Genomic DNA, 72,089 nt, shown 5'->3' with positions numbered 1-72,089 from the left:
GTGGTCAAACTGTCAGCTGGGTTTGGGGTCTCATCTGAGACTTGGTCAGCCAGCGACAAGGGGGCAGAATCCACTATCAGTTACACTTACCTGGTCGTTGGCAGATTTTAGTCCTTCACTACATGAACCACTCCACAAGCTGTCTCATGATGTGGCAGCTGTTTTCCCCACTGTAAGTGGTCCAGGAGGGAGGGAGAAAACCCCAAATGGAAGACACAGTCTTTTTATAACCTAATATCCGGAGTGACAACCTTTCAGTTCCACCATATTCTACTCATTACAAGTGAGTCAAACAGTCCCGACCACACTCAAGGACAGGGTTGCATAATATCAGGAGGTGGGTATTATTTAAGGCTATTAAGAGGCTGCCAACCATGAGGTCCAAAGATTTCTTTTGCTTCCCACTCCTCCTTTCGCTTAAAATGGAATTTAGATTTAATTCACATATTTCCTGAAGTTAAACGCAGGAGCAGCCACTTGTTCCCATTTTAGTGCATTTGCAAATTTAGTGCCTTTCACAGAGGGATGACTTTTTCTTCCTAATCCCAACCCTGCTTCATCTCTTTTTATTAACATACTACCTATCATCAAGTTGACCCATCCAATGTATTTCTGTTATTTATTTGCCAGTGTATCCCTGGGGTCTAGCATAATGTCTTGTGCCCAACTGATACTCAATAGATACTTGCTAAATGAATGAACTATGCCAGCTCCTTCAAGAACCATTACCAATGACCTCTTTCGATCGTGATCTTTCCTTCCATCAATCTCCTTGTGTTTTGAGATGGAGTATGGTTAGATACACCATCCCTGGAGACAGAATTCCTACATTCGTATCCTAATTCTGTCCTTTTCTGTCCTAGGGGAAGCTACTGAACCTCTCTGTGCCTCAGTTTCTTCACCTGTCAATTGTAGTTGCTCTGAGAGTTAAACTGAGATAAAACATGTAAAACTTAGAGTACTTGTGCATAGCTGACACATTATTTCCTGTTGTATTTTTCATTACTTGATTATTTTCTTTATATTTCTCCTATGAAGTCTTGCGTTATTGTTGTTTACCAATGGATGAGGGATCCCATTGTGGTTGTTCTGAGTTATTTTTATCCCAGCAAGTAGACTATGTCAGAACAACCGCAATGGGATCCCTCATCCATCTCCTTCCCCTACGTTGTGATTTCCTTAAAACTGAGACCTTGTCTGATTTGTCTGAGGGCCCCCAGGGTAGGACTAACATACAGTTACTTTTTAACATGTATTTGTTGGACTTCAGACTAAGTAAGTATGAGCAGGAATGGTCACTTACCTTTTCTTCTTTTGTATTCTAGAGGTAACAGTGCCTTTTATAAAAATGCTCAAAAATTTTTTGAATTGATTTGAATTAAGCGGGTACATTGTCCATTTAATTCTGCCAGTTCATAGTGGTTTAACACAGTGAATCCAGACCTTCTGCCATATAATATTTTAAGCTGCCACGCACACTTTTTAGACCAAGGTAGGACATGCCTTGAAGTAAATAAATGAAACAGATTCATCATGTATATCTTTGGCTTTGATTCCTTATTTTCCTTGGGACATTACCCATTTCCCTGTAATCTCAGGGACACAGCATAATGATTCTTTTTAAAGCTTTTTTTATTAACCAAAAATACATAATTATAATTCTCTTTTAGGATAGATGATAGTGGTTGAATATTAGTGAGCAGGACAATAAACTATGAAAATGCTGCTCCAAACAGATACAAACAAGGGTGAGAATTAATGGTATATTAATATTTTCCATAACAGTTTTCTCTGAATCTTTTTTTTTTTTTCCATGCAAGAATTATGCCAAACCTACACTTTGTAGAATGAGAGACTTGAGGGGCTGGTACATGACGTTGAGCTTGATTATGCATATAATAAGATAAAGATTTTGGGAATTCAAAGATATAACCAGGAGAGAAGCAGCATCCAATTATTTACTTTCAGTGTTTTAAAATAAAAACAGAAAATGGCAGCTAAACAAAAACTAAGCTATTCATTTTATTATAAGTAAGTACACAAGCTAAAGAGCCTGGTTAGATGCTGCATTTAGAAATTGCGTAGAGGTTGAGTTCATTAAAATATTTCATCATTCGGTTAGTGTTGTTGGAGAAGGGAATTCAGTGAAAACTCAAACAAGAGCTGTGCCTAGGTGTTCAAGAAAGTATGGGATCAAAGTTTCACAAGAGCTGTGCCTATAGGTGTTCAAGAAAACATGGGATCAAAGTTTAACAAGAGCTGTGCCTATAGGTGTTCAAGAAAACATGGGATCAAAGTTTAATAAGAGCTGTGCCTATAGGTGTTCAAGAAAACATGGGATCAAAGTTTAATAAGAGCTGTGCCTAGGTGTTCGAGAAAACAAGGGATCAAAGTTTAAAATAACTCAGTTAACTAAAATGTAAAGTATAAATTCCCCATTTGGAGTCGGTTTCTACCAGCTGTCTTTTAAGTATTTACAATTATAGCACCAAGAAAGCTAAAAATGAATAAAGTAGCATGATTCACTTTCTATAAGTTATTTCAAAGATTATAGACTTTCATTTGAGGTTTGTGTTAGGAACTCATTTTACTTTTTACCATTGTGAACATGTTCAGACTTACAATTAAAATTTTGAAAAATGTTGGTGACATGTGAAAATAGAAAATGGTACAACGCTGCCTATTTTTTAGCAATAGGAAAATCACATCATTAACGATTCTCATTTATACAAAAAGCACTCTAAAGTTCTACCATCAGAGTCATTCCAAGACTATTTCAGGTGAGTACACTTGGCATCATTCAAGAGTGTTCAGATAGCCTTGAATCTATTGATGACTTGGAAATCTAAAGAAGCTGAAGAAAGAAGAATGCTTAAAGCATTACAAAGAAATATGGGTGTAGGAGATTGATGCTAAATAAAACAACAAAGTAATTACCAATATAGAAAGTTAAGAGAAAGAAAAAGAAAAATATTTAAATGAAGCACCTGCAGTCTGGTCTTAAGCTATAATATCAAATGAGGAACGTGTGTTTACAGTCTCTTACTCATCAATTAAAAAAAAGGCTGCTTGGGCTTCCCTGGTGGCGCAGTGGTTGAGAGTCCGCCTGCCAATGCAGGGGACACGGGTTCGTGCCCCGGTCCGGGAAGATCCCACATGCCGCGGAGCGGCTGGGCCCGTGAGCCATGGCCGCTGAGCCTGCGCGTCCGGAGCCTGTGCTCTGCAATGGGAAAAAAAAAAAAAAAAAAAGGCTGCTCCTTCTCATGTTTCACTGTGGTACCACAATGTGCTTTTCCTATCGGAATGTACTCACCTTGTGTCCTGTTCCCTCAGGAACCATTGCAGTGTTAGGTGGGACATTGTGGACATCGATCAATTTATTCCACTATATTAGCATTTCAGAGAAATTAAAATATTTTTCCTTTAAAGAGATGTTTTAGAAAGGATGTTTATGCTGGAAGCTTCTAACCCTGTGACATTCAGCATTGAGGAAGACTTTCTTCACCTTTCTCTGACAATTGAGCCTGAGCTACCGAAGACTTCTTTGTCCCATAGCACTACTGGGAGACAGTAAAGTATTGGGTTTTAGAAAAATGAAATTTGAATCCTTAAAAGAGAATCCTAAGGGGAGTTCTATTGTTTTAGGAAAGTAAACTGTTAGACACATGGGTAAAACACTGATTCATTTTATCGGTAGTCATTGACTCTATATAATTTAGTAGAATCAGTATTAGATACTCCAGTGTTTTTTATTGGACTATTCTAAGTGGAATAATACCATTAAATACAATCAAAATTGTGTTTAAAAATAGAATATGGACTCGTTGCACTTTGTATTGTTTTTAGCTGCATTTAATTTTTGAGCACAATAAACATTTGGAGTGTGCTAAGTGTGTGCAGTCAGAAATAATCATATTTTTGGAGAGGCTGTTTTCATCTAAATTTCCAGGCCTATATCAGAAATGTTAAGAAACATAAAAGATGTCATGAGCTGCAAATGGAGACTAATTAAAATGGTCTTTCCTGCCAGCTGATGTTAAATTCTAAGCACTGGTATTTTTCTTTGCTTATATTTTTGGCTTTAGGTTAAAATCTGGAACCAAGACGGTGTAGAAACATCAGCCTTGTTTCAGTTAACGTTGTAGAAACAGCAAGTTTTCCTTTAATGTCCCTTGGGTTTGTAAATTTTCATGTATTAGATATCTTAAGTATCAGATATAGATCAAATGATTTGAGAAGGAATGATTTGCACTCATCTAAGACTTTGCCCCCATGAGCCCAGAGGGTTTGATGACATGCTCCTTTCCTTACACTTGGAGGCTGGTAAGGTGAGCACTTGCAGCTGCTCTGATGGAAGCTTTTGGCTGCACACAGCTGTTCCTTTTAATCTTTACTGGCTCCCAGGTGCCACTGCAAAATGATGACGTTTTGATCCAAATCTCGATTTGGCCTCCAAAATATAAAAAATTTCTAGTTATTCGTTGATGTTAGGCATCAAAGGGTCTTCTACTGCTGCAGGGAGGATAGAGAGATATTGGGAATGAGCGCAGATTTTGGAGTCATAGGTTTGGATCACTAGCTGTAAAGTGATTAACTGCTCTGAGCCTCAGTGTTTTCATCTGTAAAATGGAAATTTGGGATAATAATATGTACCTCATAGGGTTGCAGAAAGGAGTAAAGTAGGTGATGGATGAAAAATGTCGAGTCCACAACTTAGTTTATTGTAGGCACTCAATAGTCCTTTTTCTCTACCGGGGTCTGAGAGCCTGGTTAACTCACTGTGAGCCCTTGGTTGGGTATCCTGTTCTCATGAGTCTTTAGGCCTTTGTCTCCAGGGAGCAATATCGGTAACATTCTAAATGCTGAGTAAATTGTGATAAACTAACATTAATCCCAAGACAAAATCTGGGAGATATACATATATATGTGTGTGTGTATCATATATCTATATGGTATACATATATATAAAGAGATTTATTATAAAGTATTGGCTCATGGAGTTATGGAGGCTGAGAAGTCTCGTGATCTGCCATCTGCAACTGAAGACCCAGAGAAGCTGGTGGTGTAGTTCTAGGGTTGGAAAGTCCAATCGGTCTGAAGGCCTGTGAACCAGGATCTCCAAGGCAGGAAAAGATAAATGTTGCAGCTCTGGGAGAGAGAAAGAAAAATAGGGAATGAAAGAGAGAGAGAAAGAGAGAGAGAGAGAGAATTCAACCTCCCTCTGCCTTTTTGTTCTATTCAGACCCTCAGTGGATTGATGATACCCACCCACATTGGGGAGAATCATCTGCTTTACTCAGTTTGCCAATTCAAATGCTATTCTCTTCTGGAAATACTCTCACAAACATACCCAGAATTAATGTTTAACCAGCTCTCTGAATGTCCCACGGCCCAGTCAAGTTAACACATAAAAGTAAGCATCACAGCCTCCAAGGGGCAAATGTTGTATCAATTTACATTATCATCAGCAGAGTATGAGAATGCCAAGTTTCCTAAAATGTTCACTGACACAGGATATTTTAAATAATTTTAAAAAATATGTATGATCGTGACGGTGGAGAGAAGTGCAATTTTTTTAGGCAAAAAATTGTATCTTGTTATTATGGCTAATATATATGAAAGATTTTGGTTTCCATCCATTTTTTGAATTCACTATTAGTTTGGAAAAGATGTTTAATATCATTATTATAGTAAAATATTTTAAATTATATTCCTAGATTTCTAGGAGAAAATAGATATTGAGTTTCACTAAATATTTGTTTATCCTCTATGTAGATGTTTTCTCTCCCTTGATTTTACTTTTTAAAAACACCTATAAATATTTTCTTGTGATTAGTTTGTGTCTGTTCAAACTGGAGTGCAGTAGCCGTAGTCTAGTTCCTCAGGGGTCTTGTACAGTTGGGTTTTATGAAATGAAGTTTTCACTTATAAAATTTCAGCTTCATTCTCTGAATATTCAAATACATTTGTCAACTGCTTTTAGAGAAGAGACTGTGAAAGGATGATGATAAATCTGGAAATATAATTCTGATCTTTTGAAACATAAAATTGTGATACAAAGAGCAGGGGGTCCAGTGGTTCTAACTTTAAACCATACCAGAAACACCAAAGGGATGTGACAAAATACCCAAGACTTGGGCTCACCCCAGATCAACTAAGAATGTAGAGACGGGCTAAAATGTTAGTTTTTCAAACCTTTGCAGGTGATCTCACGGGCAACCGGGATTGAAAAGCAGTTAAGTGGGTGCACATTCAAATCCAAACTCTGCCCCTACCCAGCTGTGGCATCTCTGTCAAATTACCTAAAATGCTTGGGCCTTAGAGAGGTAAGATGAGGGTAAATAGCTATTGAAATCTAAGCTCTCTACCTGTTCTACAAGAAACCAGTGCTTCCGCAGTGCACGACTGTCCACGGTCCGATGGCATCAGGAAGAAATGTTAACATCGCAGGTACACGTCTGTGTATTTGATGGAGCATATCTGTGTGGTTTATATACAGAGTATATCATTTGAAATTAAAATAGAGGAAGTTTTAAGTGATTTCACTTCAGGGTCCCTGCGAAAGGCCGGGTAACGCTGCCAGTTCTTCTGTGAGAATTACAGATTAGCAAAGTGAGAATTGTAGCAGTTTGGCTGTAAAGATATTAAAAAGTCTAGTAAGTTTAAGTTATTTTCACTCCAGGAAAACTATAATCATTTGAAAGATCGAAGAACAAGAGTGAAATTTAAAATAGTATTACATGCTCACAATCACTGTGTTGCTGGTAAAGACGTTGATGATTGTTTACCTGCTTTTCATTACACTAATGGGCTAATATTTTCATACTAAAAACAACCTGCAGTAGCTGCCTTTAAACCTATGAGATTTAAAAACTTTGCTTGACAGACTTTTTTGGTGGCAGTGGTGGTTTTCTAAGGAAGTCGTCTCATTTTACACCAAGAATAACTTTTCTTTTATTGAAATGTTAATGTATTACTGGACATAAATGTTAAAATGTCACTGAGTACCTTCTCTGTCTAGTTCTTCAGATCTGAGCAGATACAATAGTCTTGAGTAGTCCTTTGCATAGATATTCCAGAACTGAGGGTTCGCTGAACAAATGACTCTAAACAAAACACATTATAACATAACATTTCAAAGTGGAGCTTAAAAAAAAGCCTAGCAGTTAAAAAGTGTCCATATGTCTGAATTAATGTGTTGATGTGAGTTGATATGTTTCCATGGCCTTATTATTTAATCTTTGTAGATGTGGATCATTATTAACTTTTTATGCAACAACTGTTCCTGTATTGAGTCAACCAGTACGAGAGGCGGAGTTACCATAAGTGACAGGCACAGATTTCTTGATCCAACTCTTAAAACGATGCTTGTGAGGGAAGTAGCATGAAAGATGGAAGAACCCAGGTTTCTCATGAAATTTAAATTGTATAAATTCATATACTAAAATGACTGCTTTTAGCTCCCCTGTTTTACCGGTATATTTTCTAAACTAGGGCAAGTAAGCTAAAATTCATAATTTATAAACAATCTGTGGAAAAATTAGTGAATTATTTACAACACTTTTGAAAAATGTGTTTGTATCTTATACAAAAATTAGCTAGTCAGTTAATCATCACGGTGCCACAAATATGCTGGAAATTAGGGCTTGAAAAAGTGAGTTTGAGAAAAAAAAAAAAAGAGTCCTGTAACTCAATCTGAGATTGGAAAACCGAACTGATCCTGAATGGTCTATTTAAACAAGTGCCAATTATTGAATAATTCTCTGACCTAAACAGAAAGTTAGTGTATATGGAAAGATTTTTTTTTTTCTCTCTTGGAGTGCTTTATTCCAGATGCCCTCTCAAATTGTTTTTAATTCTCTGTGGGCAGTAGATAACTAAACCTACAGAATGTAGTAATGGCAAGGAGGAAGCAATCACGTTGGCCACTTCTAGTTAAGAGTCATGGAAAAGGCATCTGTTATATATGAATTGCAGACTTATAAGGACTTTGACAGTTCATAGACCAGACCTAATTTATTAAACTAAGTTTCTAATATAAACAGTAATTTGTTTCAGGCACTGACACTGCAGGTCTGGATTATGTGAACCAAATATAAAGAACTGTATTTCCCTTTTGGAAAGTGTGTGCCTTTCGAGCGCTGAAAGAAAATAATCTAATATGTCATAATAGTAAACATGATGAACATGGCCCGTCTTCCTGAGCATGAGCTGATTCACACTCTCTCCTTTTTAAATTTTCCAGAAGTTATTTTAAAAGTACTGAGGCACGGTTTATAAACTTCAAAGCACACCTGTGCATTATATTCCAAATGGATGAGAAAATGGTGAGCCTGCTTAGAGAGGTTCAAACTTTCCTGCATTTTAAATCTGAGATGTAGTTCAGTTTAAATTGCCAAAAACATTCTCACTACAAAATCAACTGTTTGATCAGAAAAATATGAAGGTTCCTGTTAACCCTGTTGTGTTATTTTGCAGACTGTGTTTGAGGGAATGGGGATCCTGAAATTTACATATAAAAATAGCCTGGTCTTTTGAAAAAGACTATGGACTAAATATAGCTTTATTTCAAGACTTTTGAAGGTATGTTTCAAATAAGTCAACATGTGGCTAGATTTTTAAGTGGCTGTATTCTTTGTTTGTGAAAGCAAACATATTCTCACATTCACCCAGTACCCCTTATTAAATTATTTATATGCTGCCAATTCCTGTGTAAGGCAAGAAATAATCTACAAATGCTTATTTTTTTCTTGTTCTAAAGGGTGGCATATTAGCTAGGATGATTTTGGCTGCAAGTAACAAACTCATCTTAAAATATGGCTAAAACATAAAGGGCATTTTATTATCTTATAAGAAGTAAATTGGATGGAACTTTCATGATTGGTTAATTCAGTGACTTTATTCTTGTATCTCACTCAACATTGCCTGAACACATGAGAGGGTGAGTTTCTGTTACATTTCCCTTTGTAGGGAAGAAGAAAACTTTTCCTGGAATCTTACATCGGACTCATTGGTCGGTGGCTGGGTCTGTAGACACGCCTATGTTGACCATAGCCAGGAGAATGGAGTTACCCTGGTGGGCTTAAACTAATCACTGTTCCGCTCCCAACCATGAAGGATAAGGTTATTTGATACCTAAACAAAATCGAGGTACATTTAACAAGGAAGAAGAGGGAAACTGCCATTAGGTAGCCAAGGAGCAGTGTCTGCCAAAGGTAGGAATAAGAAATGAAATTAATTTAGTTGTAACGTCTGAACAATAGGTGGTACTCATAAAAGGAAAGTCTATACAATATTATTTTATTAGTCACAAGCATCTGGGAAGAGCTGCTTTTGTATTTTTCCATGACACGTTCTATACAATGTAAATAGGACACTTTGTAGCATAGTACATTTATAATAAAGTAAAATTCCAGGAGAGGCAGTGTGATATAATTAGACTGAAATATTTAGAGCATTTTGGTTGAACTGACTATGCAGTTAATCTCTGATAAGATTAGTTTTCTCAAGCCATTTTGGTTTATGCAACCCTGAATTGACAAATTATTGACTGAATACAACCAGTCAATTGTTTGTTTTCATATTGCAGAGAAGCTGTCTGAATTTTTCCCTTACCTAATCACTTGCTTGTCAGGAGTAACATTAGCTTTGTGTGGGGATAATGAGAGAAAGATGGGAGAGGGAGGAGGGGGAGGGAAGAGACAGTGCAAACATACAGGGGGATCCAATTGTTGGTCACAGTGAGTCACTCAGGGTTCCTTTATTTTACTATATTGGGTGGTAGATATTTTTGTTCTTGCTTGTAACAAATTGATTTAAATAACTTTCCTTTTTTAAAGTTAGATTCTTTAAGATACAACTTGAACTCAATATAATACATCTGATGTCCTTTAAAAATGTATTTTTTTTCTTAGTAAATGGCTCTCCTTATAGATAATGGCAGTGATCTATTGGAAGGGGTTATTTCCTGCCACACCTTAGGGTCTTGAAATAATAGCTTAACAAAATCATCACCTTCAGGCAGTAAATGTTGAAGACCTACTAGAACTACAAGAAACAGTACTAATACTAGGTGTTTCTGTCTATAGCATAGAAATTATGTGCCATTAATCTCTGGAAATATTTTCAATGGGTAGGAGAGATACAGATAGAAAAAAGAAAACACTGCTCTAATCAGAAACACACTAATTTAGGGAATAACTTTAAACAGAGAGATGATATCCGGGGAATAGCTTCAACTGTTTTCCCCAGCTATACTCGAAATAGCACTTGGTCCCGCTGTTAGATTTAGAGCAGTGGCTTACCTGGCCGTTGATCTGATTCTGCCCACAGATATGCTATGTCCATGAGGTATGGCACACAAAGCAAGGAAACTGAAAAACATGTAAACAAACAACAAAAACAAACCCAGTCTTATTTTACAGCTGCACAGGTTTTTGGATTTAGATGTACACGTTTACATATGCAGGCAATTACTTGGGGAAGGCACATTAGTTATACATATGTTTGTAGTTCTTAAGACTATAATTTGCTTTGGTTGAGGTTATTACTGCTTTTTTTGTTTGTAAGAACTTGTTTGTTTCTTTAAAGTATAACTTTTTAATATTGTCTTTGGATTGAGAAACTTCGGCATAACAGCATCCATATAGAGAAAAGTTAATCTGGGATTTAAATCAGTCAGGAGCTCACATTAAAATAAGCTCGTGTAAAATGCCAATTTATTCAGATGCCTCTCTCTGTGTCTCCCACTCCACCCCAATATTCTTCTTCCCTTGAAATAGCATTATAAGAGAAATTTGTTTAGAGGAAAGCATTTTACTTGGAGTCAGGACACTTGAATTCTTGTTCTGCCAACTCCCTGATTTTTACTTCCTTTCATGCTTTAGTTGGGGTAATATAATTCATGTTTTTCTGACTGATTCACATTGATGCCATTTTGGACAAGACAGTGTGCTTCCGTTTCCTCATCTGTAGCAATAAAACTCTGCGATTATTAGAAGCTCAGATTCCCATTTATGGTCTGATGATCTTTGTTTTGCATGCTATGCCTAGAATCAGGAGAATTTTTAACATTTCGAAGGAAGGATTTCAATTATAGATTTGTTCTTGCTGCTAAGTAGCTACATGGCTGTTCAGTCCTTGGAATGAGGTGCACCTGTCCTGAGTGTGATTTTCTAATTAGAAGAACAGCTCATTTCACAAATACAGATTTTCTAAAACCAAGTAATTGCAGATGTAGAATCACACCTGCAAAATTCAAAAGTTGAAAATTTTCTGTGCATATATTTATTAGTGAATTTGGTTGAAAAGAAAGTAAATTGTATAAATTCATTATGGTTTTCTTATTAGAATACTTTTATTTGAGCTTCTGTTTGCTTCTGTGTTATTTCTGGTTTCAATGTAAAACTTTCAAAGGAATTTAAAAAGTTTGGTGTTTGCATTGCTTGTTTTCTTTGAGAGAGGCAAAAGCAAAATGAACAAATTTTTAGGGTTATAAAAATTGTATATTTTTTAAGTTAAATAAACCTTTAATGTACACACTTTTGAAGGTATCCCCTTAAGTTGGTATTTTTAAAAATTCCATTTGTTAATTTTAAGACATTATTATTTTAAAATAAGGGAATAAAAATAATATTGATATACATTTAAGCATATATGATTCCTTAATTTTTTCACTGAATCACATAAAATGAGTTATTATTATTACCCATTAGTTGCTGCTTGGAGCATGGAATCTAGTCAAACACAATGTGACTTTTTATTTGTGATTGTGTGTTAATTTTAATTGATTATCAGCTTTTTGATAGAGCATAGGAAACAGGTAGAAATGATAAAGCTGATTATTGGCCAATTATATTTGAAAGCTTTGGGGGTCAATCACATCAAAAAAGAAACTCAATCTACAAATTCTAAGCTATGCAATAAAGTATTATTCCAAGTAGTCTCTTGGAATAATATCCTCAATATTCCTCAATCCAGCATTGAGGAAATTAAATCTGAGGTATCAAATTTCTAAAATTTCCAATATTTGTCTTCAATAAAATCTCCCCTGATTTTTACTTTCGTTCATGCTTTAGGTGGGATAATTGGTGTGTTTCTGATTTATTCTCACAATAAACTGTATTTTTCCTTAAATCGATTGCCCATCTTCAAAAAATTACCTTAACAGCTATATATTTTCTTACCAATGATTATATTTTGTCAGTTAGAAAAGTAGCTATATATCAAAATGTGGAACTTGATGTAATACCCTAAGTGTGGCAGTGTTACTATTAGACTGATAGTCACCCCATAGTCTAAAGGAGCAGAAAATGGTATTATTTGTTCACCACTTATGGTTCTGCTTTTTAATCTTGGTGATGGAGTTTCAGGTGTGGATATCAGTACCTCAGTCTGTCTCTACCTCACATGATCTTTAGGACCAATAGCCAGAGACACTCAGTAGTTACTTTGGGTCCCAGGGAGAGGATCTGGCAAAAACAGGCCTTGTTTCTTAATGCCTTTCCCAACCAGCTCCTATACTACTGGTGCTTGCCCATCCTGTGCTCTTGGGTCACTGAGAGATTGTTTCTGACTCATTCTTACCAAGAATCTCTCCCTTACCCCATGCATTATACTTCCTGAACTCTGGGGATGCTACAGTGGGAGATGCACTAGGTAAATGATGGTTATGGGGATGAGAGTGGGGTAGGGAACTGGTGAGACTTACTTCTTTGCATAAGATCCAATTAGGAAGCTGATTATCTTTCTAATTTTTAACACTATTTCTAAGAGGTAGCTTATAAAATGACAGGTTTATGTATGTTATAGAGATCAGAATAGTAAAAATAAAGAAAATATGGTGCCACCGTCTGAATATTTCTGTGCCTTCAAGATCCATATGTTGAAGTCCTAACCACAAAGGTGATTGTATTAGGAGGTAAGGCCTTTGAGAGGTGATTAGATCATGAGGCCAGAGCCCTCATGATTGGGATTAGTGCCCATATAAAAGAAACCCCAGAAGAGCTAGCTTGCTCCTTCCATTATGTGAGGACACAGGTAAAAGGTGAGGTCCATGAACTGGGAAGTAGGCCCTCACCTGACATCTGCCTGCACCATGATCTTGAACTTCAAAGCTTCCAGAACTGTGAGAAATAAATGCTTGTTGTTTATAAGTCACCCAGTTTATGGTATTTTTGTTATAGCAGCTCAAATGGACTCAGACATATGGTAAACTATTTCGGCTCTAATTCTTTTTTTATGCATTTGTATTTTGCAAATGCTGCTGTCTTTGAAACCTTTGAGAACAACTTATGTGGAATTTATCTTCTGGAAGGAAGGGTAGAATAGGAATATGACCTTACAAAAGTAATGACAATAGCAAAATTACTTCCTGCTTGGAATGAGTGGTGGGCTTCTAGATGCCTGCTTTGATTGTTCCAAAGCAGGGAAGAGAGGCTTAACTTTTTCCACTGCATTACATATAGGAAAAAGGAGAGGGGTAGAAAATAACAGGGTTATAATATAATATGACATAGACTAATACCTACTTTTCAACAATGGATTTTCCTAGACCTCTGCCCAGAACACTGTAAACAGGGACACTCAGATTAATAGGGATGCAGTAGTCTCCACACACACCCCAGCATCCCTCATGCTCTCAGCCAGTACACCAGAATAGCTCGGGATTAGCAAACTTTAATGCACTCCTAGACCCAAGTAATTAATCTAAATGAGTCAGGTGTGTTGAGTGCAAGCTGTAGCCACATGGGGAACACAAGCCCTTTCTCAGTTGGGTCCTGGTGACAGCTTTTTTTGCCAAGTGGGAATGCAGTTTTCGAGAGAAACCACAAGTTTGGATTTCATGGAAAATATGGACTTTCAATGCAAAATCTAACAATTTTTAAGTGTTGGCAACTGAGTACAGATTAGAAAAAAGAAGAAAAAGAAAAGAACCCACCTACCGGTCAGATCGGAGCAAAGAGTTTGATAGTTCAGATGCAGTTTGATAGTACCAGGCTGCAGAAAATGGTAACAATGATGGTCACAAATACTATCTTCCTGACAGGCCATTTGTGCCCTTGCCCGTAAGTGTAATCATAGATGTATTCACTAAAGCAACCTCTGTGTTTGGAAACGCATGTGGACGGTTTTTGTTAATGTCCATACAAGGGGAGAAGTTGACCAAATCTCTTTTAGATTTTTAATACACAGAGTTAGCAATACTAGCATTTTGGTATTCAAGTACATATTTTTTATGCATTGAAATACCAGCGTTTTGTTAGAATAATATTGTTTGGGCATTAAAAATCTGAAACTTGAATCATTCACATTTTAAGGCATACCCAGGATGAAATTTTTTAAATCAAATAAAGTTTAGAAAGTGTTTTTCTGTACTTGCATAGTCTTCCTAAGAAGGAAGAAATATGATAATTACCAAAACAAAAATTTCTTTTGCAACAAAAATGTATACAGTCATAGCTACTTCAAAGATTTATAAACTAGTAGAATATGTGACCATATTAAAATTATACAAATAACTCTGCATCAGAATCTCTATCTAATATGATAATAACTGATGACTATAAAGTTAAACTGGAAATGCTTTTTCTTGAAATTAAATTATATCTTGCTATTAATAAAATGTCTACAGTAGTAGTATAGGTATTTTAATATTAAATAATATAGTGATTTATGGTACTGCTATTTGCTCTATATACAACCAGTATATGTACTGACCAATTGTGGCTAATTTGAAAGAATGGATACATCGTGTACAAGTGAGGTTTAATAAGATAACAGTGGTAGTATGATTTTTTCCCTGTATTTTCCTACTAGTGATTATATATATGTTAAATATTATTCACTTCTTAAATGAGATCACATACTTTCACCTAAGTGACCTATTCTAGATAAATATTCTAGTTACCTTTCCTAAACCTTGCATGAAAATTTGCAATTTCTATTTCCCTAGGCAGACACATTTTTCCGTCATCTACTATCTGAATAATTGAAATACATCTAAAATGTATTTTTGTATGGATGTGATTTCAATATCCAGCAACCCATTTTCTTTTTGTAATTCACATAAAATCGTGTCATTTCTTTTGAAGATTTTACTAGGTATTTCAGGTTGTGAGAACAGTACATGATACCAAACAGTACTAATTTGCTTTGTGAAAATGAATTGTATATGATAAAATGTACTACCAAAAACATAGTAATTATTAGGGAGAGAATGCAGCTCTATTTGTGGGAAAAAAGTGGCTAAATCTTGGACCAGACAGTTTCCAGATTTTCTGACTGCCACTCAGGTGCTTAGCTGAGCTGCTCTGTACTTCAACCTTTGTTTTTAAACTACAGAGCTCACTCATGGCAACTTTTGACCAATTCCAGGGATGTGTGTTAGCACATGAAAGGGGATAGAATATTTGATATATTTGAATAGATTCTAGTGCTTATGAATAATACTCCATTCTACTTTCATAGAGGTTACTAAATTTTGTAATTTACTTTATATATCTGTAATATGTTATTTTGCTTAAAAACATTAACATTGTTTACAGCTGAAATAGAAAAACTAAGGTCAAAATAAACAGCTCTTGTTAAGCAGACTATATAAAGCAAATACCACCGTGATTTTTTTTTTTTAATGTGAAAATCTCAAAGGGTTTTCGCCAGATTTTCAGAGCAAAAAGTGATACTGAGCAAAAACTAGCAAACCACAAAAAATATAATCTAACAACGTATGAAAATGGCATTAAATTTAATAGAAGTGTTTCAATAGGGACTATCTAATAAATCAGGCTAAGCTCTCAAGTAGCATTAAATATTTTATATATGCAAATGAAACACATCTGAGGCTAATTTGACATCAACATCGCCAATAAGGAAACAGTCAACGGATATAATTATTTAACATTTGCAGTGATATCGCAGGAGTAAAATTTTTCTTCGTAGGTTTTATTAATTGCCTCCCTTGATCCATTTGCCTCAATGACATTAAAATAATTTCTCATTATTGGGCAGTAGGAAAATAGACCACCTATGCCTCACAGAGAGTTTATGCCTACTGGGAGTAAGTCCATTTTAGTGTTGATATACGTGAACATTGGGTATATATAAGAGATACTTAAATACTGCATATTGACGATAGTCTTCTGAGGGGAGAACTGGGCCCCTGCCTTATAAAAGGCAGATGTCAATGCTAGCTATTTTTACAGATAAATATAAAGATATTTTCATTTCCTCAAATGATTGTAAAATGTTCTATGTGCAAAGAGCCACTTTATGAATACAGAATTACCTAGATATGTGTGTCTAAACTATTGCTGAGCTGCTATGGGGGAAAAACATTCTGAGGTTTACAATTAAAATAAAACCTTTCTGACTCTGCCAAATGCTCAGTATGTGACCTTGGAAATGAAGAAAGGCCGTGAGGATTGCAAGAGAAACACCCAGAGCATTGCTGGTTAGGCTGATGCTGTGAAAGTTCACAGGTGGTATCTTCAGACAAGTCAGGACAAGAAGAGGCCACACATCCCATTTGTAGATGAGCATGGAGTTTAGGGAAAACAAAACTCCTCTTCTCTCTAGTTGGTGTGGAGGCCTCGCTTGGGGAGCACTGAACTGACATACAAAGCTTGGGCATTTGTTTTGTCATAGTTAAAACAGGGGCTTGAACTTGTAAATCTCTGAGGTCTCCTCCAGTTCTAAAACTTGATAAACACCTTTTCCATTAAATCAGACATCAGTCATTTCTTGGCATTGGGTCTTTCTATTGATTCCTGGAGAAAACACCAAACACCATTAGGAAACCTTTCTTTCTTGATCACTGGTGGAGAGGCACTGATTTCTCTTGGATGTCTGTTCTCATGGACACTTGGTGTATCTCTCTCTTCATTATTTTGTCTGTTAAATGCTCTCATCTCGTTTACTTAAATATGTTGTAAGTAGTTGATCCTTTGCACGTTTCTTCAAGGTTTGTCTGCTTATATGCCCAGGAGCAAATATTTCACTTACAATATATCTGCTTTAAATTATATTTGTAACAAGGTTAGAATATACACATTTAAAAAGTACAAATATAAAATGAATATTTCGATCGTGCAGAAGGGATGAAGGGCTGCATGAAAAGGTGTTAAATGAATTCGGGTATTTTAAAATTATTTATATGTTGTAGATGAGGTGGGATTTTATGAGACTGCAGAAGTGAAAAAGGTTGTATGTTCCTTTTCACTGAAAGAATACAACCTTTTAAAAATAATACTTTTAATGGAGATTAGAAGGTTCAGAGTTTAAGAGGATATGTGTAACTAGAATTAGGAACAATGCTGACAAACTTCCCAGCTATTCCATGAATAGAATCTTTTGAAATCATACATTCATTGAAGTCTATTCTGTGGGAAATAACATGCAGGGAACTAGGGTACAGATGATGGGGGGAGTGGAAGTTGGTAACAATGAGTAAGACACTGGCCCTGGCCCCAAGGAGCTTACAATTTAGCTGGATGTATGTAGAATGAGAAGAGTATATAAATAAAAGGGCTGAGAAGAGGAATGCTGCGCAGGGAGGGCTTGATCATTAAAAGAGCCAATTTTAAGGATCTCTTTTGGAACATGCATTTGACAGTTATTTGGGGATACTCTCTTCTGTTTTGCTTCATAACAATTTTATTTAGCAAATAAGATTTTAGTGGCCATTTTTAATATGCAGTATGATATGACATAACACCAAAAGAATGACTTTATAAATATGACTTTATAAATGGACTTTTGTGTAACTAGAAATTATTAATTATGTATATTTAAAGAATATACAAGTAGACATGCAGGAAATAAACTGCTTTTCATGAACTGTTCCTTTAATGATTATTTTCTTTTACAATAGAAACCTTACCAATGGGAAGTAGAATATTCTTAGATTGTTGATGACAAAGTATTAAAGAGATCATTTGAGAGTTTCCTCTTATGCATGTGGAATTTGCTGTCCTACAGGGCAGAGGGCTGCAGGGAAAAACTTGGATGTAGTGTTAGTAAGCATGGAATACTGAAGGGAACTAAACTAGGATTCAGAAACCCTGGGTTTTAGACCTACCTCTCCTATTTATTTGCCCTTCGTTCTTAACTTCTCTGAGTCTTGGCTTCTTCTTTGATAAAAATGGGATTATTACTACCCACTTTGCCTATGTCATCCCATTGTTATCAGGTTAAAATGAGATACAGTATGTGAAACTTCTCTGAAAGCTTGTGAATTACTACATAGATGCAAAGAACTATGATGAAGAAATAATAAATTTGTGCCAATTTTCCAGGCATCTTGCCTCTCCTTTTAGAAAGATAATATCTCTTTAATCTAAGAATTATCTTTTTAGAGTAGTAAACCAATATTTTTTTGAACCTGATAATCTCTGGTTTCTAGTTGTATTCCGCTGCTGTATACCAAGAGCTGGCCTGGCCAATTCAAGCATCAAGGTTATTATAAACCAGGTGTAGCTAGACCTAAAGATATGCCATGAGGAAGTCCCTACCATGTGGGAAGGGGAAAATTCCATCCCTTCCATCCTTAGAGGAATGTGGGAAGAACAAAGGAAGGTCAGGTAGGTTAAGAAAATCACATGATGAAGCCCTCATTATCCCTAATCTTGAATGAGGGCAGAGAGCTGAAGAACTGCTTAGAAAGACATGAGAAAATTGGAGAACACCAGAACTAATGGTTCAGTTTCCCAAGCATTCTTCTCAGTGCCACGTGCAATTTGGCTTTGACAAATAGAGTAGCTCTGGCAGAGGGAGGAGCCGGGATGAGAATGTTGAAGCTTCTCAACCTGTTCACGGTCTTTAGGGAATTGAAATGTAATTGTGTGGTACCCTAGTGAGGGTCGGACGGGGGCAGTAGTCAGGGGTCAGTAAGAGGCAATGGCACAGTCAGCAGTTAGTAGCAGTGGATGCCATCCTATGCTGAAAGGCCGAGAGGAACTGGTACATCACCAAGGATTCAGGGATGACTGGGGCTCCTACCTAGACCCAAGAGGGGAAGAAACACTGCAGGCTGAGAACACTGCACAGCATCTCTGGCCTTTCGTTGGCCATTGTCATGAGAATACATGACATCCTTGCTCATGATATGGGAGCAACAGAAGATAGAAGAGAAAATATAAATGTTTAACTATTCATCCAAAAATATCTTCTGAAGAAGGTAGTTGAAATTAGAAAAGCTGGAGATAAAATTAATGGGCAAGTTTTGTATTGTGTCCACCACCTCCTCATCCTACCTCCATCTAATAGGGTAGAGGCTTATGAGGAAGATAAATCTGTTACAGAAAAAAGAATTCTGCATAGTTTGAGAAAACGTGTTTCCCTTCTACATACATATTTGTTTCACTCATATACCGTTTCTCGAGGTTTTATCTTATCAGTTATTCCTTCTTTGTTTTTCCCACAGGTGTTCAGACTCTTTATTTTGTCATTCTTGGTTACTTAACTTTTTTTAAAGACAATTTTTCCGAAGAAGGTTTAGGTTTACAATAAAAATGAGAGGAAAGGACAGAGATTTCCCATATACCCACTGCTTCTATCCATGTATAGCTTCCCCCATTATTAACATCATTCACCACAATGGTACATTTTTTGATCAAGGATGATCCTGCATTGACACACTATAATCACCCATAGTTTATATCAGGTTCACTCTTGGTGTTTTACACTCTATAGATTTGGACCGTGTATAACGACACGTATCCATCCTCATAACATCATATAGGGTATTTTCACTGCCTTGAAAATCCTCTGTGCCTATTTACCCTTTCTCTTCCACCATGGCAACCACTGACCTTTTTATTGTCTCCATAGTTTTGCCTTTTCCAGAGTGTCACATAGTTGGAATCTTACAGTACAGGTATTACTTTTTAATGAATGCCAGTCTTTATTATGTGCTAGGTACCATTCTAAGTGCTTTACAAGTGGTAATTAATTTAATCTTCATAATAGTCCATTGAGTACTACTACAGTGCCCATTTTTCAGGTGAGAAAACTGAGGTACAGAGAAGTCAGTTTTTTTAAAAAAAACAGTAGTCGTGCCAGCATTCCAACTCAGAAAATCTGGTCTCAGAATGCAGTATGCCACATGGCCTTTCATTTGTCATGCCTACTCAACCTCTTTAAGTTTCTTAATCCCTTTACATTTAAAGCTCAAAGATAGATCAATATTAGTATTGGATAGTTTTGATTTGTACATACCCAAGAAATACCGAGTTCTTATGTGACCTCAAACTCACACCCCCTGTTTGGGGAGCACGCTCAAGTAATATATAATATTTGTCTCAAAAGGCCAGATGTTAGTTAGTAGTTGGTTGTCATAAAATTCACCTATTAAAAGCCACTTATTATGTTCTAATAAAAAAGGCACATAGAGTAAGTATGTGACTTTTAAGCAGCTGTAAGCTTTTATTTGGTGATTTTACCAAGGTTTTGTTTTGGTTTTCATTATTTACCTAGGAGCTCTCATGAGACACATGCAATACATTTTTTATGTTCCATAAAATTAACATGGAATGGCAACAGAAGGCTATTTCTTGGGAGAAGAAAACTTCCTCGTGAAGAAATATACCTGCTAAAATCACACATGTCGAAGAAAGTTTATACATTACCTTAGCACTGCGGCCATATATGCGTAAGAATCTAAAAGAATTTGTGAACATAATTATTGTTATCATGTGGTATGCAATATCATATCCAATTACAAAAAAGTTGAAAATGTTTTTAGGCAGTAAACTTGCAAACTGGGTGCCTGTCCACTTAGCCAGAGAAGAGCAATATTTTGCTTACAAATGTGAAAAATGGAGGGCTATTTTGATAGCCATACAAATTGTCTGTGTAGGGAGAAGTCTCACTCTGTAAGCCCAATATCTTTCTACTGAAGAGCTGTGGTTCATTGTTTTCTTGGTCAGGCTCTGTAGACGAATGAAGAGCACATCTCATATACCAGTGAGGTGGTCAAGTTTTGAAGAAGAAACATTTCTTTCTCTTCAAAGGTGACATCCTATGCAGAGCCTCTGTTGTAACAATACAGCCGTAAATAAGTGGTACAATATTTGAAATCACTTGTGGTCAAATTACATTTGGGTTTGTACTTTAAAGTCCGATAAAGATTAATACAATTGTATGGATATACAATGCTTATTATTAAACTTAAATAAGCAAAGGTAGATGGATATGAAACATGGTACTTATAATATTATGGTTAAACAGTAATTTCTTCTGTTTCACTTTTTTTTTTAAGCTTCTGTTAATTAGAAGGCATTACTTGGTTGCTAATCCCTGACAACAATAATTATCGCTTAGACTAACAGTAGGTGGATAAGCTTGAGAGCACAACCTTCCCCTTTAGTGTTCCCGAGTATCAAAATAAAGGTTAAGTAGTCATTTAACGAAGGTTAAATAATCCATGTTAAATGGATTTAAAGTGACAAATGTGGTATGATATTTAGTCTTTTACATGATTATAATAGAAAGACCCAGTGGTTCTAGTAAGATCAGGACTGTTGGTGGTTAAATACCTCATTTTTGCAAAAGAGAGACATTTCCTTACAAAGGAGTAACAGGCAGATTTTCCTGGGTTTAAACAAGTCTAAGACAGATGACAGAGTGGACAGAGATGCACTTCACTGAGACCAAGCACCATAGGAGGAGATAATTGCTGGACTTTACATCCCTTCTGACTGAGGCTACAACAGAGGCTCTATAAACTCATTAATGAAGTCACCGTGTCAGAATAACTGTGCTGCCTACCTCCCAGCAGGGCCTTCCAGACCCAGTGCTTGTCTGCACATCATTTGGAAGGATAAGCCGTTAAATGGAATCTGCTCTTTGAAACAAGTTCCTTTTTTCTCTTGGTTTCTAAAGCATTAAAATGTTACAATATTTGACTCAAATGAGAATTTAGTGTATGCTTTTCATACATAAGGTGGTGGGTAGGATCTACAGGGATTCTGACAAGGACACGACAGTGTCCTCGCCTTCAATATGCTTATGTCAGGAAGGAAAATAAGGTAAATCCTAACAGTAGGCACACCATTCATTCATTCATTCAATAGCTATTTCCTGAGCCCCAGGATATGCCTGTTAGCCTCTGGTGGCTGGGAATTCAGGGATTTAAAAAGACAAAGTCCTCTGGAGCTGATGCTTTGCGGAGGCTGTGAGCATGGACCTTGATAAAGACGACGGACTGGAATGAATCAAGGAGCAGAGAACTCGGAGCTGGCTGGGAGGAGCAGGACTGTTTAGAGAGTGGAGGATCATTTAAATTAAGCCAAGGGAATGAGAGACCACAGTGGTCAAAGTGATGGGGGAATAATGCGCAACAGCCCTAGAAAAATGGATTGGAACCATGCTGTTGAAGTATTTAATAGGCAGTGAACGGCCATGGAAGAATTTTGAGCAGAGTCACAACGTAAAAACACTTCAGGAAGGTTATTATGGCAATAGTTATTAACAAAATGGAAGTGAGGAAATCGAGGGCAGGATAAACGCATAAAGGATTATTGCAATATTGGAAATGAGTGGTCATCAGGCCTGACCTTGTGGAAGCAAAGTCAATAGAAATAAAGATAAAAAGCTAGAGTCTATGGGATGTTTTTGATGATCTGAAGCCTTGAAAATTCTTTGAATTAATGTTCGACGCCCGTATTATGGGTAGTATTATTGCCCATTGTATATTCAATGAATATTCTCAATTTCTTTCTAACCCATTTGGACTGTGTTTGCAGATATCTGTAGCATTTCCAACTCCTGCTGTTTATCTGGTTGATATCATAGGGTTCTCCGAATCAATCAATCATTCTTCTTTGCAGAGTTTGTGCTGCAGATTCGCTTTATGTTTTGGAAGAAGGTTATACACTAAGGTTTGCACTATTTAAAGACCTAATTAACCCTTATTATAAATTACTCACTATTTTCTACTTTTTTCCTATCTTTTTGAAATGGAAACTTGTGGCCTTCAGCTCATTCCTGTGGCATGAGGGAAAATAAGCAGCTCTTGTAAGTACATAGAGAAATATTCCTGTGGATGTGAGAGGTGAGGGAGGCCGGTGGGGTGGAGGAGTGGGAAGTGGGCATGAGATGGCCAGGCTGCCCAATGTTCTGGAGGCATCTCCCAGTTTCATAGAGGGACGGCACATGCAGGAACAGTCATCTGACTCTTGGAGAGGCAGTTCTTGCTTTTTTCTTTTTGTCTATTTTTCTGTCTCTTTCTGTGTCTGTCTTTCCATCTTGTTGTCTTTCTTTTGTTCTGATGTTCTTTCTTCCCTCCCTCCTTTCCTTCCCCCTCCCTCTTTCTTCCTTTTTTCCCTCTTGCTCCCTTCTTTCCTTCTTTAGTACACAACCAGAGTATAACCATCTTAGACGTGAAAATAATTGCTCTAGTCCAAATAGAGTACAGACAAGTTTAATGAAGTTCAGGTAGCAGCAGCAAAAGCAACTGTACTCACCGTGTATCTTTTGGTTTGCTTTTCTTAAGGGTACAGATTCATAGAGCTCTCTATTATGTGTTTCAACAGATAAACCATGAGCTGTTTTATTTACTCTCCTGATGGATCCCAAACATTTCTGGATTATGGACCCATTTCAGGAAAAATATTTAGAGCACTCAGTTTCTGAGCCCTCAATAAATGCATGTGTTTTTATTATATTATTATCATATTACTTTAAATATTAGTATGTTTTATATGTAATATAATAAATATAATAACATAAAAATAATAGTTAAATTTAAAATAAAAATAATGGTTAAGAAGAAATATATTCGTGTATCCTATGATAAGTGCATTACTTATCTTAGGTAATGTCTCAAAGCAAACTATACCCTGATAGGTTTATCATCAGCAATAGTGAATATAAATCCATATTTCAAGTAGTCTTTTTGAAGACTGCAAAAATTGACCCTACATCATCTCAGATGTTTTTCATCCTTGCTTTTACCCCAAAATATGGCTGGTGAGCTCAGCAGAGGGAGAAGAGAAATGCTGCCACTATCTTTCTCCAGTGGTTTGCTTCTGCTTACTTTGTGGTATCTCCTTTGGCCCATGGTTTCTTTGCAACAATCTTTTAAGCTGTTGTTTTTCTTGTGAAGCTTAGTTTAGGTAAAATTTGATAATAAAATCTGTAAATCCACTCTCTTGAGCCCACATGCACTGCCGTCCCCTGGATTATGGTGATGGCGAAACAAATGGGTTGGGTTTCTCTGTCATCCACTCTGGTTTTTCCTTCTGAATATTGTGAACACCATGGGGCGCACACCACCCACCGAGAGAGACCCAAAACAGGCGCTAGTATCAATCTAAATTTAAATATTAGTAAAGCTTTATTTCTTTCTCACTTTTATGTGAATAGTAAACATAAGTAAAAGTTCTGATAATAATGTTCCTGTGCCATGTGGTTTGTGTTGTTCATCTCCTGAGGTTTATGCATCTTCTCTTTGGAGGCTTCTGCCTGGAAAACCAGCAAAACCCTCTTCAACCCATCTTACTTACTTGCACGTAGTTCGGCGACATGCCGAACCAATAATTCATTGGTTCTAAATGTATTTTATACACTGATAGACATTCCCTAGATGACTTAGTCTTCCCAGGATTCAATTCCATTTTATAATATAATCAGATTATTTTTTCAAATTTAATTTAAAACACACACACACACACACACACACACACACACACACACACACACACACCCCTTTTCTATGGTGGTGTTGCAATCAGTAGTCTGCAATAGATAACATTCAACTTCTACTTCCCTGAAGCTGCCTTTTTGATGTTGATTGATTTCCTGAGTGTTTCTTTTCAGTATAAAGACCACCAATACATATTTTTAATATATTTTTTTAACCTAGGCAATGTTGATATGAGGTAGAATATTTTCATTTCTTTCCAAATGAAAGAATTTTCATTTCTATCTATAAAAATAAACTCAGTTTGGTAAAATATAGGGACCCTAGTAGCAGAGGCTCATAAAAACAAACAAATTAACCAGACAAATATGTACAATTATCTCTGATTCATCAATGTTTATGTAACATAAGTGGGTGTAATGGAAACATTTATAGATTCAGATTTCACGTGTTGTTCAGCTTTGTAATCAGAAGAGAGAAGAAAATGTGCAATGGAAATATCACATTGACCTAGATTTTCATAAGGACATGAACCTGGTCTCTAAATAAGTGTTCAGAAATTTAATTTCTGAGCTAGAGAAACTTTTATACAAATTCATATCCAGAGCAAAGGAGTTCATTGCTTGAACGTATTATCAAGGGTTTTTTAAAAAATCTTGAAACCTAAGTGAGTTGATGGATTGAACATTTAGTTCCTGGAAGATTCATTGTGACTTTTGGTGAAAAACAGTAACTTAAGTTTTAGATTTCTCTTCTTAACTCTCCATTACTTCCTGTGTAACTGAAAAAAATGATTTTATTCATCAGTGATTTATTGCCCCACTTTCAAGATAGTAACGATAATTATTCTCACAGTTACAAGAGAAAAAAATCCCATGTTCTCATACTTGACTATTGTTTTGATACTTAGGAGGAACATCTGTTTACATATAGGCAGCTGTCTTCAGAAAAAAAATAAATTGCAAAATGAGGTAACCCTTAATTTTATCAAGTTAATTCTGTTTCATACAGAATATAGACTTAAGATTTTTGAACAAAGAAAAATTTTATGTGAAACTCAGTAAACACAAATATATATCCTACATTCAGCATTTAACCAGTTTTAAAACAAGCTAGTTTCTAGACTAAAGTTTTTAGACTGAAGCATCGCTACATCTTGATTACGCTGCCCTAGTTCTAAAGGTATTTCGTACCACTTCCTCATCCGTTAGGCAAAGACTACTGAATGGTCCATTATAAAGAATGAACATTTTTAACAGCTTTTCCTTAAATTAACATGACAGGTACCACAGTGCAATGTTGTTAATCTTTTCCTAAAAGCTTAATGTTGCTATTTAGTTGTTTACTAATAAAGAAAACATTCCTTGTCATTTTAACTTAGACATAGATGGATGAATCTTCAGTGTCTTTGGAGATGGAGAGAAGATCTTACAGGACAAGTAATGATCATTTTCTTAAAAAAAAAAAAAAAAGCACACACACACATACATTGCCATGAATACTGTATCTGAAGAAGATGAAATTAGAAGAAATCATATACATGGAAACACTTTGTAAACTACAAAGTAGCGGTGTAAATGTTATTTTATTTGTCTGCCTGTCTGTCTTTACATTTATTTATTATTTGATCTTCTTGCTTCTTTGTTGCTGTCTTGAAGGTCAACCAGGATAACGTACTTCTTGGTAGTTTTGCAAGTTTTTGTTTAGCGTCTTTCTAATCACATTTCAGGCTCCTGTGTCCATTCCCTCTGGAGCTTTGTTTGTTTATTTAAAAGTCTCATACAGGCCTATCTTCAGTTTCCTGAGGATTTCTTTGATCTTAGTTAAAAAAATTTATTCTGGTTGGGACTGATAATTTGGTATTTCAGACTACTAGGAAATAAGATAATATGTACCTTTAGGCTAACAATTTTATTTTGTTTATTTCTGTATTCCCTCTAAGTGCTCTGTAGCAATAGATGCTGAACAAATACTAGTGAGTGAGGGAGTGAATGAAGTAAAGAAAGAATAGGCAATTTTGGAGGGTCGAATTATGAAATGTCACCAAATATCTAAACTTAGGTTTTCCTTTTGCAGTAGCACCCTGAGTTCTTCATAAAATTCTTCTTTTTACTATGGATAATGACAGGACTGAAAATACAATATCTTTATCATATCAGCCTAATTTTGTGTCCAGTTTTGCTTTGGGTTTAGTACTAGAGCTAATTTTTTTCCCACAAAAAACATATAAATTGGAAAGGCTAGTTAAAACAGGAAAACTTGTCCTGAAGACCATCCACAGTTTGGTTTCTCCTAAAGGAATTAATCTTTGAAACAGTCTTGCAGACTTAGTGTTGGATGATAAAGTTTTGGCCTGATCATTACATTATAAGCTGGTGCCTTCCCAAGTTATTAAATTTTTAGAATCATTTTCAAAATTGTGTTTATTGGGTTTCATAAAATGTTAATGCTGGTTATGAACTATTCAAAACCTCCAGGAATTTCAGCATTTCTCTGGTGTTCAAGAATCAAGAAGATTTAAAATACACATATTGAGCAGAATAAATAGTACACCAAATGAAATACTTTCATCACTTTGAGCTATGTTGTCATCTCTGTTAATAGTAATTTATTGACAGTCTTTTGGCAGGATTAGGTAATTGACAAAATTTGGCTACTAGAGCAATTTTTTTTGCAGAACTGAATAAACTAGTTTAAGAAAGAAAACTATTGATAATGCAGAATAGTTGGTCAAAGTTTATTGATAAGAAAGTCCCAACAATTAGAAACATATAAGAGGTCTTGATATATGTTTAAAAACATCATGCTTGGGCTTCCCTGGTGGAGCAGTGGTTGAGAGTCCGCCTGCCGATGCAGGGGACACGGGTTCGTGCCCCGGTCCGGGAAGATCCCACATGCCGCGGAGCGGCTGGGCCCGTGAGCCATGGCCACTGAGCCTGCGCGTCTGGAGCCTGTGCTCCGCAACGTGAGAGGTCACAACAGTGAGAGGCCCGCATACCGCAAAAAAAAAAAAAAAAAAAAAAAACCATCATGCTTTCAGCTACAACAAGCCTTGGTTGATCCAGGTCGGCTCCCAGGTATTAGATCTTGTCTCCCCCATCTCCTGACTCAGCAGCTCTGGAGATGGTGCAGGGCTGTGTCAAACGGTAAAGCTTCTTTTTAGGACCCCATAGAATTCATTCCCTGTGTCAGTGAAGTGGTTTTGCCCTCTCCTTTAGAAACATCTAGTTTGGTTTAAGTTTTTGAGGGATAGGGAGGATAGTTCGAAGGTAGGAGGGATGGGATGTCATGCTACAAAGATGCTGCAACGGGAAGAGAGAGGGCCAGAGTGGTAGGAAGAAACCAGGTTTAACATGATCTCTGGGGCCACTAGGAGTACCATTTAAGTCAAGGAACTCATTTTGAATCACCATAGGAAAGCATTTCAAGGAAGAGTTCTCAGAAACTTGACCCTCTTTCTCCTTTTCTGACTTCTGCTTATGGTACTGCCAGTCTCATTTTTACCAAGGCTAGAAACTTCACAGTTTTTCTGGTCCCTCACTTTCTACCTTATCAACATAGCCAAATATTTGACAAGATCTGAAGACTGAATATGATACAACCATTATTTCCTTTCCTTTATTTGGCCATCCCTCATCTAGTCTTTCCTTCCAGTGCTTCCCTATATTCCGAAAATCTAGCCAGACTCATCTCCTAAAGCACAAACCTCATGGATTTCCTTCCTTGATGACAGAATAAAGTGGTCCAAGTTATACCTAACCTGACATTCAAGGCCCTCCGTGATCACTTGATCAAAATCCTCATCTCAGTTATTTCCTTTTATTCATTCATGCCACTTTCAACCATGAAGTTGGAATGTTAACCGTTGTCCGAACAATCCCAAAACTCTCCACTTCATTTGGGGAATTTTTTTTCAGCCTTGCCGTTTGTTTGAAATACTATACACTCTTCAGGATCCATTTCAAATGTCTCCTCTTTCCTGGTGCTTATCTGACTCCTTTAGCTTAAATAACTGATCTTTCTCTCTCTTTTAAATGTCCATGATACAGTTTTAATGGCATTTATTAGATTCTAGGTTTTACTATCCAGTCATTTTTATCTACAATTTTTCTCAAACAGTAATGCTGTTTGATACATGTCAAATAAACAAATGAGTGATGTATCCATGAATATATTTCCTTGTGAGATCATTTCAGAGTGGTGGACAAAAAGGGGATTATTTTGTTTACATTTTTTTAATGTTCTAAGGCCATAGTAACATGGCCAGTTGAGAAAGGGACTTTAATAAATAGCATATAATGTCAGAAAAATCACCCCGGACAATTTAATGTCTCGCCTTGCTCATCTTACAATTTCAAAGGCCCTTCTTAGACTGATGGGCTGAAAAATATTTGTGATGATTTTCATCTTTATTTTATTACTGCTGACTTACTACATGTAAAGCATTGATCTTTCATTATATTGGTCTTAGTTTAGGTATTTTGGGTATTTTATTTCAAATTGTGTCCAAATGTTGTCCTTACTTGCCAGAATGGGCCATAAAGAATTTTGGGCTTTAATTGGTTATGAAAACTTTTATTCCTAAATACGATTTTAAGAGGTAGAGATGAGGAAATGGCATTTCAGGCTGACAGGACAGTTTGAGCAAAGATCAGACAAGGTAAAAAAATGTTAGGATCGTGTGGAAGTTCAAGTTGTGTTTGCTTGCTACAGAAAAAATGGCAACAATCTAGGGCATTGAGAATCTCACATTTAAAAGGTTAGACCTATAGATGCCTGACACCCTTGGAAGGTTTACAGCTGGGAAATGAATGAACAAAACCTCTATTTTCAGTTATATGCATGATGGGTGTGTGAAGGGTAGACAGGACATATGAAAAACTAGAAGTGAGAAAACAAAAGTCTCTTGTGATAGACTAGGTAATAGGCCCTAAATCGGATAATCAGGAGGGCTGGACTTTTGGAGTTGTAGCAGAGGAAGACTGATAGAGTGTTTCATCCTCAAAGTGTTGGCAAATCTTCCTGATGTTCCTGGCATGGGTGATAGGAAGGACAGGTCGTAGCGGATCTGGGAAACAACACTGGAGGATGGAGGGTGGCAAGCTATGAGTATGGGTACGGTTTCTGGCCCACTGAGTCTGAATTCAATTCAGATTATGGACATTGTTATGTAGAGAATCAAAAATTCAGATAGGAAATTCAAGAGATATGGGGCTATAAATTCAGATTTAAAAGTCATAGCATAGATCTGATTGTTGAAACCCAGGGAAAAGCTAAAAGCAGGCAGACAAAGGATTTATAGCAAGAGGAAAAGGATGGAACAAAAATCCTCCACAAACAGGTGAAGGAAGAAGGATGGAAGGAATAATGGAGACTGATAAGAAACAGAGTTCATGGAAAGGGCGGGCTTAACGGTTGCCTTTGCTAGGTGGGGCTAGGAGCCGGCTTGCAGGGAGAGTGGCAGTGGGTCAGGAGGAATTTATGCCCTGCTCTTGCTTATGAATGACTCACAATTAAGCATTCAACTTGTCTTCATGTATTTGAAAATTGTTAAATGTTCTCCTTCAGCTGTGCTGTTTCTTAGGCAAAAATGAGTCACTTTCCTTTCGTTTAACCTAATAAAGCATAATTTTGAAAACTTTTAACAGCTTTTTTTTAGGCTCTTTAAAGAATTGCCTCCAACTTTTCACACCCCCTTTCACATGTGATCCCATCGTACGTTAAAGGGAACCTGATTAGCTGAAGAAGATCATGAGGCCATTTTTCCTTGACCTGCCGCTAGTTACAAAATTCCAGTATGACGTTTACTTTACAAACTGTAGCATTGCTGGGCAAGTTCACTTTTGGTGTTCAACTAACTTTTGACCTTTGCTCACAGTATAATACCTACCACAGGTTCTCTTTGCAAGTGCATATCAAGCATGGAAAATTTTTTGCAATGAATCCTGGAAATGAGTTTAGTCTTAATAGCTTTTTTTTTTTTTTTTTTTTTTTTTGCGGTACGCGGCCTCTCACTGTTGTGGCCTCTCCCGTTGCGGAGCACAGGCTCCAGACGCGCAGGCTCAGCGGCCATGGCTCATGGGCCCAGCCGCTCCGCGTCACGTGGGATCCTCCCGGACCGGGGCACGAACCCGCGTCCCCTGCATCGGCAGGCAGACTCTCAACCACTGTGCCACCAGGGAAGCCCTTAATAGCTATTTTTAATGTGGCATGGTGTAACCTAAATGTGTACCTATAAAACCATCCAGTTTAGAGATGGATTAGTCATTGAACTGGTCAAGTTAGTAAAAACACAATTAAGGCTAACTTGGTTGCTTCTTCTTATTCATATGTGGGCCTATGATTGTAAAAGAAAAGGCCAAATAAGCTTGCATTCCAACTTTTTTTACTCAGCCATTTAGAATAGCTCATTTTTTCCTGGTGCGTGCCTGCGTGGTGTGTTTGTGTATGTTGCTATATATGCTCTTGGGTTTTAGAGCACTTTTTCTACATTCTCTCTTATTATTTTCACTCTATAGTCAGAATTATATTTACTTCTGCACATGGTTTCTTCCCTTCTTCATCATAAACTCCCTTAGAGGCTAGGTCAGCGTTTTGCTTTCTCTGTGGTCTCTATAGCACTCAGCCTCATGGTTTGTTTCAAGAACCTACTTAATAAGGAGTTGTTAAAAGAATTAATCCAATAACACCCTAACAGTGTTGAGTTGCTATCTCCGTTTTGTATGTCTGATTGACATTTGTTAGATCCTTGAGGCAAAGGATGCTTCTACGTTGTCTTTGTGATCTTTTCTCTTACATCTAATTATATTACCTTGCCCATGGTAGGTGCAATTATTCATAAAACAATGTGTGCCCATGGTAGGTGCAATTAATCATAAAACAATGTGTAACTGCTACATGTCAGACACTGTGCTAGGCATTGGGATGTACAAAATGAAAAGGTGGGATCACTCCTGGGTCAGTGCAAGGAGTGGGGCCCACACATTTTCCTGACTAGATGTTTGGATGTGAAGAAAGCTGAAGGTTTATGGGACATGCAGTTTAGGCATAGTTATAAAACATCAAGATGTGAGAGATCTTGAAAGCCAGCTTAACTATAGACCTAATCCTATTAAAAAAAAAAAACTTATGTTTTTCATTAATTTTCTTTAACATTGCATGTGTGTTAATTCCCATTATAATATCTTTGCATATAGAGACTGTAGTAGAGACTGGGATATGTGCTTACCCTAATGTCCATTCTTTCTTTGCTTCTTAGCAACGGACTTTTAGCTGGATACCTGGCCACCTGAAATTAAAGTGTCTATTTCCCATCTACCTGAATTTAAGTGTGTCCATGTGAGAAGGCTCTGACAAATAAGATATATAAGTGAAGGTAGTTTATGAGTTTCCTGGGCAGGCTGATTAAAGGAAACTGTCTCAGCTGAGAGGACCCAGTCTTTGGCCCTTTTGTCTTTCTTTTTTATTCTGGCTTATAACACTGATGTAATGGCTGGAGCTTCAGCAGCCATCTTGGACCATGAGGTACTTTTATACTATAATCCATATACTAGAATGATGGAGCAGAAGGATAGGAGATTGGGTCCCTGATGGAGCTGCCTTACCAGTCTTAGACTGCTAATCTCCAGACTTCCTTACATAAGAGAGAAAGTAACTTCTATTTGTATAAGCTTTAATTATTTTACAATTTTCTAAGTCTCACTAGTACAAAGCCAATTTAAAACATTTTGTATTAATCTCCTTTGGAACATAGAAAAATATTATAGACATAATAGATCCTCTTAAGTCATGTTTGATTTCTTGGCAGATAAAACTACCTGAGGGAGGGTGTTATCACCTTGAGATTTTTTGCTCTGGCTACAGAAAAAGGACTTAAAATACAATTTCTTAGTTCTTGATCTTAAGCAGTATCTTATGAGGGAGGGTTATGTATGCAGTAAAGAATGGACCTTAGTTTGACTTTTTTTCTGACAGTGTGACTACAGATAAGTCACATTCTCATCTGTGGAAAAGCGGTTGCATCTACTGCCTGGCTGGTTGCGAATATTAGATGATTAAATGAGGTAACATAAGAAATAACATAGTGTTCTTACTTCCCCCTTTCCTTTTTCTAAGAATAAGAACTTTGAAAATTATAGAATACGCCAGGTTGATTCAGATAATTAAAAGAGGCATTTTCCTTAAATGATATTGATACCTCTTTGGTACTAGTGTTGTACCTTTTGTCAAAAGGCAGATTTCTAAATCCTCAAATTATCTTACTTACCTTTTGCCAATATACAACCTTGCTTTCTATTTTGTACAATAGAAAAAGTTGGTTTTGAAAATTACGAATAAATAACTAAATATGCATTATAAATAGTTATTATGGCATATAGAAACTGATCATTTTTCTTTCGCATAAAATTCAGAATGATTCTATGTCAGCACTATAAGGTTCTTCCTAATGTACTGTCATTAATACTGATGACTAAGCCCTTTTCTTTTTTTTTAAAAAATTATTTATTTATTATTTATTTTTGGTTGCATTGGGTCTTTGTTGCTGTGCGTGGGCTTTCTCTAGTTGCAGCAAGCGGGGGCTACTCTTCATTACGGTGCACGGGCTTCTCATTGTGGTGGCTTCTCTTGTTGTGGAGCACGGGCTCTAGGCTTGCGGGCTTCAGTGGTTGTGGCTCACGGGCTCAGTAGTTGTGGCTCGCGGGCTTTAGAGCGCAGGCTCAGTAGTTGTGGTGCACCGGCTTAGTTGCTCTGCAGCATGTGGGATCTTCCCGGACCAGGGCTCGAACCCGTGTCCCCTGCATTGGCAGGTGGGTTTTTAACCACTGCGCCACGAGGGAAGCCTACTAAGCCCTTTTCTTAACTAGCTTCCTCATCTGATTCCATATGAAATTGTAAGTAGTATAGCTGTTTTAATGATATTAACCATTAAGTAATATAGATTATGTTCTTGTAAAATTTTAATTTTCATCTTACAGCAAACCCAATTTTACCATTCTAAATTAAACATAAACAATGTCTTATTAGATTTATTCCCGGAAGTGTTCAGAAGTACATTTTGCCTTATTATTTTAAATTCATATGGCTGTCAACATATAACAGGTGGCAATAGAGAAAACAGCTATCCTAAATTTATTATTTTCACCATATATTTAATATTTGGAAGTTAATTACTTTTTATATAAGGGGAAAAATAGAACAGTCTGGTACAGATTAGAAAAATAGAGGATGATATGAATAATTAACATGGGTTTCAGAAGAGATCTTCATTAATCATTAGCAACCGTTATAAATATTTTAGATTTTTATTAAAAATCTAATGCCAAACATTTTATAATTTGCATGTTGAGGAGTAAGAGTGCTTGGGAAATGTTTCATAAAATAAATTCAGAGTCAGCTGGAATTTCAGAACTGAACTTACCAACTCAAGTTTTGTTCACTTGATCAATAGCTGAATGTATCCTGTAAATAACTGTCACAAATCAGCATGAATATCGCTTCTGAAACCTTGGTTTGATTTTTATTCCAAATACGCTGTAAGCTTTGTGCAAAATATAGAATAATAATAGAGTACATGAGATTTTTTTCTTAAAGTTCTAAAAACTTTAAAATTATATAAATTTGGTTTATTTAAAGATTTCGTTATGAAACATTTTTGTTATAAGGTGATTATAAAGAAAGCCTTAAGAGGATCACTGTTGAAATAAAGTGAAATCCCAATATGGCTTGCCCACCTTTTCATGATTGCTGGCTTCTGTTTTCTCTCACTTCCATTCACACTGTATCAACCATCATCGTGAGTTGCGGTGCTTGCCCTGAGCAATTGTGCTTTCTCTTCCCTCTGCTTTGCAGATGCGTTCCCTCAGGCCAGAATTGTCTCTCTCTCATCTCCCACTCTGCCTGCCTTTGCCTGGTTTAAATCCCATTCACCTTCAGTGTCAGCAGAGAGGTTATTTCCTCTGCAAGACTTCCCTGAGCCCCAGCCTAGGCTAGGAGTCCTGCCTCTGTATTCTCAAAGTGCCCTGTGCTTCCCTACTGTCGCACCTCCCATGCCAATGCCATACTCTGCAACTGCCTCTCTAAATCCACTTCTGGACTGTAAGTCCCCGAGCAAGGACCCCACTACTCCATGGCCTTTGCTACCATGGTAAACCTGCATCTACCAGAATGCTGGCACATAGTAGGCAATCAATAAATATAATGAATGAATGAATGAAAAGGAAGAAAATGAGACATCCTCAGCTTCAATGTATATATGCATGTAAAATGCTAGCTCTGACCACATTTGTTCCCTGTTACTGAATTGGATTTCAGCATGGCCAATTTGATTATAACTACCTTTAAGAATATTGCTTGATTTATTTAGTCACAGTTTTTGTGCCGATTGTGAGGATGACTGTGATTATCAGAATGACATCCACATAACATTATGCTTGGGCTATTCCATTTAGATACATCAAAATCAATATGTATTAATAAAATATATAATTTATCAAGGTTGAGGGAAACACTAGTATTTATAAATATGAATTCAAATGCTTTTTAATGAGTGGCAGGACATTTTAAAGGAAAGATGTAAAAAGAAGAAGTTGGCAGCAGAATAATTTAAATAGAGTAAGAATTTAATTAATAAAACTTTATCTCGGCATTATCTCCATTTTGTGATATCATATTTATGGATGTTTAATTGCACTTTAACTTAAAATAAAGTTGGGGTAAATGCAGGAGACTAAACTTACCACAAAAAATTGCTAGTCTTTATTTTCAAGGTCTGCAGTGGCTTTTCTTTCCTTTCTATATTTATCCTTCAACAGTAATAATAAAATAAGTTGGAAGCGTTGAACCATGTCATCACTCCTCCATGGTCCCGTTTAAGCAACCCTGTCATCTGGGCTTGTGTCCGGCCCAGAAGCAGGCTGGACACATCTTCAGGCTGCCAGGCCACTAGGGGTGACAGACAAATCTAACATAAAATGTAGCTGGGAACCTACACACATCCTCAGAAACTCCTGTGTGTGTTAAACATTTGGAGACAAGTCTTCATCTCATTTTTTAAAAATTTTATTTCCCTCTCTCTTGGTGTTCCCTTCATCCAGCTCTGCACTTGTTCATTTTCTTTGCATTTCCTGTCACTCTCTCTGTTTCTATCCCCCCATCGTCTGCCTGATCCATACTGCACTATTGCTCCGTAGTGAATGATGTATCACTAATGCCTTAATGACAGAATGAACCACCTGCTGCCCATGGGCCGCAGACGTGACAATGCCCGCAACCACAGAATTTCAGAAGAGTATCAGAACAAGAAAATAAACCTATTCAAATGGATAAACAATCACATTGATTACTTCTTCACACTAGCTCGCACCCGTGTGCTTTGTTCTGAGAAACTACCCCTTGAGTCAAGAGAGCCTGGGGCAGAGCATGTGCTTCAGGTGATGGGTGGGGCCTCCATAGGGGCTGCTACCTGGAACATGGCTTTGGGACACGCATACCAGGCTTGTGAGATGGTACGAGTGAAGAATCAGAGCCCATGGACAGGAGAGGCATTGTGGCATTGCTTACACGTCCTTGAGCGGGGTAGGGCTGCTGTGAGAATAGTTTCCTGTAGCTCTGTCCTAGATCAGTAATTGGGAGGGAAAGCCACACAGTGTGTTTAGTTCTCCTTCTCTCTTGCTCAGATTTACCTGTCCCACCCCAAGTCAGGGCAGCTTCTTCTGCTCCAGTGCACCAGGAAATCTCAAGGGAATCTCTCAGTGATGCTGAGTATTTTGTCCCTGTCTGTGGCATAACAAATGTGCCAACCAATTGCCCTGCCCCGAATTCCTCACACCTGTGCTATTGGGTCTTATTTATCATTGCATGCTATGGTATGTTTTAGCTCTGTAGATTCTGACACCTTAGCTGAAAGCAGATGGTGGTGGATGGGGGAGAGACAAACAGAGGTGGGTGGGAGGGAGAAGAAGGAAAGGGGAAGGATGTGGAGAAGAGGAAAGAGGAGGAGAGAGAGAAAGAGGGAGAAGGAGAGCTGGATCTTAATGTCAGGGAAATAACGAAGAACACATTGTCTATTTCCTCATAAAAAAAAAAAACTAGGTATGTATAAGTATGTATATAATCCTCTTGAAAGCAATTCTTAAATTTTAACTCTTCATTTATCTCTCTGATGAAGAGATAGCATATAATTAGAGCAGACAGCTATAGAAAAAATAAATTCCTCAAAGAGGGCAGATAAAGTCAGAAAAACTAAAGTGGTACAAGTTTTGCTCATAAGCATTCCAGTCTCTATTTTGTCATTGAGTCTAACTCTAAACCTGATTGTAGTATTCTTTGCCAGGGAGAAACTACTTATTACCTTTGTTCAATATAAAAACTATTAGTTTGTTACTCAAAGAAATAATGTAATAGCTTCTCGAATGTAGTTGTCATTCTGTATAATGCTTTAACCTCTCTTTTTCCCCTTCCGTCCTTAAGGCTTTATCATAGACAGCTTCTCACTGTTGCTGTTGGATCCTTCTGCTTCCATGTTGGATCCTTCTTCTTCCCTCTGGCTGCTTGGGGATTGGAGATAAAGGTGACACAGGAAAGGGCTGCTCTGGCTGGGCCCATAAAATGCTAAAATTTGTTTTTAATTTTTCTGGTTGAGGTCTGAATATGGTTGGGAAATAAGATTGTGTGTGACAAATGAAATAGATATGTGTTCCCACTGAAAACTTCACCAGATGGGATGAGGTTGAAAACTTCTGAGGTCCTCTTCCTGCATCTCCATCACTAGCCCCAGGAAATGGAGCTGTTTTAGAGACACAGGCCATCCACTAGGACTTTTCCTTAGTGGACAGTTACTATGGTGCATTTAGTATAAAAGCATTACCAAGCCCATCTGTGACTATTATTGTGTGCTTACGAGAAACATGGCCACAAGCTGAAACTTCAGATGAACTCTGTACACTATAGCTAGGATTCTATTTTAGAAAAACTCTCTCAGACTGAGCTAAATAAATTAAAATGAAAAGACGGATATTTTGGATAATAAAATCTAGAGTAATACGTACCACACAATGGCATTCAATGATGCTACTCTTCAGTCCCATTATTCTGCCAGCGGCCAAAAGGAGCAACTGCTCTGGAAACTGACATATGACAAAGCATGCCCTAGAATTGCTCTTGGTTCTTGTTAAAGTAATAGAATCAAGAACATCTTCTCTAAAAGACTAAGAGAGATTTCACCATGCCTCACTTCCCTCCTGATCTCAGTCACTACTTTCCAGTCCCAACTTTATGCTGCTGTGTCCATTTTCCTCTCCGTAACTTCATCCACCCCCATCCCCCAAACTCTTCCAGTTTGTCTACTGAACATCCCTTTCTGTGTCCAGTGACTTCTCATATTCCTCAACCTTTACTCAGAACTCCATCTCGTGCCTTAACTGAAAACTGGATGTCCCACTTTCTCTGCAGCCCCTCTCAAGCATGTCCTTAGGTCACTAGGTGAAGTAGGTGACCTCCTCCCTCTTGGTAGCCTTTATTCACCTATAATTCACCTAACTCCTGCACAACCCATTGCTACTCTGAGCTTCATATACTGGTACTCTGCCACATTCCTACCATCTTCTCTCACAAATCTACCAACTTTCTTGACAGTTTCCTTTGTTTACTAAAGTTCTCTGTCATATTCTAACACTGACCATCTTGTTGGGCTACTTAAACATTCATGGGTGATTATAACAACTTCTTACTACTGTTCCTCACGGCTCCTTGGTAAAAGAAAGGTCAGTTCCTGTCCTCTCAGTATCTTGATAGTCTCATTTCCCATGACTTTTCCTCCTCAGCCATTGCTCCCATTGTTGTATCATGGATTTCATCATCAAATCTGCAGCACCTCCTAATTATAGGTTTTCAGCCTTTTATGTGAATCCCAATTCCTCTGCTTCTTATTTGCTTAGCTATTCCCTCTAGAGCAATTCTTTGTCCACTTCGAGAAGTCCAATGCATTACTCCTATCACTATAACTCTGTTTATCAGACCCACTTCTTGGGTCTTTTTTCATGGTACAGCATTTTGATCGCTCTCTTGACTTGCCCTCCACCTAAATTTACAGTAAATTTATAAATCTTCTTACATCTATATCTATTTTCTCTTCTTTTTCTCCATTAAAGTGGAGGAAATGTCCCTCTACCTAGCAAAGGTAAGTTTTTCCACTTGTCCTGTAGGACACGCCCCCTCTCACCTTTTCAAATACTTCCCTTCTTCAGTGATTCCCCTCTCTCTCTCCCACGTCAACGATTTCCCCTTTATAGTGAATCATTCCTACTAGTATTTAAACATGTTCTAGAATTTTCTGCCTGAAAGCCCCCCTACAATCCCACTAAACTGAACCAACAAGGTCTTACTTTGGTACTTACACTCCATGTAGTTACTACCTCATTTCTTGGATGTAATCTTCTCAGCTGTCTCCCTCCCCTTCTCCATTACTTTTTCAGTTGAATATGGCTTTTGCATTTACCACTCAATGGAAGACCAATCTTGACAAGGCCAACATTTGTGTTGGCAAATCCATCTAAAACCAGCTAATTTTCTATTTTCATTCCACTCAAATTTTTGGAAGCATTCAACAGAGTTGGGGGTTTTCTCCCTATAGAAACACTCACCTTTCTTAGTTTCACCGACACTACCATCTATGGGTCTTTCCCTTATTTCCCTGGTTCCTCCTTTTCAGTTTCCTCTGCCAACTGACTAGTAAATATTGGAGCTCCATTGGGTTTGCTATCCTCTTGGGAAGCTTATCCCTTTCATGACTTTAAATACCATCCATATGCCTACACCCCTTAAGTTTCCATCTCCAGCTTAGATTCTCAACTTCAGACTCACATCTTCCCCACATATACTTGGAGAATTCATAGACATATCAAACTGAACATACTCCAAATTTAACTCGTTATCTTAACCCAGTCACCCTCTCTCTAGCATGTCCATCCACCAGCTTTCCTCATTTGAGACCAGGGAACATGCTTGATTTTTGCTTTTCTTCACTTCTGCTTCTAAACCATCAGCAAGCCCTGTTGATTTTACTTTCAAACTACATTCTTTTATTAATTGAAGACACTTTATTTTGCATATCTAGCTTTGGAACCATGTAAATATTCTATATATTTGCTTACAAAAATTATAGCAAAATGAAAAAAGCAATTTCTAAATATTAAATGGAAAATAAAACAAAACCGTGCATAGTTGACCCTTGAACAATGTGGCGGTCAGGGTGCTGACCCTCATGCCCTTGAAAATCTGCATATAACTTTACAGTCAGCCCTTCCTAGTGAGATATAGTCTAAAGACAAAAAGAATGGCAAAGTGATATTAAATAAGAGTTATATTGTTAATAATAATATTTTGTACTTATATATAAATAATTATGTTAATGTCACTGGAAACCAATAATTTTATTATAGAACAAGATACAAATATTAAATCAAGGAGGTTAAGTGAAAGTCCTGTTATCCTTACATTTGAGTTGGAAGTAATTTAACTTGTGATTAACAAGTATTAACTTGTGATGTATTTTTTTCTGAGTGAAAAAAATATCAAACTACATTCTTGCATGTCCCTGCTTCTGTCTGTATCCCCACCACTACCTGGCTAGTCCAAACATGATAACCACTTACCTGAATACTTGCACAACAAGAGCAGCCAACTTTCCCTTCTGCTGCTTCTACTCCATTTGCATATAGCAGTCAGAGTGATCTTTTTAATATGTCAATCAGATGATGTGGCTTTACTGTTTACAACCCTTTAATATTTTCTTAATCCTGTGAAATAAAATCCAGCCTCCTTATGGCCAATAAGACCCTGCATGATCTGAATTCTACCTACATCCAGAGTTTCATCTCAGTTTGCTCTTTTCCTTGGTCACTATCCTTTACTGACTTTGACTTGATTTTTAAATTCCTTGAACACGCCAAACTCTTATTGCAGGGGCTCTGCCTATGCTATCCTTATACCAAAACTGCCTGACCTTTCCTGCTTTTTCACAACCGACCCTTGATCCCTCAGAACTGACCCCTCATTGTCGAGGTCTCGGTTTAAATGTCAATCCCTCAGGGAAATTTTCCCTGACTACACTATGTATCACAAATCCACCCTTGATAATCTTTACCATATTATCCTTGTTTTTTGTTTCCCTTATGAAAATTATGATAATTTATATTTATTTACTTAAAAAAATTTATGTACCTGAATTGCCATATCACTTACTATATTTTAAGTACCACGAGGTCAACCATGTCTCTCTTGCTCTTTTGTCTCTCTGTGCTAGGACTGCTGAGCCTCCAGTCCTAGCACTGAGCCTCCAGTCCTGGCACAGTTCCTGGCATATAATAAGTAGTTGCTAAATGAAGTCTATACCAAATTCAGACTTGAAACAAGTGGAATTTTTGCTTATGTTTATCCTCTCCGCTATATTACATCATATTCAGTAAAAAAAAAATCTTCATTATTAAAAATATGTATACTCAAAAGAGATTCCATAAAATTTTTCTTTGGATAATGGTAATCTCTAATTATACATGTTTATATAATAATGCTATATGATTATGTGGTAACTTCTATTTTAGGGTCTAAAAACTATTTTGAAATAATAGTTAATGAACAAGCAGACGTGGTGACACTGGGTCAATAAAATAATTTTACACGTAACCCCACTTGCTTTCTTAAGAACCCTGCTCTATCAAATGTACATGATGAGTTTGATTCAAGACCTAGTGACTGCTTTGACCTAGTGATCCTCATTTAGTAAATAATGTGCCAAGTTGAAAATCAACAAAGTTCCATAATTAAAGATCCGTGAGGTGCTTTTGTTGATAGCCATGGTGGAAAAAAAGCTTAGAAAGAATGACAGGAATAATAAATAATTATACTCCTCTTACCTGACATTTACTGAGTACCACTGTATTCCAGAAAGTCTTCTGGACTCTGGGACTGTAATGCTGAACGTGGCATGATCTTTGATTTCATTGTAGTGGGGAGATGTGTATATCAACAAGTGATTATAGTACAGTGTGGTAAGTGCCATAGAAGAGTGCTGTATAAACTGCCTTGCTACATAAAGAAGCCAGGAAAGGCTCCACACATGAGATTTTTGGACTACAATTTAAGAATGAGTAGGGGTTGGCCAGGAAGAGAAGGTGAAAAATAAAGAGGAGGACATTCTCAGAAGAGGAGAGAGGCATGCAGATGCGAAAGAGTATGACATGTTAATGAGAATGACCAGTGAGATTGGAACAGAGGATACAGGAAGGGGAGTGGCAAGGAATGGTACCCATTTCCTAGCTGCACTGATGTTTCTGCAAAAAATGATGAGGACTTAGCATGCTCCATCAGTAACTGAGAAGGCTGTAAAACATGAAAACTTCATTCTATGCAGTTTATCTCCATTACATTTTAGGTTAATGTCATGATTTAAGAGTTCATAATCTCGATAATGTTATTATAAAACTGTTTAAATAACCAGCCTGAGCGTTTCCTGCCATTTTTCTTTAAGAACAGAGATCATTAAGTCCATTCAAACATGGTGGTCTTTTATCTATACGTTTCTGCATCTTTAGATAATTTAGGGCCTAAATTTTAGGCTATCAATTTCAGGATTGTTTAAAGGTTAAATTGAAAAAGTTTGGCTTATTAGAGCTCCTGCCCATGACTCGTTTTTTACATATGTAGAGTGGGTGGTCATCTGTGTTACATGATGGGGAGATTCCAGGAATGCTTTCTCGCTCATTCTTTGGCAACCCATGAGTCACAGTGATAAACCTGCCATATTAGAAATTCCTTAGGGTAAAAATACTATCTCCCAAACCCAGTTTCTTTATGTTTCTTCCCTTTTTCTTTTTAAGATACAAATGGCTTTCTGTCACATTCCAAGGACATTCTTAAATTGTCATCTTCTTCTGCCAAATTTGAGACTCTGAGTACATCATTTTTCTTGGGTTTTTTTTTTCAGTTTTTATGTTCTCTAAATAGTCTTGGATTCCTTCAAACTCATGCTTAGAAGCTATAAGCCAGGGTTCAGAAAATAGATTTGTATTTAATCCCACTCATTTTAATATGTTGCCTCACTGCAGCCTTCTGTTTGTTTGGTGTCCCCAAGACAGAAGGTGTTCCATTTAACTTTTCCAGAGAGTCAGCCTTCTCTCTCCTGACTGAGTGTGAGAGCTTTGGTTCTAGCTGAATGGGATGGTGAAAGAGGATCTGAGGTTTAAGTTCTCCTTCTTCCAAGTTTCAACCAATCTTCTTGTTTTTGTTTGCAGCCTCCTTTCCTATTTCCAGAGGTACTTGGTTGCTCCGCTTTATGGCATTTCCAGGTTTTAATAGGGCAGGTCCATTTTTCCCTTGTTGGCTTCCTTTTCTCTGGCACTTAAATCCCTCTCAGCTTTAAGTCAATAACCACTTGTTGACATTCTTTTTGTTTTTCATGATATAATTCGTATCACCTGCTGTCGTTGCCTCTCCCATACTTTTGATCTGGGATTTTAGTGGTTTTATTCCTTTTAGTAGGGTTTTGGGAAGGAACTAAGATAAATGTCTGGCTAAAGTTATAGTTATTTAATTAAAATTTAATTAAATAGTTATTTAATTAACTATTAGTTAACTGTTTAGTTCTTTAAATGAACTTGCCTACCTCAAAAGTAAAATCTGAACTCCAACTGGATGTTTTCCAAAGTGTTTCAGGCTCTTGGTCCTTATTTACCTATATTCCAGGAATGTCTTTTGCCTCTTTCAATTCTGGTCCTCTTAGAGAGTCAGTTCAAGTATAACTGTGTCCTAACATTTCCTGGTTGAAAGGTACAGAGAAGTAGGAGAAAGAGTGAATAAGCTTTTAACACACATTGTGAAATAAAGACTTTGGATACCTCTTGATATGTTAAATAGTGAAACCAAGAAGTAATGCAGACCATCCTTTCATGTGTTTGTTGGCAATCTGTATATCTTCTTTGCAGAAATGTCTATTTGGATCTTCTGCCCATTTTTAGATTGGGTTGTTGGTTTTTTTGATATTGAGCTGCATGAGCTGCTTGTATATTTTGGAGGTTAATCCTTTGTCAGTTGCTTCATTTACACATGAAAGGATGCTCAACATCACTAATCATTAGAGAAATGCCAATCAAAACTACCGTGAGGTATCACCTCACACCAGTCAGAATGGCCATCATCAAAAAATCTACAAACAACAAATGCTGGAGAGGGTGTGGAGAAAAGGGAACCCTCTTGCACTGTTGGTGGGAATGTAAATTGATACAGCCACTATGGAGAACAGTATGGAGGTTCCTTAAAAGACTGAAAATAGAACTACCATATGACCCAGCAATCGCACTACTGGGCATATACCCTAAGAAAACTGTAATTCAAAAAAAGTCATGTACCACAATGTTCATTGCAGCTCTCTTTATAATAGCCAGGACATGGAAGCCACCTAAGTGTCCATCGACAGATGAATGGATAAAGAAGATGTGGCACATATATACAATGGAATATTACTCAGCCATAAAAAGAAATGAAATTGAGTTATTTGTAGTGAGGTGGATGGACCTAGAGACTGTCATACGAGTGAATTAAGTCAGAAAGAGAAAAGTAAATACCGTATACTAACACATATATATGGAATCTAAAAAAAAAAAAAAAAAAAAAGTGGTTCTGAAGAACCATGGGGCAGGTCAGGAATAAAGACACAGACCATAGATGTAGAGAATGGACTTGAGGACACAGGGAGGGGGAAGGGTAAGTTGGGATGAAGTGAGAGAGTGGCATGGACATATATACACTACCAAATGTAAAATAGATAGCTAGTGGGAAGCAGCCGCATAGCATGGGGAGATCAGCTGGGTGCTTCGTGTCCACCTAGAGGGGTGGGATAGGGACGGTGGGAGGGAGACGCAAAAGGGAGGAGATAAGGGGACATATGTATACGTATAGCTGATTCACTCTGTTATAAAGCAATTATACTCCAATAAAGATGTTAAAAAAAAAAAAAAGAAGCAATGAAGAATGTGTAGAAGAGGATTTTCAGCAGAGAAAACCTGCCTAAGATACCCACCAGAACACTAAAGAGGATCCAGGATCGGGTACAACAGCTATAATGGGGGACAAGGGAAGAAGCTGACATAAAAATGACTATAACTGTGGCATTGTCTACTTATACTGTTTTAAATTCTGTCAGTTTTTGCTTCAGGTTTTTTGAAGCTTGGATGTTAGGTGCATAAATGCCTAGGATTGCTATGTTATTTGATTAAATGAATTCTTTATGAAGTAAACTTCTTTATCCCTGGTACTACCTGTGATCAGAAATAGATTTGTCTGATTAAATTAGGCACTCCAACCTTCTTTTGACTAGTGTTCACATGGCATATCATTACCCATCTTTTTATTTTAATGTGTAGGTGTCTTTATTTAATTTTTAAAATTGAAATATAGTTGACATGCAATATTTTGTTTCAGGTGTATTACACAGTGATTTGATATTCACATACACTGTAGAATTATCACCATGATAAGTCTAGTAACTTTGTATGTCCCCATACAAAGTTATTAATTATTGACCATATTCCTTATGCTCTATATTATATCCTCATGGCTTATTTATTTTATAACTGGAAGTTTATACCTCTTAATCCGCTTCACCAATTTTGTCCCACCCCACCTGGCAATCACCCATTTGTTCTTTGTATGTATGAGTCTGCTTTTGTTTTATTTGTTGGTTGATTTTGATTTTTAGATTCTGCATATGAGTGAAAATATATGGTATTTCTCTTTCTCTGTCTGACCTTTCACTTAGCATAATATTTTCTATATCCATCCATGTTGTTGCAAATGCCAAGATTTCATTTTTTATGGCTCCAGTTTACATTTAGATTTAAAGTAATTATTGATAGGTATGTACTGATACTTGTTGCCATTTTGGTAATTGTTTTCTTATTATTTTTGTAGTTCTCTTTGTTCTCTTCTTTTGCTCTCTTCCCTTGGGACTTGATGACTATCTTTGGTGTCGTTTAGATTCCTTTCTCTTTTTTCTGTGTGTATCTGTTACAGGTTTTGGATTTGTGGTTACCTTGAGGTTAACATACAACAATCTGTGTTTGTGTGTGTGCATGTGTGTGTGTGAGATTATTTTAAGTTGCTGATGTCTGAAGTTCAAATTCATTCTAAGAACCCTGTGTTTTTACTTCCGCCTTCCCACTGTTTAATCTTTCTCATGTTATATTTTACATCTTTGTGTGTGTGTGTACCCCTTAACTACTTATTATAGATATTGATGATTTTACTACTTTTGTCTTTTAACCTTCCTACTAGCTTTATAAGTGATTGATCTACTACCTCTACTGTGTATTTTCCTTTACCAATGAAATTTTTTTCTTAATTTTCATATTTCTATTTGTGGCCTTTTATTTTAAACTTAGAAGTCCCTTTAACATTTCTTGTAAGACTGGTTTCATAGTATTGAACTCTTTTAGCTTTTGCTTGTCTGTAAAACTTTTGATCTCTCCATCAAATCTGAATGAAAGCCTTTCCAGGTAGAGTGTTCTTGGTTACAGGTTTTTCTCTTTCATCACTTTCAATATATTGTGTCACTTCCTTCTGGCTTCCAGAGTTTCTGCTGAAAAGTCAGCTTATACTCTAATGGGAGTTCTCTTGTATGTAACTAGTTGCTTTTCACTTGATGCTTTTATTATTCTCTTTATCTTTAATTTTTGTCATTTATTTGTCATCAGTCTTGGTGTGGAGCTCTTTGGGTTCATCTGTCTGGAACTCTCTGTGTTTCCTGGACCTGGATGTCTGTTTCTTTCCTCAAGTCAGGGAGGTTTTCAGCTATTATTTCTTCAAATAAATTCTCTACCCTACTCTCTCTTCTTCCTAATCAAATGTCTGTATGCTTGATGTTGTCCCAGAGGTCTCTTAAACTATCCTCATCTTTTAAATTCTTTTTTCATTTTTCCTGTTCCGCTTGGGTGATTTCCATTACTCTGCATTCCAGATCACTGATCCTTTCCTCTGTATCATCTAATCTACTGTTGATTCCTTCTAGTGTAGTTTTTATTTCAATTATTGTATTTTTCAGCTTTGTTTGGTTTTCTTTACATTTTCTGACTCTGTTAAAATTCTCACTGTGTTCATCCATTCTTCTCCCAAGTGTGGTGAGCATCTTTATGATCGTTACCTAAACTTTTTATTGGGTAGTGTGTTTATCTCCACTTCATTTAGTTATTTTTCTGGAATGTATCTTGTTCTTTCATTTGGAACATATTCCTCTGTCTCCTTATTTTCCCCAAGTTTCTGCATTTATTTCTATGTATGAGATGTGTTGGTTACATTTCCTGATCTGGGAGAAGTGACCTTACGTAGGAGATATCCTATGTGGCCCAGCAGCACTCTCCCCTCTGGTCACCAGAGCTATAGTCTCCAGGAATGTCCCCTATGTGGGCTGTATGCATCCTTCTGTTGTGGTGCAGCTGCCTACTTTGAGTGTGCTGGTAGGTGGGCTGTCCCCTGGTCCAGTTGGCTGTAGGGTCCTGCCTTGTGTGGTGGCTGCTGGCCCCATGTAGGCTTCCTGCACCATTGGCTGCTTGACCCAATAGGGCTTCCCTCACCATTGGCTGCTTGACCCAATAGGGTGCACAGCTACTGTCGGCCCACTGCTGCATAGGGCCAGGTTCTGGGATGCTGTCTGCATGGCCCAGGGAGCTCAGGTTTAGTACGCATCTGCTGGTGGATGGGGCTGGGTCCCTGTGTGGTCCACGGGGGTTTTTGGATGATGTCAGCATGCTAGTGGGCAGGGCTGGGTTCCCTCCCCATTGTCGGCAGGGCTTGGCGTTGGTGCAAGCCTGTTGAAAGGCGGGTAAGCTCTGGTCCTAATAGGCTAGAGAGAGGATTCCAAAACGGTGCTCACCAGCACCATTGTTATTGCAGTAGAACAAGCTCCTAAAAGATGGCTGCTGCCAGCATCTCTGTTCCTGAAGGGAGCCCCAGTGGTCTCCTGTCTCTCTGAGAGGCTCTCCAAGATCAGTAAATGCTCTGACCCAGGATCATTTCAAACTACTGCCTGTATGCTGAGACTTGGAGCATATGAGATTTTGTGCATGCCCTTTAAGAGTGGAGTATCTTTTTCCTATATCCCTCCTGCTCTCCCAAGCAAAAGCCCTGCTGGTTTTCAAAGGCAGACATTCTGGGGGCTTATCGTCCCTGGGCAGGACCCCCAAGCTGGAGAGCCCAGTGTGGGGCTTGGGCCCCTCATCCCTTGGGGAGTGCCTCTACAATTGATATTCTCCCCATTCTGACTGACCTGAGTCACTGACGCAGGGGTGTGTGTTCTGACTATACTGCATCTCTGCCCCTCTTACCTGTCTCATTATGGTTCCCTCTTTATGTCTTTAGTTGTGAAAGTTTTTTCTGCTAGTCTTTAGGTTGTTCTCATAAATAGTTGCTCTGTAAGTATTAGTAATTTTGGTGTGCCCATGGGAAGAAGTGAGTTCAGGGTCTTACTACTTCTCCATTTTGGCCACCTCCTCTGTATGTGTCTTTATAATAAAGTGTGTTCCTTGTAGGCAGTGTGTAATTGGGTTGTAGTCCCCCCAACCCCCAGTTTTATTGAGATATAGCTGATATACAATATTGTATTAATTTAAGATGTATAACATAATGATTTCTTACATGTATATACTGTGAAATAGTTACCACAGTAAGTTTTGTTAATATCTATAGTCTCACATAGTTATGCATCTTTTTCTTATAATGATAAATTTTAAAATCTACTCTCTCAGCAACTTTCAAATATACAATACAGTATGGTTAACTATAGTCACAAAACTGTACAATGTATCTCCAGAACTTATTTTTCTTAGAGCTGGAAGTGTGTATCTTTTGGTCACCTTCACCCATTTCCCCCATGCGCCAACTACCTCCTCAGTCAATCTGTTTTCTGTTTTTATGAGTTTGGGTTTTTTTAGATTTTATATATAAGTGAGATCATACATTTGTCTTTCTCTCTTTGACTTATTTCACTTAGCATAATGCCCTTAAGTTCCAACCATGTTGTTGCAAATGGCAGTATGTCCTATTTTTTTATAGCTGAATAATATTATATACACACACATGCATACATACACATATTTTCTTTTTCCATTTGTCTGTCAATGGACACTTAGGTTGTTTCCATGACCTGGTTATTGTAAATAATGCTGCGATGAATATGGCTGTGTAGATATCTCATTGAGATAGCGATTTCGAAGAGGGGGTTTTTCTTGACATTAGTCTCAAAATCTTGGGCACTTCTGAGCCAGAGTAAAAATGGAATATGCTATCACGTAAAGACTGTTTCTTCCTGCCCAGGTAAGGTCCCAGGGAAGCAACAGGACAGAAAGTTCTTGGCACTCAGAATGACACTGAAGCAGGAGTGGCATATGTGGTACAGGTTGTCATATGGGGCTGTACCACCTCTCAGATTTCCCTGCAACATAGTGCGGGCAGAAGGTACAGAAAATTTCAAGGCTCTGGAGAGGTGAAGATGCCATTTCCTGAAGCCCAGAGCTGTGTCAGTATGGGAAGAACATTTCCCAAGCCTTGAGGGTGGCATGCTTATTGGACAGAGAGCACAGAACGAGACCAGGCTTTGCAGTGGAATATGAAAAGTCCCAAATATATTTGGGTTCCCTGCCTTTGAATCGTTTAAATCCCATGCTTGTTCTTTGTGATCACGTCAGATTATGGGTACAGAAAGAAGCTTTAGCTCAATGTAGAACAAAATTTCTTTTCTGATTTGAAAAGTGCATTTAATACAAAGAGCAACATGCTAAACAAGGAAAATTAAAGGGGAAGTGGAAATTTATTGAAAATAGTTTTGTTTATAAATGGTAGTCATATAATTAGTCTAACACACAAATGCAGCATAATTAATGCTTTTAACCAAAATGTATGTTTTAAGATATCTAGGAAAATTATATAATTATAATGTAATTGAAGCCATTTAAAGTGAAGCTTTGCCCTCTTCTTTGGTCTTGGATATCCTTTCCGTTGTCATGCCCATGTTTTCTGTTTAAAAAAGGTAAAATACTTTGAGGTATTTCAAATCTCTAGACTTCTTTTCCTTTGATAAACTGACTTATATTTAGCTTGTTCTTCTATAGTTGTTACCGTGATCCAGTGTCACATAAAATTCACACTAACAAAATACATATATGTCACTTTGATGAAATGTATACTAATCTCAACATTATATGAAAATCCCAAATACAGTTACAAAAATAGATAATAGTATGGGTCCTATGAATAATCAGTGTTTCTATGGTTAAAATGATGTTAGTGTTTTCATTATAGTACCTATTTCAAAAATTATAACTTGACCAAAGGATTTTATACTAAGATTCAATGTGGTTTTTCAGCTCTAAACCAGAGGAATTTCTTTTTTTGAAGTGATTATTCCCAGAAAGATTGGCAATTTCTTAGTAGTAGACAAGTATAGAGTGTGGACCGGCTTCCCATTGCGACATCATTTCAAATGTCCTTTTGTTATTGAAACATGCTTGCATGCAAAAATAGAGCGATAAGCCAAAGAGAGCTACCTGCATCCTTGGATCTATGTCATGGGCTATCTTATAAGGGAGACAACTTATCCAATGATGAGACTCTTGACAGGTCTCCAAAACAGCACATTTCCTTTGCTGCTAAATTCTTCTTTTCATCTAGAGTTTCTGCACTATTTTCCTAGTTCTCTATTTCAAAACCTATCAATTCTAAGAATTTTTTTCCCTCTGAAATCCTGTCAAGTGAATAAGTGATCTCCCTAAAACTGTAAGACCCTTTCTATTATTGACATTCTTTTTGTTGTTTGTTTTTAACAGATATTTTCCCACCTGTTCTTGCTTTTTTTTTTTTAACATCTTTATTGGAGTATAATTGCTTTACAGTGGTGTGTTAATTTCTGCTTTATAACAAAGTGAATCAGCTACACATATACATATATGCCCATATCTCTTCCCTCTTGCATCTCCCTCCCTTCCACCCTCCCTATCCCACTCTTCTAGGTGGTCAGGAAGCACTGAGCTGATCACCCTGTGCTATGCGGCTGCTTCCCACTAGCTATCGGTTTTACATTTGATAGTGTATATATGTCCATGCCACTCTCTCGCTTTGTCACAGCTTACCCTTCCCCCTCCCCGTGTCCTCAAGTTCATTCTCTAGTAGGTCTGCGTCTTTATTCCTGTCCTGCCACTAGGTTCTTCATGACTTTTTTTCTTCAGATTCCACATATGTGTGTTATCATACAGTATTTGTTTTTCTCTTTCTGACTTACTTCACTCTGTACGAGAGACTCTAGGTCCATCCGCCTCACTGCAAATAACTCAATTTCATTTCTTTTTATGGCTGAGAAATATTCCATTGTATACATGTGCCACATCTTCTTTATCCATTCATCTGTCGATGGACACTTAGGTTGCTTCCATGTCCTGGCTGTTGTAAATAGAGCTGCAATGAACATTGTGGTACATGACTCCTTTTGAATTATGGTTTTCTCAGGGTATATGCCCAGTAGTGGGATTGCTGGTTCATATGGTAGTTCTATTTTTAGTTCTTTAAGGAACCTCCATACTGTTCTCCATAGAAGCTGTATCAATTTACATTCCCACCAACAGTGCAAGAGGGTTCCCTTTTCTCCACGCCCTCTCCAGCATTTATTTTTTGTAGATTTTTTGGTGATGGCCATTGTGACTGGTGTGAGATGATATCTCGTTGCAGTTTTGACTTGCCTTTCTCTAATGATTAATGATGTTGAGCATCCTTTCATGTGTTTGTTGGCAATCTGTATATCTTCTTTGGAGAAATGTCTATTTAGGTCTTCTGCCCATTTTTGGATTGGGTTGTTTGGTTTTTTTTGCTATTGAGCTGCATGAGCTGCTTGTAAATTTTGGAGATTAATCCTTTGTCAGTTGCTTCATTTGCAAATATTTTCTCCCATTTTGAGCGTTGTCTTTTGGTCTTGTTTATGGTTTCCTTTGCTGTGCAAAAGCTTTTAAGCTTCATTAGGTCCCATTTGTTTATTTTTGTTTTTATTTCCATTTCTCTAGGAGGTGGGTCAAAAAGAATCTTGCTCTGATGTATGTCATAGAGTGTTCTGCCTATATTTTCCTCTAAGTATTTGATAGTGTCTGGCCTTACATTTAGGTCTTTAATCCATTTTGAGTTTCTTTTTGTGTATGGTGTTAGGGAGTGTTCTAATTTCATTCTTTTACATGTAGGTGTCCAGTTTTCCCAGCAACACATATTGAAGTGGCTATCTTTTCTCCATTGTATATTCTGGCCTCCTTTATCAAAGATAAGATGACCATAGGTGCATGGGTTTATCTCTGGGCTTTCTATCCTGTTCCATTGATCTATATTTCTTTTTTTGTGCCAGTACCATACTGTCTTGGTTACTGTAGCTTTGTAGTATAGTCTGAAGTCCAGGAGCCTGATTCCTCCAGCTCCATTTTTCTTTCTCAAGATTGCTTTGGCTATTCACGATCTTTTTGTTTCCATACACATTGTGAAATTTTTTGTTCTAGTTCTGTGAAAAATGCCATTGGTAGTTTGATAGGGATTGCATTGAATTTGTAGATTGCTTTGGGTGGTAGAGTCATTTTCACAATGTTGATTCTTCCAATCCAAGATCATGGTATATCTCTCCATCTATTTATATCATCTTTAATTTCCTTCATCAGTTTCTTATAGTTTTCTGCATACACATCTTTTGTCTTCTAAGGTAGGTTTATTCCTAGGTATTTTATTCTTTTTGTTACACTGGTAAATGCGAGTGTCTCCTTAATTTCTCTTTCAGATTTTTCATCATTAGTGTATAGGAATGCAAGAGATTTCTGTGCATTAATATAGTATCCTGCTACTTTACCAAATATATTGATGAGCTCTAGTAGTTTTCTGGTATAGTCTTTAGGATTCTCTATGTATAGTATCATGTCATCTGCAAACAGTGACAGCTTTACTTCTTCTTTTCTGATTTGGAATCCTTTTATTTCTTTTTCTTCTCTGATTGCTGTGGCTGAAACTTCCAAAACTATGTTAAGTAATAGTGGTGAGAGTGGGCAACCTTGTCTTGTTCCTGATCTTAGAGGAAATGTTCTCAGTTTTTCACCATTGAGAACTGTGTTGGCTGTGGGTTTGTCATATATAGCCTTTATTATGTTGAGGTAGGTTCCTTGTATGCCTACTTTTGGAGGATTTTTGTCATCAATGGATGTTGAATTTTGTCAAAAGCTTTTTTCTGCATCTATTTAGATATCATATGGTTTTTATCCTTCAATTTGTTAATATGGTGTATCACATTGATTGATATGCATATATTGAAGAATCCTTGCACCTGGGATAAACCCCACTTGACCATGGTGTATGATCCTTTTAATGTGCTGTTGGGTTCTGTTTGCAAGTATTTTGTGGAGGATTTTTACATCTATGTTCATCAGCGATACTGGCTTGTAGTTTTCTTTCTTTGTGACATCTTTGCTGGTTTTGGTATCAGGGTGATGGTGGCCTCATAGAATGAGTTTGGGAGTGTTCCTCCCTCTGCTACATTTTGGAAGAGTTTGAAAAGGGTAGGTATTAGCTCTTCTCTAAATGTTGGATAGAATTCGCCTGTGAAGCCATCTGGTCCTGGGCTTTTGTTTGTTGGAAGATTTTTAATCACAGTTTCAATATCGTGCTTGTGATGGGTCTGTTCATATTTTCTCTTTCTTCCTGGTTCAGTCTCGGAAGGTTGTGCTTTTCAAAGAATTTGTCCATTTCTTCTAGGTTGTCCATTTAATTGGCATATAGTTGCTTGTAGTAATCTCTCATGATCCTTTGTATTTCTGCAGTGTAAGTTGTTATTTCTCCTTTTTCATTTCTAACTCTATTGATTTGAGTCTTCTCTCTTTTTTTCTTGATGAGTCTGGCTAATGGTTTATCAATTTTCTTTATCTTCTCAAAGAACTAGCTTTCAGTTTTATTGATCTTTGCTATTGTTTCCTTCATTTCTTTTTCATTTATTTCTGATCTGATCTTTATGATTTCTTTCCTTCTGCTAACTTTGGGGTTTTTTTGTTCTTCTTTAACTAATTGCTTTAGGTTTAAGTTTAGGATGTTTATTTGAGGTGTTTCTTGTTTCTTAATGTAGGATGGTATTGCTATAAGCTTCCCTCTTAGAACTGCCGTTGCTGCATCCCATAGGTTTTGGGTCTTCGTGTTTTCCTTGTCATTTATTTCTAGGTATTTTTTGATTTCCTCTTTCACTTCTTCATTGATCTCTTGGTTACTAAGTAGTGTATTGTTTAGTCTCCATGTGTTTTTATTTTTTACAGATTTTTTCCAGTAATTGGTATCTCATCTCATAGCATTGTGGTCGGAAAAGATGTTTAATACGATTTCAATTTTCTTAAATTTACCAAGGCTTGATTTGTGACCCAAGGTATGATCTATCCTGGAGAATGTTCCATGAGCACTTGAGAAGAAACTGCATTTTGTTATTTTTGGGTGAAATGTCTTATATATATCAACTAAGTCCATCTTGTTTAATGTATCATTTAAAGCTTATGTTTCCTTATTTATTTTCATTTTGGATGATCTGTTCATTGTTGAAAGTGGAGTGTTAAAGTCCCCTACTATTATTATTTTACTATCGATTTCCCCTTTTATGTTTGTTAGTATTTGCCTTATGTATTGTGGTGCTCCTATGTTGGGTGCATAGATATTTACAACTGTTATATCTTCTTCTTGGATTGATCAGTTGATCATTATGTAGTGTCCTTCTTTGTCTCTTTTAATACTCTTTATTTTAAAGTCTATTTTGTCTGATATGAGAATTGCTACTCCAGCTTTCTTTTGATTTCCATTTGTGTGGAATATCTTTTTCCATCCCCTCACTTTCAGTCTGTATGTGTCCCTAGGTCTGTTGTGGGTCTCTTGTAGACAGCATATATACGAGTCTTGTTTTTGTATCCATTCAGCCAGTCTGTGTCTTTTGGTTTGAGCATTTAATCCATTTCCGTTTAAGGTAATTATTGATATGTATGTTCCTATTACCATTTTCTTAATTGTTTTGGGTTTGTTATTGTAGGTCTTTTCCTTCTCTTGTTTTTCCTGCCTAGAGATGTTCTTTTAGCATTTGTTGTAAAGCTGGTTTGGTGGTGCTGAATTCTCTTAAAGGTTTTAATTCTCTGTAAAGGTTTTAATTTCCTTGTCAAATCTGAATGAGATCCTTGCTGGGCAGAGTAATCTTGGTTGTAGGCTTTTCCCTTACATCACTTTAAATATGTCCTGCCTCTACCTTCTGGCTTGCAGAGTTTCTGCTGAAAGACCAGCTGTTAACATTATGGGGATTCCATTGTATGTTATTTGTTGTTTTTCCCTTGCTGCTTTCAATATTTTTTCTTTGTATTTAATTTTTGATAGTTTAATTAATATGTGTCTTGGTGTGTTTCTCCTTGGATTAATCCTGTATGGGACTCTCTCTGGTTCCTGGACTTAATTAACTATTTCCTTTCCCATGTTAGGGAATTTTTCACCTATAATCTCTTTAAATATTTTCTCAGTCCCTTTCTTTTTCTCTTCTTCTGGGACCCCTATAATTCGAATATTGGTGCATTTAATGTTGTCCCAAAGGTCTCTGAGACTGTGCTCAATTCTTTTCATTCTTTTTTCTTTATTCTGCTTTGCAGCAGTTATTCCCACTATTTTATCTTCCAGGTCACTTATCCGTTCTTCAGCCTCAGTTATTCTGCTACTGATTCCTTCTAGGGAATTTTTCACTTCATTTATTGTGTTGTTCATCATTGTTTGTTTGCTCTTTAGTTCTTCTGGGTCCTTTTTAAACGTTTCTTGTATTTTCTCCATTCTATTTGTAAGATTTTGGATCATCTTTACTATCATTATTCTGAATTCTTCTTCAGGTAGACTGCATATTTCCTCTTCATTTGTTTGGTCTGGTGGGTGCTTCCCTTGCTCCTTCATCTGCTATGTGTTTCTCTGTCTTCTCATTTTGCTTAATTTACTGTGTTTGGGGTCTCCTTTTTGCAGGCTGCATGTTCGTAGTTCCCGTTGTTCTTGGTGTCTGACCCCAGTGGCTAAGGTTGGTTCAGTGGGTTGTGTAGGCTTCCTGGTGGAGAGGACTAGTGCCTGTGTTCTGGTGGATGAGGCTGGATCTTGTCTTTATGGTGGGCAGGTCCGTGTCTGGTGGTGTGTTTTGGCGTGTCTGTGGCCTTATTATGATTTTAGGCAGCCTCTTTGCTAATGGGTGGGGTTGTGTTCCTGTCTTGCTAGTTGTTTGGCATAGGGTGTCCAGCACTTTAGCTTGCTGGTTGTTGAGTGGAGCTGGGACTTGGCGTTGAGATGGAGATCTCTGGGAGATTTTCGCCATTTGATATTACGTGGAGCTGGGAGATCTCTGGTGGACCAATGTCCTGAACTCAGCTTTCCCACCTCAGAGGCACAGGCCTGACACCTAGCCGGAGTACCAAGACCCTGTCATCCACATGGTTCAGAATAAAAGGGAGAGAAAAGGAAAGAAAGAAAGAAAGAAAATAAATAAATAATGTTATTATAATAAAAAATAATTATAAAAAGTAAAAAAAATTAAAAGTAATTTAAAAAAGAAAGAAAGAAAGAAGAGAGCAACCAAACTAAAAAACAGTCCACCAATGATAACGAGCAAACGGACAGACTGAACCCTAGGACGAATGGTAAAAGCAAAGCTATACAGACAAAATCACACACAGAAGCATACACATACACACTCACAAAAAGAGAAAAGGGAAAAAAATATGTATATATCTTTACTCCCAAAGTCCAACACCTCAATTTGGGATGATTCTTTGTCTATTCAGGTGTTCCACAGATGCAGGGTACATCAAGTTGATTGTGGAGATTTAATCCGCTGGTCCTGAGGCTGCTGGGGGAGATTTCCATTTCTCTTCTTTGTTCGCACAGCTCCGGGGGTTCAGCTTTGGATTTGGCCCAGCCTCTGCGTGTAGGTCGCCTGAGGCCATCTGTTCTTCTCTCAGACAGGACGGGGTTAAAGGAGCTGCTGATTCGGGGGCTCTGGCTCACTCAGGCTGGGGGGAGGGAGGGGCACGGAGTGCGGGGCGAGCCTGCGGCTGCCTAGGCCGGCATGACTTTTCACCAGCCTGAGGTGCGCCGTGTGTTCTCCTGGGGAAGTTGTCCCTGGATCACGGGACCCTGGCAGTGGCGGGCTGCACAGGCTCCTGGGATGGAAGGTGTGGAGAGTGACCTGTGCTCGCACACAGGCTTCTTGGTGGCGGCAGCAGTAGCCTTAGCGTCTTATGCCCGTCTCTGGGGTCCGCGCTGATAGCCACGGCTCATGCCAGTCTCTGGAGGTACTTTAAGCGGCACTCTTAATCCTTCTCCTCGAGCACCAGGAAACAAAGAGGCAAGAAAAAGTCTCTTGCCTCTTCGGCAGGTCCAGACTTCTCCCCGGACTCCCTCCCGGCTAACCGTGGTGCACTAACCCCTTCAGGCTGTGTTCACGCGGCCAACCCCAGTCCTCTCCCTGGCTCCAACCGAAGCCCGAGCCTCAGCTCCCAGCCCCTGCCCGCCCTGGTGGGTGAGCAGACGAGCCTCTCAGACTGGTGAGTGCTGGTTGGCACTGACCCTCTGTGCGGGAATCTCTCTGCTTTGCCCTCCGCACCCCTGTTGCTGTGCTCTCCTCCGTGGCTCCGAAGCTCCCCCCTCCGCCACCCGCGGTCTCCGCCTGAGAAGGGAAACCTTTCCTCCTTCACAGCTCCATCCCACTGGTGCAGGTACCGTCCCTATTCTTTTTTCTCTGCTTTTTCTTTTTTCTTTTGTCCTACCCAGGTACGTGGGGAGTTTCTTGCCTTTTGGGAGGTCTGAGGTCTTTTGCCAGCGTTCAGTAGGTGTTCTGTAGGAGTTGTTCCACATGTAGATGTATTTCTGATGTATCTGTGCAGAGGAAGGTGATCACATCTCACTCTTCCGCCGTCTTGAAGTTCCTCCCCTGTTCTTGCTTTTGAAGACAGGGGCTAAGTGAGTTTCCCCAGCTTTAAATTCTTAGTGACGTAGTTCAGTGCCTTCTATCCTTATATACACACAGATTTAATACCTCCTAAGCCCCTAGGCCCTATCAATTAGAATGGAACTTTTAATGATAGTAATAATAATTATTATTAATTAATTAAATTTTTTGCTCTTATGTCTTCAGTATTCTTGTAACACTTTGTTCAGTTCATTGCTGTAGCACTTGGTTATTTAAAGGACTTCAGCCCTGAGAACTTCTTATTTATTTATTTATTATTTGATTTTATTTTATATATATATATATATATATTGCCTATATTGGGTCTTCGTTGCTGCATGCAAGCTTTCTCTAGTTGGGTGAGCAGGGTACTCTTGGTTGTGGTGCGCGGGCTTCTCATTGCTGTGGCTTCTCTTGTTGCGGAGCATGGGCTCTAGGCACATGGCTTTCAGTAGTTTCAGCATGAGGGCTCAGTAGTTGTAGCACGCAGGCCCTAGAGCACATGGGTTTCAGTAGTTGTGGCTTGTGAGCTCTAGAGCACAGGCTCAGTAGTTGTGGCACAATAGCTTAGTTGCTTAGCGGCATGTGGGATCTTCCTGGACCAGGGATCGAACCCACGTCACCTGCATTGGCAGGCGGATTCTTAACCACTGTGCCACCAGGGAAGTCCCATGCCCAGGGAACTTCTTAAAGGGAGGATCTGTCTGACCTAATTTTGCTCCTTTTCATGTGTCCACTTCATCTATGAATCAGAGGCTAAACATAAAATAGAGCCCTTTGACTCTGACCTACTCCTGGCAACTGCTTTGACTCTCTAAATTGGCTCTGCCCAAATTGTTGCTACCTGAGACCCAATTTGAGCTGGCTGATCTAACATCTCATATCTTACCACGGAACATCTCTGTAGTACCAACCATGCACTTCCTTCTCTCCCTCCCTTGGACAGGGACCAAGACTTATTCCTCTTTGTATGTCTAGAACTAAGGACATAGCAAATGTACACTACATATTTTCTGCATAGGTGAGATAATCTACTAATCAACAAATTGAGATTTTTTTTGTCTCCTCTTCCTAGTAATTAATATAATGAGTAGTTAGAATGAGGGACCATCTCTCTGTCCATGAGGCAGAATAAATGGGAATTAAATACATGATTCTATCTGTATTAATTCCATTCACCAACCAAATGAACTCACCATGTGCAGACTGTTCTGCAGAAGGTGTTAATTCACAATGATTCAAATTACATTAATATTTGCAGACATTGCCTTCCATTTATCTTAGTTCATTTACTTTATCATAAAATAAAGCTGAGTTAAACATTACTATATGCAGAAGATATTTAAAATGGTTATGTAGTACAGCAAGCCTTATAAGGCATTCATCTTCATTACTGAGGTGACATTTGATAATTCCCTTAAGGATACACCACTTGAGTTACAAGATTCCTCAAGGGAAAAGGAAGTCTTTGAGATATAAGCATCTTGCATGTTACAGGATTTCTTATGATAGATAAAGGATGTCTTATGGTAGATTTGAGGGTAGAGCCCAGGAAAAACTGGAAAGTGTATGTGCTAGATGGATTGAATCGATGGCCCCAACTTTTTATATCTCCCTGTAGCCATGCCCTTTGGTATCACCCTCCCATACTGATCTTAGACTTGGCCACATAACTTTCTTTGGCCAACAAGACAGAATAAATTTGCCATAAGAAGAACCTTAAAAAATGCTTGTGCATTTCCACTTATTTACTTGGACTTGTAACACTACCCAGAGAACATACCCAGGCTGGTTGACTGGAGGGAATGGGAGAGGGTGGAAAAGATCAAAATTGTCCTGGCTGAGGCCATCCCAGACCAGCCAATTCTGGTCCATCCACCAACTGACTGGACATGTGAGTGAGTCCATCCTAGATCAACTGAACTCAGCCCTGATCAGCAAAACTGCTCAGCAGAGCCATAGTTTTGTGAGAAATAATTAATAGTTGTTGTTTTAAGCCATTAACCTTTAGGGTGATTTGTTAAATAGTATTATTGTGGCAATAGACAACTGATACAGTGGCTGATTTTCCTACAAGACAATGTGAAAGCTGCAATTCATTTAAGAATATATAAGGAATTTAGATTTTAAACTTTTCAGTATTTTCAAGCAGAGAATAGGCATACAGATTAAAAAGTTGAACTGGAAATGAAAAGTTATTTTGTTTTCAGAAGGGATAAAAAAAGATCAGAGAAAATGAGATAATTTTCAGAGTCAGTTTGTTGTTTTAGTAAAACACAGGCTCTGGAGGCAAATTGTGTGGGCTAGAATTCTCGCTCCAACTCTTTCATAGTAGTTTGACCTTGATCAACTTACTTAACTCTCTCTATGCTTCCTTTTCCTCATCTGTAAAGTTGGAATACCTACTGATAGTTGATGGTTATGAAAATTATATGAGGAGATACATGTAGGATACTTTTAACAGTCTGACATATAATAAGCAATCAATAATGTTAGCTATTATTATATGAGGTGAGGTGGCTAAAATAGAGTGACACCAAATCATTACTATGTGGCAAGTTTTAGGAGGCAATGTAGAACTTCAAATAAGAGATTTTTAGCCATTATCAATGGTTTGTTTCTTTTCTGGATATTTTAAAAGGCTGGTATCAGTTGCAAAATCATTAAACAATAGAGGAATAGTGGGTTACAGGGGATGGCAAACATGAATTTAAATTACGTGACGATACGCAAGTCAGTATATGAAGGCTTTGCTGAACAGGATGGTCTCTAAGGAACCATACACCTTGATAATTTGTTACTCCCAAACTTATAGTAGCAGAGTACTAAAAATAAATAACTAGTGACTTTCTTAATGCATGAACAGTTTTAAATGGTAAGAAAGAATAGCAGTGATAACATTTTAAGTAAAACTCCATTGTTTTATACAAAGACAAATAATATGTATTGGTAATGTTTCCTGAGGACATACTGTCTACTGTGTGCCAGATACTGTGGTAGACGCTGAGGACTAAGAGAGAAAACGTATTTCCATACAGTACCTGTGGGTACCTATGGGTACTGTAGTGGGAAGACAGGGACACCCGAGAGAGAGAGAAAAGTAATTTTCTACTTAAAAAAAAAAAGGTTACATCTTGCTCTTCATTAAAAGTTGGTCTTGCTGACTGATAAGAGATAAAGTCAAGATTTCTTGCATTTATGGCCACTAGCACCTAGACCCTCCTACAATCTTTACTTGTTTTATTGTTTTTCCATAAGAGTATAAAAATGGAAAATTTTACCCCTAAACAAAAATTGTCTCTAAACAACAACAACAAAAAAATAAGGTGATGCTTATTATTAAGTTGTCTCAGCTCTACAATCTGCATTCTACACTCTGCTTTATGATGCTGGGGCCAGGAGTCTGCAAATCAGATTTTAGCTTTGCCAGAGGCTCCCTGTAACACTCTGCCAATAGAGGGCACTAGAAGAAGACCAGGGAGCTGTGGGAGAGAGAATGGACTTTCTCCTTCCTGTTTGTTCCTTGTGAGCTTCCAGCAGGCTTTCTGTGAGTTTGTGGTGGCCATGACAGTCACTCTAGTAACATCGAAATCTAGTTTGCAGGTTTTTCAGGAGGTCAGAACCAGTTTCATGGTGTATCAATGCAGAGACACCAACCCCAGCTGATCAGCCCCCCTTAGAGAAGACTAATGTTCAGCCCACTGGGCCCTTCCTCTAGAATTCTGTTCTATAATTATTTCAACCTCTTGTTTTTTGTCCCATAATCTGTAAGCTCGTAGCTGCTTTCTGAAGTTGCTATTTCTGAGATACCTTAAGATAATGCTTTTACTCTTTTAATTACCTAGTTAACAACTTTATACATAGTTATTAATTCTTTATATTACATTTTCTCCATGCAAAAACTGGTGTGGGTTCTGTCTGGGGACAAAGTAGGGATCTTAACAATATACTTTAAAAAATATTTTTAATTGAAATAAAATTACATACAGTAGGCATATATCTTAGTCTGTTTTGGCTGCTATAACAGAATACACTTGATCCTTGAACAACTTGGGACTTAGGGGTGCTGACCCTCTCTGTACAGTTGAAAATCTGAGTATAACTTTACAGTCAGCTCTCTGTATCAGATTCTGCATCTGTGGATTCAACCAACTGTGGATTGTGTAGTATTATAGTATGTATTTAGTGAAAGAAATTCATGTATAAGTGGACCCATGCAGTTCAAACTGTGTTGTTCAAGGGTCAACTGTGCTATAAACTGGGTACCGTATGAAAAATAAAAATTTAGTTCTCACAGTTTTGGAGTCTGAGAAGTCCAAGACCAAGACACTGGAAGATTTAGTGTCTGGTGAGAGCTTACTTCCTGGTTCATAGATAGCGATCTTGCTGTGTCCTTACATGATGGAAAGGGTATGAGAGCTCCCTTTTATAAGGGCACTTACATGATTGGGGTCTCTTTATAAGGGCACTACTCCCATTCGAGAGAGCTAACGCTAACCCTAACCGTAACTCACAACCTTTTCACCTTCCAAAGGACTCATCTCTAAATACCATCATATTGGGGATTAAGTTTCAACATGAACCTTGGGGGGATACAAACATTCAGTCAATAGCAGTGTGTAAATCTTAAATGTAAAAATTGATGTTTTGCATATACATATATTCATCATCTGGATCAAAATATAGAACAATTCTAGTAGAACAATTCTAGTAGTCAGATGCTTCTTTGTGTCCTCTCCTAGTTAATATTCCCTGCAAAGTATACTATTGAACTTTATATTAACAGAATTATACAGTATGTAATTGTTTGTGTGTCTGGATTCTTTTACTGAACATAATATTTTTGAGATTCATTGGCGGTTTTGTGTGTAGTTATTTGTTCTATTTTATTAGTGTGCTGTATTTCATTTATGCATATCAAAATTTGTTTATTCATTTTCTTGTTGATGGACATTTGTTTCTAGTTTTTTGGCTATTTTGAATAAAGCTGTTATGAGAAATCTTGCACAAGTCTTTTGGTAAGCATAAGCCCTCATTTTGGGGTACGTGCCCAGAGATGGAATTGTTGGGTCATAGAATATGTATTGGTTTAGTTTTAGTAACTACTGCCAAATTGTTTTCCAAGTCAGTTGTATTAATGTATACTCCCACCTGCAATGCATAAGAGTTCCAGTTGATATAATCTTTGCAATTATTTCTTTAAATATTACTTCTTTCCCAACTTCTCCCTCTTCTTCTTCTGTGATGGGGTAAATAGAGGTTGGAGTTATGTCCCACATGTTACTTATACTATGTTCTTTTTTTAAATTCTTTTTTCCTTTATGTGCTTCAATTTATATATGTTTTATTTATGTGACTTTGAACTTATTTACCCAGTCTTCTGTTGTGTCCAATCTGATGTTAAACTCATGAGTTCTGAATTTCAGATATTGTATCATTCAGTTCTAGAATTTCCATTTTATCTTTTTGAAATTCACTGTTAAAATTCTCCATGTTTTCATATATTTGTGCATATGATTTTTTATATATATTAATTATAGTTAAAGTCCCTCCCTATCTGATATCTCCTTTATCTGAAATATCTGTAGATTTATTTTGATTTTCTGTTTCAATTGAATATGTACATTGTTGAAATTATATATATTGAGTTTTTTTGTATATATATTGAGTTTAATCACCATTTAAAATATCTTTTGAAAGATTAGCCTATGGTTTAGTGTTGAAATGCAAAGTTATTGTATATTTGGCAAGGCACAGAAGCTGGAGTAAAATTATTCTCATTTTTTTCAAAGAACCAGTTTTTGATTTCATTGATTTTCTCTGTTGATTTTCTGTTATTCACTTTCATTGATTTAGGCTTTATTCTTTATTATTTCCTTTCTTAGGCTTGACTTGAGTTTAATTTGTTCTTCTTTTTCTAGCTTCTTAAAATAGACACCAATTTGAAACTTTTTTTCTTTTCTAGTGTAAGCATGTTATCATACAAATTTTCCTCAAATGATGCATTAGCTGCATTCCACAAATTTTTGATGTGTTGTATTTTCATTTTAATTCAGTTCAAAATATTTTAAAATCTCCTTTAAAATTTCATTTTTGAACTATGGTTATTTAAAAGTATGTAGTTTAGCCTCCAAATATTTGGAGATTTTCAGATTTTTTTTTTCTCCTTATGATTTCTAGTTTAATTCCTTTATAGTCCAAGAACATATTTTGTATGATCTCTATTCTTTTAAATTTGTTTTATTACTCTGAATATGGTTTATTTTTGTTATTGTTTTATGTGCACTTTAAGAGAATGTGCATTTTGATGTCGTTGAGGGTAGTGTTCTATAATTGTCAATCAGATCAAGTTGGTTGGTAGTGTTGAAACCATCTGTACACTTAGCAATTCTATCAGTCTTAATGGTTTGCTTTACCAATTACTGAGAGAGGATTCTTGAAGTCTTCAACTCTAATTGTAGATTTGTCTATTTCTCCTTTTAGTTCAATCAATTTTTACTTCATATATTTTAAAGCTCTATTATTAGGTGCATACTCATTTAGGATTTTTATGTCTTCTTAGTAAATTGACCACTTTATCATTATATAATGTCCTTCTTTATTGCTAATAAATAGCACTTGCTTTCTATTTCCTACCTTCTCTGGTTTAATTGCATTTATAATTTAATTTTATTTCTTCTATTGACTTATTTATATCTCTTTTAAAACTTAGTGGTTGCCCTGTTGTCTAAAATATACACATTTAATCTATCACAGCCTACCTTCAAATAATATTATACTACTTCTATAGAGTGTAAGAACTTTATAACAATATGCTCTCAATTTATTCTCCCATTCTTTGTGCTATTGTCATATATTTAAGTTGTAAATTAACTATATATATTTTTATATACAATAAATCACAATGGTATCATATTCTTTCCCTATGAAAAGAAATTCATTCCTTCTATATTTCTTAGAGAGGAGGATGTTTGGTGTTGAATTTCCTCAGTAATTACTTACCTAAGAGAATCTTCACTTCTGTTTGGAAATATATTTTTGTTCAGTGTAGAATTCTGGGTTGAAAGATTCTTTTTTCCCCAACATTTAAAAAATGTCACTCATTGTCTTCTATTGAATAGTTTGCATCGTTTCTAATGAGAAATCTGCTGTAATTCTTATCTTTGTTCTTCAATAGGTAATATACCTTTTTTCATCTAATTGCCTTCAAGATTTTCTCCTTTAGCATTTTGAATATGATATGTAGTTTGTGTTTTTTTGTATTTACCTGGTGGATGTTTTCTTAGCTACTTCAGTCTGTGGTTGGTATCTGTTATTAATATTGAAAAATTCTTAGCCATTATTTCCTCAAATATTTCTTTTGCCCTCTTCTCTCTTCTTTCCAGGATTTGAACTATGTGTATGTTAGATCAATTGATATATTGGTATTGTTCCATAGCTTTGGGACACTCTGTTTGTTTGCTTTTCCACTCTTTTTTCTTTTTTATCTAAGTTTGGGTAATTTCTGTTGACTTCTCTTCAAATTATCCTTAGGTTTACTGATTCTTTCCTTGCGTGTGTCAAGCCTAATGATTAGCCTGTCAAAGGCATTCTTCATTTCTGTTATTGTATTTTTAATTTCTAGCATTTGCAGTTGATTCTTTCTTACAGTTTTCATCTTTCTCCTGAAATCACCCAACTAATCTTTCATGCTGTCTACCACTACCATTAGAGACTTTAACATCTTAATCACAGTTACCTTAAATTTCTTCCTGGGAAATTTCACTACTTGTGTCATATTTGAGTCAGAATCTGATAATTATTTTTTCTCTTAGGAGGGTGTTGTTTCTATTTGCATTTTTCTTCCTTGCCTTGTTTTTGTTGTTGAAAGTCAGCCATCTTGTGTGCTTTTTTTGCCTGGAAATCGGGATCCTTTTCCTTCTGCTAGACCTACAATGTAGGGATTTGAATTAATGTAGTTAGGAGGTGGGCCTGGCTTTAGGTTTATTGTTGCTATGGTTACCCTTAGGCCACCACAGCTTTCAAACTCCTCCAGCTGATTCCTTGTGTTAAGTTGGTTTGCAAGAGGGTTTTTTTTTCTTTCTTCTCAACAAATGCTCTTGCATTAATTTTAGATGTTCCATTGTACTGTGAGTGTTTCTTTATCTACTCTTGTTCCTCCCTATTCCTCTCCTAGCCATATTCCAGTGTTGTTACTTAGTGCTTGTTAGCGTGTCTATAGGATGTGGTAGTAAGCATTTTCTCTTGTTCATATTAAGTCTTAGTTTTACACCGGAATGATAGCATATCCCTGGGTCCTGGAGTGTGGACTCTTCAGTGATGCCCCTCTCTAGGCTCTGGCCCTGGACCCTGCATGCAAGCCCACCCTCTCTCAGGAGCAGGATGTTTTTGTTGTAACTCCATCCCCCCAGCTGCCATTTGTTTTCACCAGTGTCCTAAGTGTGGCAGTGTTTTTTTTCCCCTTGCTCCCATAGTTTAAGGCTCTCCTCCATAGTAGAAGGTAGATAGGGGCTTGTGTCTCTCTTGCAGTGATAGATCTGCACCATAAGGATCACTTTCTTAAAACCTTCTTTGGTACATTCTGTGATTGTCCTTGGTTCACGGAGAAAAGTCCTAAAGAATATGTGGAATCCCTCAATTTTCTCATCTCTCAGGGACTTCGTACTCTCTCTAGAGTATATTTTGCCTCCACCAATTTCCCAAACAACCTAATTGAACTCTTTACTGGTGTTCTGTTGCATCTGCCATAGGTAAGCCATTTCTTACGTTATCACTTCCTGCAGACACCCATCTTTTCTTAGATTTTGGGCTAGTTAGTTGCCCTGCAATTTCAGCTATCAATAGTTTCAAGAAAACTCATGAATTTTTATTTTTGGCTCTTTTACATTATATGGGTGTAAATGACACTCTCTACAGTTCTCCACATTGCTGGGTGGAAAATAAGTTTTATATTAATAAAGCATCATTGTAGAAATGATCAGAACTTCATATTTTCTTACAAATTAACAACCAAGGGTTTTATGGACCTAAAAAAGGAAGATATCCACAAGTAGATGAAGATGTGTTATGTTTTGTTCCTGAAATACTTGCAAAAAGATTATTCTCACACTCTAAGCACTGCAACTGAAGGTAGGGTAGATTGCCAAGTTCTTTGGAATAGATGAAATCATTTCAAAGCAATGAGGGGCTGATGTTATCAATTCATGTGTTGTACAGGATTATCATTAAGGCATCATGTCATGGTTTAAATAGCAGCATTTTTTCTTCCTTAGAGGTTTATAAAATAAAGGTGTGCCCTAAAATTGATAGCATTCTCTGTGCTGTTAACGGCAGGGTGGAACTTCATGTAGATAGGGTGACAGATGACTTTCAGATTAGGCATTGATACTTAAATACCTACAAAATAAAAATATTTGTGTAAAGCTGCCACTTTAAATCCTTCTCATTCGTGATTGCCTGAAAATAAACTTATTCATGAGGTTACAGTTGATACATTGGAAAATGGGTAAAAGGTTTTATTGAACTGGAATGTAGATCAGGTATATTTTCAGTGAGAGAAAGTAGATTAAAAGTCAAGCAGCCCCATAGCACAGGGAGATCAGCTCGTGCTTTGTGACCACCTAGAGGGGTGGGATAGGGAGGGTGGGAGGGAGATACAAGAGGGAGGGGATATGGGAATATAAGTATACATATAGCTGATTCACTTTGTTATACAGCAGAAACTAATGAGGGAGGGTATATGGGGATATAAGTATACGTATAGCTGATTCACTTTGTTATACAGCAGAAACTAATGAGGGAGGGTATATGGGGATATAAGTATACGTATAGCTGATTCACTTTGTTATATAGCAGAAACTAACACAACAATGTAAAGCAATTATACTCTAATAAAGATGTTAAAAAAAAGTCAATACAAAAACAAGTATTATTGGCATCTAAGAAGTGCAGCATGGGACATGGGTGCCTTGGAGTAGGAAGGAAGGAAAAGGGCTGAAAGATAAACAGAAGGACCAGTGAATAGAGACATGTGAACAACAACAATTTTCAGCTTCTCAGTATTACCTTAAGAGTCAGTCTCTTCTTCACATATTATTCTATTAATAATAAAGTGAGTGTAAATTTATGAGACTGATCTCTTTACTGTATATCCAGAGGAAATCTAACTCCTCCTTTTGACAACCATATGACATATATCTTGGGGAGGGAGTGCAGTATTCTTAATCAGTAAATTGACTCTTGTTCATTCTGCTTTGCCAAAGAGACATCAGTGTATTATGGAATTCTATATGCGAACTTCCTTAAGTAAACTGGTTCATGGTTAGAGAAAGTATTTACTTACAAAAAAGTCCTTTAGCATTTTACCAAATCTTCACAGTTCTTGACATTTAAAAAAAATGTACATCTCTATCCCAAAAACCCATTATAATTTTCAAGGCAAAAATAAAAAAATTAAGTTGTGTAAAGCTGAGGCTCCATCCTTCAAGGAATGCTTGATAGTTTTGTTTTTACATTAGGATGTTACCTTTAATCTTTGATTCTAAATAAATGTAAGATTTGTACATGTCATATGTTAGGGAATAAGGTAGACTTGAGACCAGAAAATATTTGGTTTCCTTGTGTCTAGTTAGCTTTATCATTCATAAAAATTCCAACTGAAGAGATATGCCACATGTTAGTGTATTTTTTGTAATGTATTTCTTTGGTAGTATTTTAAATAACAGGGAGTACCAAAAAACTGATCATTATGGAGGGATTTAACCTCAGCTAGCTATTTTATAACCAATGCTTTATTCCAGCTCTATAATTAACATCTAAAATTAACATTTTTCAACATGACTTTAAACATTAAGGAATCTAAGTAGATATAAATACTTAAAGTACTATTGCTTTGCACTTTTTAGGCCTTTCAAAATGGAACTAAAGGCAGTCTCTCTCTCCACATGAAATATGGCACAGTACATGCTTTGGAACTGTTTTATAGTTTTAAATATTTTTTATGAAATTGGGTATAACTATTTCCATATGTTTATAAAGAGTAAAAGGAGGTAGCAGCAGAGATGCTGAAATAGTCTATGTCCCTTTGCTTTACTAGCCACGTAAGAGATCTGGTCCGTGCTTATCTCTTGTCTATTGGTAAATAGAATTTATTCACTTTCCTTAATACTAACCTGAAAATGCTGTTTAATGCACCATAAACAAATCTTATGAATTTTTTACATGATTAAAATGGTCATAACTATCCAACGTTTCTTGCTGATTGAATCTGCCACTTCTGTTTACTAGGAAAATAAATAACACGTGTTTGCTCTCTTTCTAAAATGTTCCTATTTATTCTGTGGTCATTTCCCACTTATAATATTTCCAGCTTAATTTCATAAAACAGCTTTTATATGACTTGAAAAACTGCCCTTATTGTACATTGTCTTCAAGTATTTTTTGCCTTTGAGCTCTGGACTTTTATTTGAAGAAACATCCAGCCACCCAGTTTTTCTTTTCTTTCTACTTCTTTTTTTTTTTTTTTTTTGCCTGTATTAGAGTTGGAATTTAAAAAGTGAAACAGCTGCATGCCTTGCATATGCATGCAGAACAGGCAGAATTCAGCTGTTTGAGAACTTCCTCCCTCCACCCCCTGCCCACCATATCAGCAATTCTTGTGCCCAATTTATTGTCAAACAAAGAAAATCAAGGTTTACAAGGCACTTGTCTGTCAGAGGGCTCATTAAGACGAACACGCATGCACAGAAAACTGTCTAGCAAGAAAACTCTCATTGTTATCATTTCTTAAGTCATGGATGCCATAAGATATGCTATTTTTGCCTCCCTTCCAATGATTTAGGGCCTGGATAAAGTTCAGTGAACATGGCTAAATCATATCTTCTATATATAAATTCGTAGTATGTCACAGCTCCATGTCATATGCTTAACATACATTCAAACTGAGAGTCAAGGTCTGTTTCTATACCTTCACATTTATGTTAAAATATGAAGCATCTTGGGTACTTGTTTCAAGGCTTTTCTCAAATTTCATCTCCTCTAAGATGCTTTCCTGTTATCTGTGTTGGATATGACCTCAAATTTTTATGTGATGTGACATGTTCTGCCTTGTTTTATAATTATTTGTGGGTTTGTCTTGTTTTCTTCCATTTCCACCATGTCATTTTCTACTCTTCTTCTTTCCATCCCTGCTATCGTTATACGAAGACATCTCTCTTGGTAATATTCCTTCAATCTAGAGCAAGGTTTAAGGGTAGGTGTTCTTCATCCAAGGAATTGAAATACTGGTCCAGTGTTTCCTTTTACAACTTCTGATAACATCCTGATATTGGAAAAGTTAAATTTTAATGTAGGTAAAGAAGACATATAATTATAGGGACTTCCCTGGTGGTGCAGTGGTTAAGAATCCGCCTGCCAGTGCAGGAGACATAGGTTAGAGCCCTGGTCCAGGAAGATTCCACATGCTTAGTGAAGCAACTAAGCCCATGAGCCACAACTATTGAGCCTGTGTGCTACCACTACTGAAGCCCACGTGCCTAGAGCCAATGCTCCACAACAAGAGAAGCCACCGCAATGAGAAGCGTGTGCACCACAAAAAAGTAGCCCCCACTCAACACAACTAGAGAAAGCCTGTGTGAAGCAAAGAAGACCCAACACAACCAAAAATAAATAAATAAGATTGATTCTTTAAAACAAAAATGAATACATACTATATACAATATATATTACAATGATCAATTAAAGTGTCAATTATGTAATAAGCTTAATTTGACATTTCTAAGTAATTATATGAATTTCATAAAAGTCATTGAACTCTAGAATGGAAAGTACTTTAAATTCAAGCAATTCGTATTACAGAAAGAGGAAACTGATGTTCAGACTTTAGAAACATAAGAACTTTATTTTACTTTCAGTTAGGAATGTTGTAAGACAACACAATGGACATCTGATTCAATTACTATTGGCTCTTCTTTTGCTTGGAAATTTTCTGTTAGCACAGTTTTAAGTCAGGCTTGCTGTAAGTGATATTCCCCATTGTCAAAAGTGAAGATATTTTTACATAATAATTTTCCAAACTTTTTCTTAGAAATTAAATTTTCAGCTGGGTATATAGATTTTTTGCTGACAAAGTAGACCTAACTATATGAGGTTCCAACAGAGAAGTATATTATAGGAGCCTATGAGTGGTACTAGTATTGATCATGTCAAATATCCTCATACATACATTACCGATGTTATCTCATTTAACTTTTGTAATAACCCTATGACATTGGTGTCATTCCCATTTCACACATGAAGTACCTGAGGCTCAGTCATATGAATTAGTGAACGATGACATTGGACTTCAAATCCAGGTTTGTCTTACTTGAGACTACATAATCTTCATTGCATCAAGCTGAATTCATTCTAAATTTAGTTGTAGATCTCCTATTTTTTGAAAATCTAAACTTGACTCAACTTCATTTGTGTGAGGGAAGAGGCAGAGTTGGCCTTATTTGTAAGTGGAATGTCATATTATATGCCATAATCAACACAGTCTGCACAACCTGCCTTTTGAACTTCCAGATGTGGCAAAAAAAGGGTTATGTGAGTTATGTGAGACTGAGTTATTTAACAATTAGCAAGTTGCATACTATAGGTATTCTGTGGAATTCACACCAAAAAATGGGAATATAAGGTGTTTTCATCTTTCAGGGGCTTACATCAAAAGGGTCATGGGAGAAACCAAGCCAGCTATATAAGTAAGATTTAAGGTGGGCTGAAAGGAGAAGTGTCCTTCCTGGAAGACTGAAAAAGCATTTTCAGGGCCAAGTCAACAAGATAATGTTGCCTGAAGGGCACTGGGGAAGTATCATAATACTGCCCTTGATTGCAGGATGATATGGCTTTGACCATAACCATTGAATAGATAAATTAGAGAAGCATTACCAGCTGATGTAAGCCAATCTTGACATGTACAACCATTTTGGGTATTTTTGTAGTTAACATGTGCCACCAACAATTAGCACAAGGGCTAGATAGTCCTCCACAAGCTCTAACCACCTATCCTCATCTTTCCTCTATGCTCTACCTTTCTGCCTCCTTCCATATATGAACTATTCCCGCTCCTTTCTAAAGCCAGTCCTCTACTAGTGCAGTAGATTCCGTCATAAGTCCCTTACTCAAAGACGTTGCTCCAGAATTCTCGCCCCTTTCTCCTGCTCATCATTTTTAACTCTCTTCATATAAATCTGCTCTTATTTCTCCTGTCCATACTTTCCCTGACATATATTGATCCAATTATTAAATAGATTAGTCAACCTTTGAGGAAGATTATGTTAAAAAAGAAGTAAATATTTTGACATTTGGGACTGATTAAAGTTATAAGGTCTTTCATTATAATGAAAGGGATGAAAGAGATTTGAAGCTTGAGTA

The sequence above is a fragment of the Pseudorca crassidens genome, chromosome 6 (genome assembly GCF_039906515.1).
Source record: "Pseudorca crassidens isolate mPseCra1 chromosome 6, mPseCra1.hap1, whole genome shotgun sequence".
Classification (NCBI taxonomy): Eukaryota; Metazoa; Chordata; class Mammalia; order Artiodactyla; family Delphinidae; genus Pseudorca; species Pseudorca crassidens.
The sequence above is the reverse complement of the archived record's forward strand: the minus strand, read 5'-3'. Positions refer to the sequence as shown.